Consider the following 56,873-nt stretch of genomic DNA (forward strand, 5'->3'; position numbering starts at 1 on the left):
GACCTCATAACTCAGATCTCTTATGTTAAATCTCAACCGGATCCAGCATAATTGGGGGGGGGGGGCAGAAATCTTAGAAAATACCTGAACATCCTGACCATCCAGATCAGGATGAAACTTGATGGGAAGAATAAAAACCTGTCTAAGATACGTGACTGACATTTGTGACATTTGAATATTTACTGCGTAATAATACAAATTGCCGAGACTAACTTCGTTATGAAACAATAGATGCTTCTAAGGAACTGCTTCGACAGATTGCCCGAAAATACACTATAGAATACAGCAACTATAGTAATGTGCGAATATTTTTAGTATTGTGCATAAAAGTTTCAAAAACTCTGCAGACCCGCTATTATCAATTAGCAGATATTATTTACGGAAAAACTACGCCAAAATGGGTGGTAACGTTGCACGGTTAAACATTTCAATTTTTTTTATAAAACTATCTCAATTATATTATTATATCATCAATAATTAATTTTGGGATTTGTGTAACTTTAAATATTTTCCCTCAGGATCTTCTTAAAGAGAATCCATTTTTAAAAATTTTACATAGCCATTCTTTGTAGCATAGCTAAAAAATAAATCCGACAAATTATATCTTTGGAGATAATATGGCCAAAGATGTTTGGAGATTAATACTGCAAAGTGTCGACATCTACTTCGTTATGAATAAAAAGGTGGCTCTAAAGAACTTCTTTTGCGTATCATACGAAAATACACTTTAAAAAACAGCAGCTGTGTGAACATTTTCAATATGGTATGTAAAAACTTTTAATAACTCTGTAGACTTGCGGGTATCAATTTACAGATATAGTCCAGGAAGGGAAAGTTTTGACCTGGAACAAATTGCAAGCGAGATAAGTCTTTGACTATACAACTCAGAAAAATAAACTGATTCGAAATGTTCAAGTTTGCTCATCTAGCTGATTTCCCAAGTATGTTTTTTGGATGTTCTAAATGATTTTGAGCAGGTAAAATTTGCATTTCCATATAAAGGCGTAAAACGAAAAAATTTATGTTTACAATAGGGTAATTGATCACATTGACTATAAAAATCACCTTTACTTGATCTCAATTTGGAATTTTGACTTTGGAGGTTGAGGTTGATTCTGTTGGGGTAAATTCATGTTTTCATTCAAATGCGTACAACAACAAAATGCATGTCTAGAATAGGGTACTAGATCACGATGACTATAAAAATCACCTTTGTTTGAATTTAAAAATAAAGATTGGTGTTTTAGGCTGATGTTGATTTTGAGGAGGTGAAATTCGTGTCCTTTTTAGAGGCGTACAACAGCAAAATTGATGTCTAGAATAAAGTACTAGATCTCGGTGATTATGAAAATCTCCTTTGTTTTAACGCAAAATTAAAATTTAGGTTTTGTAAGGTTGAGGCTGATTTTGATGGGACGAAATTCGTATTTCCATATAAAGGTGGACGACAACAAAACTGATGCGCTCTAGCATAGGGCACTTATATTATTATGAAAATCTTTTATTTGAATAAAAATTAAAATTACATATATTTCGAGGAGCTGAAATCTGTGTTTTATATAAAGGTTTTACAGCAACAAAATTGATGTCTAGAGTAGGGTGACTGGTCACGGTCATTATGAAAGTTACCTTTATTTGAACGTAAAATTAAAGGTTTCATTTATCTTTTTAGGTTGAATGATGAATATGTAGCAAACTACTCTTAAACTTTAAATTGTGGATATGAATTATATCGTTTGCAAAGAAGAAATTTATTGAAGAGTCAGGAAAGGTCATTTCTGAAGAGAAAGGTGCAGCTTATTGAAACTCATATATTTGGAATCAGCATAATAATTCAATCCTTTTGATATATATATATTGATATCAAAATTTCGTTTTTTAGAGTTTGAAAGGGCTGGCTTTTGCAAAATATTATGATTCGTTCAGGATTTTTCAGAAATCCTGCTGCTTTTTATTAAGTGGTCTCAGCAGCAATACTTTTATTGCTGGAGTTCACTTTTCTTCTTGTAAAAGGCAGCAGGGGGAGTAAAATTTTCACTAAAGCTTGATTTCTTGTTAGCCAAGATTATTTCAGTCTACTTTCGTTATTTTGACTGTTTCACGCCTTCCTTACTAAACCTGATGGTCCATTTCTAATGTCTTGTATGGCTCACGCTATAGCAACTTCGTATTTTTTGTCAAACTTTTCGTTCTATTTGCACAGGCCTGGAAAACTTTTATAGTTGACTTAGTTTACTTTCTGGCAAATAATATCCTAAAAGCAAAAAAGTACAATTGTTAGTTAACTAAGTTCTTTTATATTGAAAGCAGTTTAAACATCTTCTAATTTCAGTATTTTATACAGGCCCTACCCCCTGAAATTGTCTCTGAACCTGTTCTTAATAACTGAATCTACTTGCTTCCGTTAGCTTGGATTTTTGCTTTTTACTTTTTAACGCATTTTAGACACATCAGTATTGAAATCTCGTGTTTTTCGGAATATCAATGACAAATGATAAAAGTTTGTACCACTTTGCAGCATGTATTCATTCTAAGTCTAAAAAGACGGAAAATAGCAATTTCTTAAATTATATCGTTTGATCTCATAATGTCTTACTATTTATTTCATAGCAAAGATGTTCGAAAAGGCAAATATACAAAAAAAAAAATATATGGTTATGCTGTGCATTCCAAATTTATATAAATTTTTTCTTACTGAAAACAACTCTTCTAATGTATTAAATAAAAAAGCAAGTTTTATTTCAACTGAAAGTAGATAGTGACATCAAAACCTAAGCGAGCAGAAACTAATCCGTAATGATCTAGGCAACTGCCTTGTTAATCCCCCGTTCTTTCTTTAAATCTTCATAGCACCTTATTTAAAATCATCCATGAGCGATTCAAAAAAGGTAGTTAAACCGTAATTGCAAGCGTTCCTTTTGCCTATCACCTTTCAAAACATTTGAACTGAAAACTTTGTTGTTTAAACAAAATATACATGAAAAAAATTTCCATTCTCGAGCTATTGTGAAAAATATTTTCATCATATTTTTATTTCCTTTGTGTTTGGTTTTTACGTCATGATGGCTCAAAGCTAAACTTTTGTTATGCGTAATAATTTGTGTTCACTTCAACTTTTAATGTTTTCACTTTAAAGGTTAATTTTTTGTATATTTAATTGTGTTTGCTCGTATGGCCATACCCAGGGTAACAGACTTATTGACCGTATATCATACAGCAAGCTGTTCAAAAAATGTGAGCCAGTCCCTCTCTCTAGGGCCATAAGGAGAGAAATGTTGAGATTGTTTGTTCATTTTCTGCAGATGAAGGTCCTCGGGATTGCCCGAAATCGCCCTAGCTGGAAAAACGTCTAAGGCCTAATGAAAATTAAGTTGTCCCTGAGGGGGGCAGGAGATTTTCGTAAGTAAAGATTTTAGGAGAATCTTAATTTCTTGGGAGATTGTAAAGAGAGAGGCTTTTAATAGCTGAGGATGGAGGAGCAGCGTGTGTAGCTGTGTTGGCCTCAGACGGCTTGGAACTAAATTGAGTGGTTGGTAATACTCCTAGTAATTGCAAACTTTATTAAAAATAAAGCTACTGATAGAAATTTTCACAACTTTTAGTTTTTTTCTCGACATGTTGAGAGAAAACACTATTTCGGTGTGGCTCCATCTTTTTCGCTACTAAAAGAGGGTTCTAGAACTTTTTTTTCAGTTGAACGAGCCCTCTTTCGGTATTCTAGTTCTATTGGTTCGATGCGATCGTCCCTCAGAAAAAAATGAACATACATTCGTCATTTTCTTTAAAAAATAATAATAATAGTTTAACGTTTTAGTAGACCAGAGCTTGACACCTATACAATAGAGTTCCCGCTTCCGCGTACTGTAATTCACATCCCGCTTTGGGAGTATTCTCTTGGCTTTTCGAAAATCAAGCAAAGTCTGTTTAAACCCTCAACTTTTGTGGAGTGATCTGTAAGTGTGTTGAATTTTATATTTTTAAAATCATCATAAAGAGCAAATTATTTTGTTAAAATATTGTTATTAGAACTTGTTTTTTCTCAGAATGACAGTTACTTAGCATGAGTAACTCTTTATCACAGCTTTTTGAACATTTACTTCATCTTATCAGTCCGTTTTCACTATCTCCCCTGAAGAGAATAAAAAAAGGATGACCTTGCATCCACCTTTAAATGCTGAAGATGACAATTAAACTTTTCTTGACCGAAAATCTTCCCGTCAGATTCGTGTGGTGGTAAAAAGTTGTTTTAAGGACATGTACACCCTCCGAAGGTGAATAAGATGACAAATCACACGATAGAGGGGGGTGAAAACAGCAACAAGGAGATCTCAGTTTAAATGGTGCACCCCCGAACACGAATAATTATGGGAATTAGGATTTCCCAAGCACTTATGTGAAGGATTATTTAGTTTAAGCTTGGCTTAAACCAAGCTTGGCTAGATTATGAGCTTGGCTTGTGGGAAATAAAATAAAGGTGTCAGTAAATGAATTCTAAAATTATGAGGAAAATAAGATCTCTTAACTTTAATTGCGTTAGAAATGGATGATTACGTATGGTTTATGACTAAACAGTAAAAGAGTTTTCTTATGAATTTTTGGAGGACTAAATATTATTAGTTTGTAAGAATATGGAGCCAAACAAAGAACTTCAAAATAGTTTACAAGTAATTTAAGGGGAAGGAGTGTGATGGGTGTCAAGAGTGTCATGGGTTTTCTTACTAAGCATGGCTTCTTAATAGTAGTGATTTGTCAGAAAAGTAATAATGGTGTCACTGTCATTAAACAAATTGGAAAATTGCACGGTTTAACGACTGGGTCTGAGCTTTCAAAATATTAAGCTTAGCAATGCAAAAACAGGTTTTTTGAAAATAAAATAATGGTAGAAAATATATTTTTAATATTTCCAAGCCCAAAAAAGCTCTTAAGGCGCAACGCCGCAATGACAAAAATTTGATTTTTCAGAACGTGAATTTTCAGATGGACGAAAGTTACATTAAATTTAAGGAATGTAGCCTTGTTACTTTCCTGCCCGATACTTCCAGGAACCAAAAAAATGAGCAGTTATTTTTATCCGACATTGAATTGAAGCTCAATGTATGTAGTTGAATCGTTTAGCTTTACTTAGGCGTTGCTAAACATCCAAGAATGAAAACTACTTGTGACGTGCCTTGGGCACCATTCAAGACTCTAACCCCTCTGAAGGAATCAGATTAAATCTTTTCATGGTTCCATTAGTGATATAGCCTAGGCCTAGGGGTAAGGTGAAAACACTATAGGTCACTCAATGCTTTTTTTCATGCAATTTCCATTTTCAGCAATCATTTGTGGGGCAATTATATTTTAGTCCTGAAAGGGATCCCAGAAGGTAATCCATCTTATTTTTGTCATTGTAAAAAAAAAGTGATCATGACTAGAAATGGGTTCAAAAATGATTAAAACATACATTGGTCTATAAAACAGTTATTTAAAAGTAATTTGCTCAAAATTCATTGATTTATAACAATTTAATTTCACAAAAATTTGATTTGTAAACATTATGACAGGAAACAGACAGAAGAAGTCATAGAAAAACATTTTTAGGTTATGGTTATATGCTATTATGAAAATATAATGGCTATATTAGTGCTGAGTATAAAATTCAGTATGTTAGCTTGGTTCAGCCTATCAAATTCATTTTAATCATGTCAATTTGTGAATGTCCATGTAGCCTATGTTGAGGCAGCATCTAAATTTTTGATGATGATAATCCTAGCATTGTTTTTTTTTCATGTGTATTTTTTTTTTAGTTCACACTCTGTAGCTGTAGCTTTAATCAGTATCTATACATAGCTTTAATCAGCCTATATATACTGTAATTTTTCAGGTTTTTTTTTCTTTAGTTTAAATTATCTAATATATATTACTCTTTTCATGCCTGTATTTACTGGTATTTTTCTATGTGTGCCTTAAATGTAAAGAATATACACTTCATCTAGAAAATAAATATCTTACTATCAGATGGTAGGTTTTTAAAATAGTTTGCTTTTATAAATCAATTGGGCTAGACAATATGTTAAAAAAAGAAAATAAGGCTTTACCTTTAGGGTCTCTTTAAAAGCTAAAAAATAGCATTGCAAAGAAAGCTAATTCTTAAGTGAAATAATTTTAAACTAATAGCTTCATTTTTAATACCTTTTTTCATTTATTTATTTTATTAGTTTCTCTTTTTATTCTCAAGGCTCATGGTGTACTGCCTTTAGCTACAGCCTACATGGTGCTTACTGCCATACTTCATGCACACATTCCAACCCTTTGAATAATGCATTGATTTGAAACAATCCAATAACAATGGATTTGAAACAATCCAATAACAATGGATTTGAAGCAAAATTATGAACATATAAGAGAAAAAATCATTTGAATATGTTTTGTTTACCTAAGAAATTTTTAAATAGCAAAATTGTAAAACAAAGAAAAAATACAGGTAAAGGTAAAGGCTTTCTGATCAATCAGAAAGCCTTTTTATAATGTTAAGACTAGTAGCCAAAGGTCTAAATTGTTTTTTTTTTCAAATACAGCATCCAGTAGAACTAACTTTACAGTAAAAATTTATTTCAAAAGCTGATTTCATCTTTACTCCTTGAGCATATATGTATTTTTTTGCTTTTGTTTGATATTGTGTTAGGCATTGCAATCACTGTCTTAATGCATTCACTGTGAATAAGTCCTCTTGTCAATGTAGTTCACACAGGCAGGTGGTGTGCTCAATCTAGCAAATCTCTTCCTCTGAACAACCTAAGTTGTGTAAAACTGCTAATGTTGTATTTTTAAGGAGATGCAGCATTAAAATGTGAAGTATTGAATAGGAATAATATATAGTTGTATTCTCTCTTGAAATTTATTTTAAGGCTAGAAACGTTTTTTGATGAACTAACAAATAGGCATTTTTTGTACAACACTTTCCCCCCATAAAATTAGCCCTCATCTTTGCATCTATAATGATGTGTATTATTTTTGTGTATTATGTTTTTTAGGTGGATGCAGGCAATTTAAATGGCCCTTTTCCAGAATTATTGTTTTGTATACCAAAATGGGTATTTATAGGCAACAATTCTCTTGTTCTTACTAGGGGAGAAAGTTGGTACTTGTCTATTATACAAAACACACTTAAGAAGTGAAGTTTAGTGACAATAAAATGTGATGAAAAAAGAATACTTTATTAGCAAAATTGTAAAGGTAATTCATGAATTATTAATTTGGGAGCTTCAGCATTGGCTGACCATCTCAAAGACAAAGAAAAAGCTCATTATTAATGCAACTCTTGACCAGTTCATTTTAGTTCATTATTAACACAATTCTTGAGAACAATAGTTAGTTTGCTTTCACTAGTGATAGAATATAGTGTCTCACCAGGGATGTTCAAATTAAGATTTGTGAGTTGCCAATGACTGAAGAACAGACAATTATATTTTTCAAGGATGAGGGGCTGTTGCCCAAAACAAAACACTGTGTCAATGGACACACCATGACTTTGTACTCTTACAATAAGCAACATTTTTGGAAGTATAGCACTGTGTTCTAGAAGCATATTTCCAAGCTGTAGTGTTCACAATTTTGCTAATAAAGTATTCTATTTTCATCATATTTTTTTTTTCATTAATATTAACCAAACTTTACTTCTCAAGTGTGTTTTATATAATAGAAAAGTACCAGAGAGTCCTTCGGAAAAATCTTGAGGAGATGATTAGTGTACATATCCTTGCAAAAAACGTGAACTGTGAACTTTTATTAAATGAAAGTCATAATTTGATAAAAACAAAATATTCCAAGTTCAGCTATTCCTTGCAAAATGTGCAGGTCCTTAGTCATTGCACAAAATATTCTTGTTGAAAAGAGGCATTAAACCCCCCTGTAAACTATGAAGGAGCAAAGACCTTTGAATTTTGTCTAGGAAGTAAGATTGTTTGTTCGTGTTTCAAATGTCTAGTATTAAAAAAAAGTTCTTATGCTAAACTGGCCAGTCATGATAAAAAACAACAAAGAGAGGTAAAACTCAATGAAAAGACATCAAACAAGTGTGCAGCCAGTAGAGAGAAAAGATGAAAGACTAAGACAACACAGATATTTTGCCTGTATGTAAAGTAGGCATCCTTAGCATTTTCAAAAGATAATCCTAAATTGGGTCAATATTTGAATTTTCTGCGTCCCTATTTATTGAAAGATTAGCAAACATATGTTTTTTTAATTTCTATAAATTTAATTTCTTATCTCTATAGTTTTTTAAATGGTGAGTTCTACCAATATAAAACTTTCCACAAGAACAAGGAATTTTATACACCCTACTAACTAAATCTCCTCAGGTTAAATCCTTCCCAGAATTAAGGAAACTACCTATTGGTCTCACCAATTGGGAACATGTATCAATGTTAAGTTTATGCAAAATTAGTTTAAGCATCTCCCCCAAAATAGGTACAAAAGGCAAAGAAATGAAACTTTTAGATGCATTTAATTCTGAACACTGCAAAACTCCAATGACCCTATTATTATGTTTCATGCATCTATTTTTTATTATTTTATCAATGAATGAATTGGGTAACTATTACAAAATAAAATATCCCTCAAATATAATAATTCAGAATCTAAAAACTCCTGGGAACAAATTCTGGAAGCTCTATCCACCATTGCAATCACAACCCCTTGTTTCGCTGAAATAGGGTGACACTAATGAAAATTCAAATACCTTTTACTGTGTGTAGGCTTTCTATATATTGAGAATAGTAAATGGAAATCACTTTTAATTAATAAGATATCAAGAAAAGGTAGTTTGTCATTTTCTTCAAACTCCATTGTAAATTTTACATTTTTACCAGAATATTTAAATGTCTATGGAATAGGTCTAAGGAATCTAAACTGTGTTTCCAAATGCAAACCACATCGTCCATGAATCTGCCCCAGTAACAAGGGCAGAGTCTAAGACTATGTAAAGCAGAGGTTTCATTAGAGTCCATGAAAAGATTTGCCAACAAAGGAGAGAGAGACGGCCTCATAGCCAAACCAAATGCTTGTTTGTAAAATTCACCTCTAAAACCAAAATGAAGAGAAAATTAATTTACAAGGATAACCAACTTCATAATGACATCAATCTCCAAGCTAGCCATGGGAACATCTTGTAACAAATCAAATTGTTTTTGTAATTTAATCCCTAATATATCTTTTCACTTTTTCACATTACAATTCGAATACATGGAGACCAAATTAAAACTACAGAGAATTGAATTCTCCTCCAATGTAAAATTCTTAAACATATAAGTAAGATGAATTTTGGGCAGACGATAGATCTTGGGTGCAGAACAACCTCTTGGATAAAATTGATTATAAAACTGTGGGTAATATGTAAACTGTTTTTCAGAGACTCCAAATCCTTTCTTATTAACTTTATATATTGATCTGTAGGATCAATATCCAGTTTTTTGTAAGTAATGGTATCAGAAATAATTGTATTCATTTTACAATCATAATCATCAGTGTCCATAATTACAGTAGTGTTACCTTTGTCTGCTCTAGTGATAGTAAAGACTTTATCCCTTTTCAAATCAGAAAGTATTTTAATGTCTTTTTTTCTGTAATATCATTTTAATTTTTCTTAGGCTAAAAGTGTTTAGTTTTCTTACAATCTCAACTCTAAGTTCCTGAGGAGCCTCGACTTTATCAATAGAAGCCATAATTCCTGACTTTACCTTATAAATTATTTTTGAATGAGAAATTAGTGTTGGGAAGTAGAATTTAAAACCCTTCGACAAAACTGCCTCTTGTTGACTTATTAGTATTATTCATCTTTTCTCTTTACTGGCTGCAGTCTCGTTTGATGTCTTTTCATTGAGTTTTGCCTCACCTTGTTGTTTTTTGTGTAGTATTCAGGACCTAGTATTAGGGAAGCTGATGACTCTTCCAAAAAAAGAATCAACAGTCATATAAAACCTCAATAAAACACTATCAGCATAGCAGATATTTAATTATACCCAGTGCTGCAAATTTAGGAATACAAAGAAAAAAAAGAAAGAGCCTCTCCATCTGCCAATCTTTCCATTGAACAGGGCATGTGATATTTTCTGTGTTGGGTCAAATTCAGCTGGAAGCTAGACTCCTGTGGTGTCCCTACCAGGGCTGTAATTTGCAATGGGGCATGGGAGCAACTTCACCTCCCTGACCTTTGTTTTCTCCCCCCAAAACCCAGTTTGCCCTGCTCTCCCCCCCCCCAGCTGAAATTTAGTTTCTTCCAAAATTTAGTTTCAACACTATTTTGCAATGATAGTTAGGGCTGACATCAAAGGATCAAGAAGTGATGTTGCTCTTAATGATTTGTCACCAGTTATCCCTGTGGACTTTTCTGGCGTCTGTTTTTCAAAACTGTTAAAGCCAAAGGGATTAAAGAGGCTATTCTTTCACAGTCTGTACCCATACAAAAAGACAGGATCAAGCCACGAGTAGCTGTTTTGCTCTGTGGTAACTTCGTGTTCTTTCTTATGTGGTCATTGATCATTTGTGTTGTGATTTTGCAGATATACCTCCCTGTCAAGCTTCCTATTTAGTAATGTCCTCAGGACGGATCAAGAACGTCACCCACAGGTGAAATCTCTTGACGTAGCAAACAATTCCATTCACTGCTTTTATTTCACTGCTCATGCTATGGGAGACATGATGGAGATCTGCCACTCATGGGATATGATATGATGGAGACTGGAGAATTCATTTGTGTGTGTTACTTATCAAATGATATAACGTTGGGATATTGGAAATGTGACGTTCGTGTCCTTTACAGTATAAGTCTCACTAGTTTAAGTCTAACCAGGGTTGAAGTGAACCTGGGTCACTAATAAGCCTCTTGGCTGAAATTTACCTTTAGATTCCTTTTTTTTCTTCAAATTCCTGATAGCTTTAGAACTCTTGCAAAAGGAATTTTCTTGTTTTTGCTATTAATATGAATTGCATAAAACCCAACACATGTTGCTTCAAATAAAACATATTCTTTGTCAAAAAACTGTTCATTAAATTTTCAGCTAAAACTTTAAACAAATGGAAATAAATTTATGAGACGGGTTAAAACTGTAATACCTTTCCTCTGTTTAATTCAAATGTAACGTGATTTAACTTAATCCACATGTTTTTACTTTTTTTTTTGTCATTGTTGTAGCTACTGCAAAAACAGAAGATTCTACTAAATGCATGGAAAGGTCAGCTAAGCCACTTTGACCTGAATGAATGGTCTCAACACACAGACAGTACAAACCCTGGGTCTTTCATCAAGAGGAGACTACTTAAGGACAAAAGGGAATTTTTCATTACAAATGTAAATTTCTATGTTTTGAATGTTATTTTTAGTCTATTGGAGATGAACCAAGTTTTTTAGGGCATTTGCCAAGTTTATATTACTTTACTAAAAGTTTTGCAATGCTTTTTTTTTAGTACCATAAGTTGTTCATACTAGACTTCCTAGTCGTTCTGAATCAGACGTTAATTGAACTAATAGCAAAGGGGGATAATATTACTTTGCTGTCATTGGAAATTGCTAAATTATTTACAGAATGTAGCATTACAACTTGTAGTAGGTGCTCCATGCTCTTGAATTTTTCTAAAAAAATGGAAACTCAACCAAAGTCTCCATGTTGCTACTGATATACATTTTGTTAATTGAAAAGCACCTTGTTGTTAGGATGACAAACTTCAGTGGACCAAAAACAAAGGACTGCTGATCTCCATATCAAAGATGTCTCATCCACATTAAATCTTTATCTTCTGTACAGAATGAACATGAGTTCTTTCTTCTGGGAATATACATCTCCATCTCAACTGGTTGAGAACTTTGCTAAAGCAGAAAGCAAGGGATCAAAAACAGAAAGTGAATAGAATGTTTTCTGTGTTAAAACAGAAAGTGAGGGATGTATGTCGAGAAGTTTTTTTAATTCTTTTTTTCATTTTTCGTTCATTATTACTGCTTGATGTGTATAATTATGGTAATTTTTATTGACAGGGAGGTAGAAATTTAAAAACACATATAATTTGGAATCAACCGGATTTATTGAAATCTAGTGTATTTATTGTAAGATATAGTACACTCTTTGTATACTTATCCTAATAGGGTAGCACATACTTGAGGGGCTGTCAAATATTTTCATGATTGGGATAGTGCAACAAAAAGTTCATTTTAGGGCTGTATTTTGCTCACTGTATAATTGTTGTAGTAATATCAAAATCAACAATGAATATTCTGTACCTTTTTAACTAATGTCATAGTCAAATTGACCATAGATTAGTTTGTTTACTAATGTAGCAAATTTTGGGGGGCAGGTAATTATTATCTCATTCATCTAAAATAATATATCTCAACAAAAAGTTGTCAGGAAGTATGTATGCTATTTACTTTTTATCCTTTGCTATCCTGTGAAGCCACCTAATTTTTGAAATTTTTTCAAATAATTAAACATATTAGTAACTTGCTTTTCGCCTTGTCACTGATAGGACAGTATTGAATGGTTCTTGTATTTCTGAATGTTTTTTAAAGTTTCATGTGGCACGCTGATATCTCTACTACCTAAGGAAATGACTTTTGCCTTGCACCAAACTTCCAAAAAGCGACATTAGTAATTTTTGTGAAGAAAAAAAGAAACATAGCTAATCAGAATATTGGAAACTTCCTTTGTCAAACTGGTTAAAATGAAATAGTAGAACTAGGCACCTCTTCTGGTTTATGAGACCAACAAATAGACAAAAGTAGAACTGTCTGTTCTACTCCAGAAATGGCTAACTAAGCACCCTGTTTTTCTAAGAGATGCTTGATGGCAGTGGGGTTTCTTGAAATAGAATATGTCCAAATCTCGTATTTTTTTTATTTACCTATCTTTTAAGGAAAGAATATATCAAATTACTGTCTTACTTTATAACTAGAAAGAGAAAATGCAAGGAAGATGTAGAGCTATAGCCAGTGGCGTCAATTCTAGGAAATCAGTGGGAAGGGGGGAATGGATTTTTCTGATTCTAGGGGGAGAGGTAATTTTTTCCAATTCTTTCAATGGAAATAAAAAAGTGATGAAAGCATGGGAAATTTTTCAAAAGCTATGAGACCAAATGCCCCCCCCCCTTTTTTTCTCGAATTGACGCAATTAACTGAAGTAGTGTAACATACAAAGTAAGTGGGCATTTTCGTATTTGAATTTTACTGTTGAAGATTCGTTTTCAAGTTTGTATGTATTTGGCAACAGTGTATAGTAATACTGTGTTTTATTTTTCAGGCATTTTTGAAGTTTTGCGAAATTCTTTATCATTTCCCTCAGTTGGTCAATAATGTAAGTATTATTTTCCTATATCTAAAAAGAGCAGTCTTAAAATTATCTATCCCAAAAGCAATGGGACACATTTTATGAACTAGAATTGGGATTGACACTGGGATCGAGGTAATGTTCCTGCTTAAAATAATTCCATCGTCAGGTTTTAGTTTTAAGATAAAAATAAAATAAAACTGCATTTTGCCTTTCCATTTATTGTGCCAAAATACCCATTGCTTGGATATTTGGTAAGTCTCTGAATGAAGGTCAGCTAGTTTTCTCACAATATTAATTGTCAATGCCTCATTACCTATTAAGTAGGTTAAACCTATCTAAGTCGTCATAATATTATGCGTATGTAAACTTTTGCAGTAAAAGAATATAAATTTTCTTCATGTCTTATTCCTTGTTAGGATTAAGACTGATTTTTTATTTGAATCGACAAGCTTTTTTGGATAAGGTAATAAAGCTCATGTTATCAACTAATTGTGATACAATACTTAACATCCCAATAATCAACATATACTATTGATAGATAGATAGATAGATAGATAAGTGTATTTCAAAATCCCATTGGCCATATACACAAAAATATAAATAAGTAACAAACAAGCGAGGAAATTAAACAATAGTATGAATTACAAACACGCACAAAAACAGAATACAACGCGAAAATGCCTAATCTAACAACAATAGAAATTAATCATATAAAAGTTTTTCCTCTTATTAAGGATTAATCTATATACACTCCCACTCGAAATATTGTGGTTGGGTTACTATTTTGCAGAATACCCGGAAGCATCAAATTAATCCCATGCAAATACATTTCTTGTAAAACCAAGAGCATTGGGCATTTCTGGAGACAAGGATCCAAGTTTATATTACTCATTCTCTAATTCTTTTAAAGCACCATTGAAATTCACTTTTGCAAAAAGAATTTTATGGTACCAAGCGTATACAAACCCATTTATTTCTGGTATGTGTACGAACTCGTCAACATCCTGTAGAATAATGACACTAAACTAAAAATAGGGCTGAAATTGAAAGAATTTAGACATTTCGTAAGGGCACAGATTCAAAGAAGCCCTGTAAAAACGTGCTTCCCTCCACCATTGGGTTCGACAGAAAACGATATATACTATCCTTATAAACAAGCAATAATTTTATATAGATAACTTCGAAGACGACACTGCCTTTCCATGACGAAAGTAAAACAGTTCAAAATAGGGATGAAACCTTTTTATTGACAGTGAACAGATACAAAATTTAACTGGATATTTCGAACACATTTACAGTGTTTATCATCAGCAGTGAAACTAAAAGACATGAATAAAGGCAAACAAAATTTGGCATCATTTCATCATGACTTTCACCTTTCCAGAGAAAGATTAGTTAAAAATTTTTCAAAATTATCTGAAAATAAAGCCGTAATACCTTCGTCAACTCTTAGACCGGGTGTAATTAATTTTTCATCAAGGACCTTAACTTTACAAGAAAAGTCCGTATTAGAAAAAGGTCCAAAATTTTGCTTTATAACTAATAAAGTCCCAGTAGAAGAAATTACCTCTTCAATAGAAACATCTTTACATAGAAACCCCATCCTAATCAAAGATGTTAGCCTAGTAAGAGCTGCTACAGTTAAAACCCTGTCAGAGTTTGCTTTAAAACCAGAAATCCCTAATAATTCTATCGAAGACATAAAGATTCTTAATAATTTTAGTGGTAATGGACACCAAGGACTACGATTCAAAATTAAACACTTTACTGAAAGATGAAAAAACGTACAAAAAACTTTCTTTTGACCTGACGGACTCATACCCAAAGAAGTTTAAGAACGAGTTAAAGACTTTGAAGGAAGAAGGGAAGATTACACCTCAACTTTTCTACAAATTCTTACCAAGAAGTTCTTTGTGCCCTAAATTATACGGACTTCCAAAGATACATAAGCCAAATCTGCCATTACGACCAATTATTACAAGCACAAAGTCACCAACAAGTGCTCTGAGTAAGTGGTAACACCTAGTTGATGGGGTGCTTCGCCCCCCCCCCGCGCGCGTAAGTTGTTACGCGCCATATTAGTTACGCGCCATTGTAGTTGTGTCCCTGTGTACCACCTATGAATATAGATAGATTTATATATGTGTTTTGAACTACGTAAAACTTGCGAATATACAACATTCTTGGCTTTCCCATTGTCTGTGCATATACAAAGCCTTACGTACTTATAATGACGTCATATGCAAACGCCCCCCCCCAGCCCCCCACGCGTAAGTATATATATGTTCTTAACTACGTAAAACTTGCGAATATACAACATTCTTCGATATCCCATTGTCTGTGCATATAAATTGATTGTCAGGTTTACCGACTCTTGAACATGCAACATAAAATTGTCCATGGGAAAAACAATCCGTATTCAGATCTATACCTAATTTTTCTAATGATTGCCCTTAAGCTTTGTTGATGGTGATTGCTAATCGAACATTCCCTGTGTCCCCGACGTCATTTATATATGTCCCTGTGCCCCCGGCAACCCCTTTGTAGTTGTGTCCCTGTGTCCCGGTCGTCATTTATATTCCCAGTATCCCGGTCGTCATTTGTATCCCAGTGTCCCAGTCTGTAATTTCTCTTTGAGCGTCCCAGTCGTCATTTATATTCCCTTTGTCCCGGTGTCCTGGTCGTCATTTGTGTCCCGGTCTGTAACTTATCTTTGAGTGTCCCGGTCGTCATTTATATCTCCCGGTCGTTAAATGTGTCCCAGTGTCCCAGTCTGTAATTTCTCTTTGACTGTCCCGGTCGTCATTTATATTCCCTGTGTCGCGGTTTTTAGTTTTCTTTTTCTCCTTTATTTTTCAGTTTTTTTTCCTTTTTTCTTTTTTTTTCTTTTTCAGTTTTTATTTTTTTTTATTAGTTTTTGTTTTTTTTCTTTTTTGTTTTTTTTTGTAGTTTTTACCTTTTTTTTATTTTTTTTATTTTTTTCTTTTTTAGTTTTTAGTTTTTTACCTTTTTTTAGTTTTTTTTTAGTTTTTTAGCTTTTTTAGTTTTTTTAGTATTTTCTTTTTAGTTTTTTTTTGTAGTTTTTTCTATCAGCTGCAAGTTTTTTGGCATAGACTCTGAGCAGCTTCCTCGGCTGTTGCCATTGTAGGTTCTTCAGTCATTTTACAATAAACATTTTTCCGTCCACGCTCTTCTTACAATTAAAAATTTGTCTTTGAACAATTTTCTTCAATACCTTTAATGACGTCATCGTCATAACAAACATGACGACAACTAACTTCATGACGACCTGATGACATGACGTCACTCGACAGACACACAGACAAACAACTTATTTTTATATATATTTGTGCATATAAATATATTGTCAGGTTTACCAACTCTTGAACATGCAACATAAAATTGTCCATGGGAAAAACAATCCGTATTCAGATCTATACCTGATTATTCTAATGATTGCCCTTGAGCTTTGTTGATGGTGATTGCTAATCGAACATTCCCTGTGTCCCCGTCGTCATTTATATATCTCCCTGTGCCCCCGGCATCCCCCTTGTAGTTGTGTCCCTGTGTCCCGGTCGTCATTTATATTCCCAGTATCCCGGTCGTCATTTGTGTCCCAGTGTCCCAGTCTATAATTTCTCTTCGAGTGTCCCAGTCGTCATTTATATTCCCTGTGTCCCGGTGTCCTGGTCGTCATTTGTGTCCCGGTGTCCTGGTCTGTAATTTATCTTTGAGTGTCCCGGTCGTTATTTGTGTCCCAGTGTCCCAGTCTGTAATTTCTCTTTGAGTGTCCCGGTCGTCATTTATATTCCCTGTGTCCCGGTTTTTAGTTTTCTTTTTCTCCTTTATTTTTCAGTTTTTTTCCTTTTTTCTTTTTTTTTCTTTTTCAGTTTTTAGTTTTTTTATTTTTTTTTTATTAGTTTTTGTTCTTTTTCTGTAGTTTTTACCTTTTTTTAGTTTTTTCTTTTTTAGTTTTTGTTTTTTACCTTTTTTAGTTTTTTTTAGTTTTTTAGCTTTTTTAGTTTTTTTAGTATTTTCTTTTTAGTTTTTTTTTGTATTTTTCCTCGGCACGCTTTCTTTTCTTACTTTCTCTATCAGCGGCAAGTTTTTTGACATAGACTCTTTGAGCAGCTTCCTCGGCTGTTGCCATTGTAGGTTCTTCAGTCATTTTACAATGAAACATTTTTCCGTCCACAATCTTCTTACAATTAAAAATTTGTCTTTGAACAGTTTTCTTAAATACCTTTAACGACTTCATCGTCATAACAAACATGATGACAACTAACTTCATGACGACCTAATGACATGACGTCACTCGACAGACACACAGATGGAAGGGCCAAAAAGTGAAAATTTGCAGTTGCAGTTCATATAAATGATCATTTTTTGAAACCAACACCTGAACTATCAAACGTGATAAGATCTGAAAATTGACAATCTGGACCATCAATTGGACAACACCAATACGGCCAGCCAAAGCAAAGGTAATTGCTAAATTGTCTGAAGTGATCAAGTTCCCAACAACGTGTCAAAAATGAAAATGAAGAGAAAGATACTGGAGGTTAAAAAATATGCGAAAATGACAATTAGAGCGTGTAAAAAATGAAAATGAAGAGCATCTTATGGCATCATATTTGACATAATATAAGCACTTTCTTATATGATACTAGCTGTTGGGGTGGTGCTTCGCGCCACCCTAACACCTAGTTAGTGGGGGCGCTTCACCCCCCCCCCAAGCCCCCTCGCGCGCGTAAGTCGTTACGCGCCATATTAGTTACGCGCCATTGTAGTTGTGTCCCTGTGTCCCACCTGTGAATATCGATAGATATATATATAGATATATATATATATATATATATATATATATATATATATATATATATATATATATATATATATATATATATATGTTTTTAACTACGTAAAACTTGCGAATATACAACATTCTTCGCTGTCCCATTGTCTGTGCATATAAATAGATTGTCAGGTTTACCGACTCTTGAACATGCAACATATAATTGTCCATGGGAAAATAATCCGTATTCAGATCTATACCTCATGATTCTAATGATTGCCCTTGAGCTTTGTTGATGGTGATTGCTAATCGACCATTCCCTGTGTCCCCGTCGTCATTTATATATCCCCCTGTGCCCCCGGCGTCCCCGTTGTAGTTGTGTCCCTGTGTCCCGGTCGTCATTTATATTCCCTGTGTCCCGGTCGTCATTTGTGTCCTGGTGTCCTAGTCTGTAATTTCTCTTTGAGTGTCCCGGTCGTCATTTATATTCCTTGTGTCCCGATGTCTCGGTCTGTATATACATTCGTTTTTGAATCGGTCTTTTTTTTTAGTTTTTAGTTTTTTACCTTATTTTTAGTTTTTTTTTTAGTTGTACCTCATGATTCTAATGATTGCCCTTGAGCTTTGTTGATGGTGATTGCTAATCGAACATTCCCTGTGTCCCCGTCGTCATTTATATATCCCCCTGTGCCTCCGGCGTCCCCGTTGTAGTTGTGTCCCTGTGTCCCGGTCGTCATTTATATTCCCTGTGTCCCGGTCGTCATTTGTGTCCCGGTGTCCCGGTCTGTATATACATTCGTTTTTGAATTGGTATATGATGAAATAAATTTTTGTGTTTTTCCCCTTTTTTCTTTTTAGTTTTTTTTTGGTTTTTAGTTTTTTTCTTTAGTTTTTTAGTTTTTTTCTTTTTTCTTTTTAGTTTTTTTTTGTAGTTTTTACCTTTTTAGTTTTTTTTTCTCCTTTATTTTTCAGTTTTTTTCCTTTTTTTTCTTTTTTAGTTTTTTTAGTTTTTTAGCTTTTTTAGTTTTTTTTATTAGTTTTTAGTTTTTTTTCTTTTTAGTTTTTTTGTAGTTTTCACCTTTTTTTAGTTTTTTTAGTTTTTTTTACTTATGTCCTGGTCGTCATTTATATTCCCTGTGTCCCGGTCGTCATTTGTGTCCTGGTGCTTTGTTGATGGTGATTGCAAATCGAACATTCCTTTTGTCCCGGTCGTCATTTATATTCCCTATGTCCCGGTGTCCCGGTCGTCATTTGTGTCCCGATGTCCCGGTCTGTAATTTCGTCAGTCGACAAACATGACGTCAGTCGACACACAAGCATGACGTCACTCGACACACAGACAACTTATTTTTATACATATAGATTATGCATATCATAAACAAGATTGTTGAGTATCCAAGGCATCAGTTATAGACGCACGCGGTTAGAAAACATGCGACACCGTGCGTAAGTCAAAAATGAAAATCAACCTGGACAACGAGAATCAAAACTTGTCAACATTGAAAATGCTAGTGATGATGCTTGGGTTTGGAATTTGCTATCATAGCTTTTAAAATCTAAAACCTGGACTAGATGAATCGTTGGAAGAAAAATAAGTTTTTGTCCCACCACCTGACCTATTAAAAGAAACTAAGGTTCTGCGATTCATCTTTCATAATGACAAAAAGACAAGCCGAGGCAAAATTGAAAGATCCAATAAAAAAAAAAAAAAAAAAAAAAAAAAATGATAATTTTACAACGGTAGTATTTCTAATTGAAGGTTCAGACGTCATTACATCAAGAAAAGGCTCAAATTGTCTGTGTTTAGATGGCAAGTGACAATGAGAATCCATATAAAGAATCCTGCCGCGTGCAGGATTAAGCTGAGGACAGCTTAATGTTGGTCTTTGTGGTGTTACCTGCTATGTTTCTGTTTTGTTTTGTTTGCTGGCTGAAAATAACCCTTTTTGTATTTTTCTGAATAGGTTTTTTACGGCACTTGGTATTTACCAAGTGACATATAGCGATCGTAGTTTATGTCGGTCTGTCTGTCCCGGTTTTGCGTGTTTGGGCACTTCCAGATAAGCTAGGACAATGAACTTTGGCAGGCATATCAGGGACCAGACCACATTAAATTAGAAATAGTCGTTTCTCCGATTCGAGCATCTGGGGGGGAGTGGGGGGGACGGTTAATTTGAAAAAATTAGAAAAAATGAGGTATTTATAACTTACGAACAGGTGATTGGATCTTAATGAAATTTGATATTTAGAAGGATATCGTGTCTCAGTGCTCGTAGTTTAAATCCCAACCGGATCCGGTGACCTTTGGGGGAGTTGGAGGGGGGGAAACTGAAATCTTGGAAAATGCTTAGAATGGAGGGATCGGGATGCAACTTGGTTGGAAAAATAAGCACAAGTTCTAGATACCTAATTGACATAACTGGACCAGATCCGCTCTCTTTGGGGGGTTGGGGGGGATCTCAGTGCTTTGGCGTGTTCGGTGGTTCTGGACGCGCTAGGACGATGAAAATTTAGGCGTGTCAGGGACCTGCACAAATTGACTAAATAACAGTTGTTTCCCCGATTAGACCATCTGGGGGCTGGAGGGAGACGCAAAAAAAAAAAATGAAAAATTGAGGTATTTTTAATTTACGAATGAGTAGTCGGATCTCATTGAAATGTGATATTTAGAAGAACGTCGTACCTCATAGATCTTTTTTTAAATCTCGACCATATCCGGTGATATTGCGGGGGAGTTGGAGGGGGAAACGGGACATTTTGGAAACCGCTTAGTTGAGAGATCGGGGTGACACTTGGTGGGAAGAATAAGCACAAGTCCTAGATACATGATTGACATAACCGGACTGAATCCGCTCTCTTTAGGGGAGCTGGGGGGGGGTGTTAGTTCGGAAAATTAAAAAATTGAGGTATTTAAACTTACGAACGGGTGACCGGATCTTAATGAAATTTGGTATTTAGAAGGAATTCATGTCCTAGAGCTCTTATTTTGAATCCCGACCAGATCTGGTTACATTTGGGGGAGTTTGAGGGGGAAACCGGAAATGTTGGAAAACGCTTAGAGTGGAGAAATCGGGATGAAACTTGGTGGGTAGAATAAGCAAATATTATAGATATGTGACTGAAGTAACCGGACTGGATCCACTCTCTTTGGGGGAGTTAGGGGGAGGTCCAGTGCTTTGGCTTGTTCGGTGCTTCTGGACGTGCTAGGACGATAAAAATTGTTAGGCGTGTCAGGGACCTGCACAATTTGACTTGATAAAATCGTTTTCCCTGATTCGACCATCTGAGGGGCTGAAGGGAGACGAAAAATTCGAAAAAATGATGTATTTTTAACTTACGAATGGGTAATCGGATCTTAATGAATATTGATTTTTAGAAGGACTTCTTGTCTCAAAGCACTTATTTTAAATCCTAACCGGTATTAAGTCTCTGATTTTCCTTTTAAATCAATGTATTGATTCTTAGAATTTTGCTAGAGCTCATGCCATATGAGCTCTTGGCTCTTCCGACCTCGTCACAAGTGCCATATGAGCTCTTAGCTCTTGTTGCTCTTCATTTTTGTTGTACTTCATGTTTAGTCAGCGTGGTCTCAGAATGTATTTACCGACATTTGGAAAAAAAAACAAATAGTTTCCTTAGCCTCCTTAATTTCAGTAAAAATATCCTAGAATTTTTTTAGATCAGCTTCCCAAGATTTTTTGGAGGGACTTGAACATTGTTTTGTATTTTTTAATTGGCATGCAAGTCCTATTTTAGGATGCTATTAAGTGTGTAAATACTAAGTGTTGAAAATAGCAATTTCTAGTTTTAATCTAGCCGAAGATTCGAGATTTTAGTTGGCAATGGTTTTTACTTTTCGATTTAGTAACCAAATATGGAAAAAAGAAAAACAAACACAAACAAAGTCAAAATCTAAATTTAAAAAATATAAGTAAAAATTAAAATCTTTGGTTAGGATTTAAAATCAGATTATGAGATATTAGTATCCTTGTTAGAATGAGATAATTTATGGCTTCGCCCCATCAATGTGAAATACCTATATATATATATATATATATATATATATATATATATATATATATATATATATATATATATATATATATATATATATATATATATATATCATGAAAAGAGAAATCACCAATGCTACAGCACAAACACTAAAAAAAAAAAAAAAAAAAAAAAAAAAAAAAAAAAAAAAAAAAAAAAAAAGAGACAGAAGGAGAAAAGGAAGACTGTTTTCCTAAATTAGTGATTAATATAGACCAGCACTTGAATGAGGCCTTAACCCTACTCATCCATACAATCACATAGGTCAAACAGCATAGCCACACACAATCAACCATAAAGAATAATCCATGGACAGGCAGTCATGTCGTCAATAAGTATAAGTCGTCATTTACCAAACAATAGAGAAAATAATATAGACAAATAATTCAGAGGCAACACCCAACATAAGGGCTCATCAGGAGAATACACTGGCCTATATAGGGTTTCGCCACTCTAAATTCCCTACCCAGCACAGTGTTGTGGCTACCACAGAATATCCATGGCATCCCCGCGTCAGGTATCACCCCCAAAATACATGCCTATGAAAAAAAAACAGCAAATGTAAAACAACCAAGTAAAACCAAAACAAGCTTATCCTGTTAATATATCCCTCCCTTTAGCAACAATAGGTAAACTAAATATTATAAATTTTACCAAATCTCATATATATATATATATATATATATATATATATATATATATATATATATATATATATATATATATATATGTATTTATATATATACATTTATATATATATATATATATATATATATATATATATATATATATATATATATATATATATATATATATATATATATATATATATATATATATATATATATATATATATATGTATATATATATATTTATATGCTGAAGCTTTTATAATTAACTTTCTAAGTTTGGTGGGTAACCCTTGATACAGTTGGGCATTTTTTAAAGACAAACTTGAGTTTCCTATAGTCCCTTTCCAGTACTTTCTTGATAGCATTAATATGAAAAGTCAACATAACTCAAAGGGGATTACAGTTCGGGAAAAAAATAACGACGACAATAATCATTTCTGTTGTGATTGAAATTTACTATTCCCACTCAGTCGCATGTGATCCTTTCAGCCCCTGATCAAAAAGAGAAATTTGAATTTTCCTTTGCCATGCCTAGACTGGGCGCTTTAGTGAGTATTTCTGTATTTTTAAAGATATTGGACTCTTGAAGCACAAGAAATCTATGAAAGTAGATATAGCTTTGAAAGCAAATACAAAATAAATGAATTATATAACAATTTTAGTAGATCAGAGCCAATTATTTATGGTCAAAAGCAAACACTTTTTTATTCCTATCTATTATTATGGGGGCGTGGATCTGAAATCTAGGTAAGACTATCATAAATTACTTCAACTTTTTAGTGATCTTCAGCGAGATGAGCAAGTGAATCCTTTGAAAAACTTACAATGAAGGTGATATTTTTGGGTCTAACTGCTTACTGGTAAAATGAATGTCCTCAAGGAACTGATAAAATAAATATGCCTCAAGAGAAGTCGTGACCCCTCAGGCCCTGGAGCAGTGGCCGTAAATAATTACTTTTGCTTTTGACCTAGGTTTTATCCAGCCTTTGCGGTTGTATTAAGGCTTCTTCTTCAGAAAATTTGGTGAAAATGTAGGCGATATTTTTGGGCTTAAAAGAAATTTTCCTGGCTATTTTTGGGGGTAGTGGGATGCCAATCCTTTCTGTTCTTTGCAGAGGCCATTTTTCATGGTGCTGGATCATCTTGCCTTGATAGTTTTCTCTGAAAGAAGAATAGATCCTGCTATTCTATGAGCTGTAACGCCGAGCTTTTTTTTCGCTGCCGGGGAATGGGAGTACCCACTGAGCTATGTCCACAAGCCGGTGAGTCATTCATGGTATACTTAAAGAGGGGCCTTTTGCCTCCCCATCCATATTTATGCTCCCAGGTGTGGGTACCCCAGCTTGTTTTAGCTACCCCTGAGACTGTTTTCCCCATTGGTTTTTGCGTCTCTTTTGGACGTGCCCTATATATCTGAAAGACTTTCACTCATTTGCCACCATGGGAGTTCTGAGTGGCCTGGGGCTGGTACTCCTCCTGAGAAGGTGTCTCAGGAGACTCAGCATACTACATAATAATTATTAATAATTGATATACGTGTGTATTATAATAGAAAAGGGGGCCTTGGCAGTATCTCAGGATTCTGGATCAGGATCTTAGAATTGTATCATTCTCGACAGATTAGTGCTGAATCAACGTTTTAGGTCAATATTGTGCATCCTGTGTTGATTTATATGTACCTACCCTTCCTTTTAACAGGCTTAGCTTGCTATTAAGAATAAATCTTCTTCTGGGCATTTGGGGAAGTACTCTGGTTTCTCAGTTATTATGATTCATATGTTAAAAAAGAATAGATCCATAATTTATTCATCATAGACGTGACTTGGTTGGCCAAACAAAACTTTTCTTGCTGTTTGTTATTTCATGAACAGTTAGTCCCTCTTCGTCGTTAATCATTATATCAACAGATGATTAAATTTGGCAATCAAAACAAACGGAAGTTAATCGAAAATTATTTTTCGAAAAATAAGTTTTTCAACAAAAATAAAGAGCCATATGGGATTTGGGAACTTTTCACACGAAGGTGTTGCTTAAATATAAATAATATTGGAAAGTTCGTCCGGGTAGGTATGAAGAATCATGATGATTTTCTTAAATAATCAGCTTTAGTGTCTTTTCAGTTTATGTTTTGTTGCTGTATTTTTTCGCCTGTTTTGCGTATGTCACCATGACCCAATTGGGCTTTTGTGTGAATAAATCCATCTATCTATCTATCTATTGAAATCCTAGACGAGTAAGAATGAAGCACAATAACATTTCAATTTTAAAACGAACAAAAATACTATCTATGAATAAGTGAAAGCCAAAACAAAAATAAAGTAAAATAGGTAATCAGGTCAAACATAAATATGAAAGATGCCACTATAGATAAATGACTGAATTATAAAAAACAGAAATTACCAGGAGCAGGGTTACCACCTCCTTAATTTTTCTGAAAGCAATAGCGTAATTTTCACTTTAATGAAGACAGTTGGTATTTGAGTAGTGTATTTATTATTTGACGTAATATGAACGGTAACACAACAAAGGAATAAGGTTAAATTATAGGACTAATCACTGGGGACTAATATCAAAGGACTCGAAGTTTACAAATAGGAGTTATGCTGCTCCCCTCCCTTTTAATCCTTCTTAACGACTTCAGTGTTGTTTCAGTATTGTTAAATAAAATATGTGCTCGTCATTTGAACAGTGGGGTTTTTATTAATCAAAACACATACGCAAAATTACTATAATGATCAAAATGACTGGAAAGACCTATTCGAGTTGCCTGATCGTTTAGTGTCTAATGATGTCAATTCCTTGTAACCTGAGCAGTTTTGATTTTTGCTAGTTTAATTATAAGAGAGGAAGTTTTTAGTATTTTGTGTTCAGTATAGTGCAGATGATGTTTTGACCGTTAGAAGGTTTAGGGAATGGTAGCCCAACTCTTTTTTGTGGTATTTTCTCTGCGTTTTAAGTTTGACTAGATTATCCGTTTTATGATATATTTATTCATCTCTAATAGTATATTGTATCTGTGTTCAATTTGACCATTTATTTCAATTTTGTTTTTTTTTGGCTTTTGTTTATTTATTGGTAGTAATTGATGCTTTTTCGAAGATCGAATTTGTAAAGGACTTATTTATTGCTTGTCTTAGGTACTAAAATAGCTATTTACTTTTCTTTGGAAAGCTTTTTGTTTATTTCTGTTTGTTGTTCATCTTTAGAATTGTATTATTTGTCCGTACCGTGATTTTCTAATAGATTTAATTAATTAAACCTCTCTATCTCTCTCTGTCCCTCACTTCCCATGCCCCTCTCTTGCTTCCTCTCTGACAGAGTTTGATTTATCACCCGTTTCAGTGGTTTTGCAGTTTTTACCCTTGCTTCTTATGTACTTGTTTTTAAATTTCCTAATTTATCTGTTTTAGACAAATGGTTTAAAGAGTTTTCATTTATGTGAAGCTCCTGGTGCATTTGTTTACTCTATGATGCAGTATCTTGAAAAAACTGATGATGCTACTAGGTCAGCTTGGCAATGGAAGGCAACTTCTCTTCATCCCCATTATGAAGGTCATGATACTAAAATGCATGGACTGGACAAGTTCATCCTATCCACATGGGATAACTGGTTTTGGTGTGAAGATGGAACTGGTAATATTATATCGAGGTAGATTTTTTTCAAATTATTTATCGGTTTTATGCACAATTAAGCCTGATTCTTTGCAGTCTCAAGGGACGGGCTTTTAGTTTAAATTATCTAGGTATTTCATTTATCTAGTTTTGTAATAAGGATGGTTCTCATTAATGCCTGTTTCAATTAGATACTTACTTCTGAAAATATATTAGTGAAAAATAGAGCTGTTATATGCAAATGATCCTTAAAACGTTAAAATCTGTGTTAATTTTTTACTTTAGAATTCAAAGTTAAGTTTTGCCACTAGAAACACCGGAGTTTTGCAACCTAAATCTCTACTCGGTGTCCTTGGTCCTCCCATAATAAAGTTCTCAACTAGTTTTCAGTATTTACACGAGACTAGTTTACACGATCCTAAGTGAACTAGAGAAACCAAATGTTTGGCTAAACCTGGTTTTAGTCGATTTCCAAAAAGCGTTTGACTTAGTTGACCACACTATCCTAATTCGTTTACTACATAATAACTTTGAAATTGACCCACTCTTAGTAAATATTGTTATATCGTTCCTTTCAGACAGATCACAAGTTGCAAAATACAAAAATACCTTCTCTAACCCCCTCCCTAGGTACTGTGGAATACCTCAAGGAACCTTATTGGGACCACTATTATTTCTTGTCATGATTAACGAAATTGGCAAGGAGTTCCCCCAACGATGGAAATATGTTGATGACTTGTCGATCCTTGAAGTATGTCATAGGAATATTAAGTGACCCCGTTGAAATCCTAACCCAATGTTCGGATGAATCCAAGAATCTAAATATGACAGTAAATCCCACTAAATCACAGATAATGACAATCAACTTCTTGACATCTACTCCTGCTTTTTGCGATCCGATCCCAAGCGAAATGCTAGTGAAACATGTTAAGCTTCTTGGTGTCACAATTTCTAATGATCTTAAGTGGGAAACACATGTATCCAACATTGTTAAACAAGTAAATGTTTCACTATCCATTTTTAAGCTACTAAACAAATTTAATTGTCCTAAGATACATTCCCTCTGTGTTTACTTATCCTTTATCAGACCGTTATTGGAATATGCATGTCCGGTCTGGCATTCGCAACTTTCAGATGAACTTAGTGACAAAATCGAGTCGGTCCAAAAGCGTTCGCTCAGGATCATTTACAAAGAAGGCAAAATTCCATACTCCTTACTCCTTAAAGCTGCGCGCATTACCACCTTAAAAGAAAGGAGGGGAAAAATTTGCCTGCTTTTCGCTAAATCAGTCATTTCCAATCCCCGCACTGAGGACTTACTCCCTGATTTTCACAATCCCATTAGACTCCGACTCCCCCGGTCAGCCTCCTTAGCAATCCCAACTTACTCTCCGATTCATGCTGTTACAGAAAGGTTTCGCAAAAGTTTTATACCATTTATTCTGAAACACCTTAATAATAATTCGTGATCATGTAATTGCCAAATTCCCCTTTTTACTGCAATGTTTTTGTAATTTAATTGTTAAGTTTATCTTTGATGATTTATTCTTTGATGAATTTGCTTTATCTTTGATGATTTTGCTTTTTTAATTCCTTTTAATTTTAAGTGTTTGACTTAATGTACTATTTTGATTTTTTTTCTTAGCTTTTAGTGACATATAAAGCGAATTCGGCTCTTTAGAGCTTGTGATAGTTCTTTTGCAAATAAATCTTATCTTATCTTATATCTTATCTTATCTTATTTGTCTTGGAAAGAAAAAAAGAAAGAAGAAGAAATGATTATTATTTTTCAATTAATCTGTCAATTCAGCGATATTGGCTAAGTTTTTGTTAGGTCAAAAATTATTGGGTTAGCGCTCACCTAAATTAATGACTATAATGTATCATAATTATTATTATTATTATTTTCCCTCCCCTCCTTCCAAGAAAACAAAGTATAAGCTATAAAGTATGAGGGGGAGGGGAGAAAAAAAGACAATGTGCTTGAGTGAAACATTACAAAACCACTTTAGTTCACGAATGATTAGATTTAAAGTAATTAGCTCTCAGTTTTGTAATTTCTCTTTCAACAACCGAAAAATTGTCGGTAATGTGGCAATTCAATGATGGTCAGGTTGGGATCAGAGAGGTTTGAGCAGGCTGTCCTTCTCCTGCTGCTGAGGTGTTTTCATCTATTAATCAAGTCGTTATCGATAACTATTACTTCAGGCGAACCATGGTTTCGTTGATTTGTTTGTTTTTTTTGGGGGGGGGGGGGCAAATCAAGGTGCCCTTGATCTCAATCTTAACTTCCACATTTAAGTTTCAACGCAGAAAAAAATTTATTCTGATCTCAGTTTTCGAGGTTTTGCCACTTTAACCGAGTTTTCTAGTTTTTGTTTGCCCTTAGGCCAACGGGTATGAGTTTCAACTATTATATAAAAAAAAGTTTCTTGCCCTTGCCTTTATTTTGAAACATACCTTTCTTTAGATTTTTTTTTCCAATTGGAATAGGCTCTTGTCGGTATTTTCACTGAAAAAATACGACAAAAAAAACTGGAAAATAACCTAATATTCACAGTTTGGGTAATGACACTTTATGATGACATTTTATGATGGCGTTATTAAGTCGACTATATAAAAAGCAATTACATATACAAATTAGCTTTTAAATGAGTGTTTAAGCAGCTGTCTATGATGTCCCAGTATCCGGCCTAGTTTTCCCATTCCGGAAATAAGAATCAAATCATACATTTTGGGTGCCATCTGGCACTTTATGAGGGTGTTATTTTTTATGCTTTATTTTTTTTACCTAATAGTTGAAACTCCTACCTGATGGGCTATGAGCAAAGGAAAATTAGGTTAAGGTGGCAAGCCCTCGAAAACTGAGGCCGGAGCAAATTTGTTTTTATTTGAAAGTTAAATCTGGAAGTCAAGATTGAGGTCAAGTGCCATGAAAGTCAGCCTTATTTATTTTTTTTACCTAATAGTTGAAACTCCTACCTGATGGGCTATGAGCAAAGGAAAATTAGGTTAAGGTGGCAAGCCCTCGAAAACTGAGGCCGAAAGGTGGCAAGCCCTCGAAAACTGAGGCCGGAGCAAATTTTTTTTTATTTGAAAGTTAAATCTGGAAGTCAAGATTGAGGTCAAGTGCAATGAAAGTCAGCCTTAGTCCTGGCACAAGGTAAAAGCAGGCAATAAAGGAAAGACCAAATATTACCCAATTGGATTTATATCAAATAAGACGCGAATTTCACCTTTGGCTCCAAAACAGATACAATACCCTACACACCAATGAGTTACACTCTGAATAAGTACGACTGTAATTTCAGATCACCACCACAGATGTTGCACGTGATATACTTGGTTACTGCCGCCCCTACAGATTGATTTGAATTTCAAAAGCATCCCTGTTGATGAACTAAGAGAGACTTAATTCGGTCAATTTCAGCAAACAATATAAACCCGAACTTGGAAAGTGCATCAGGCAAATCATGGGAAAGAACTCAATACGTCACCGGGGGGAAGTTGCTTAAAGACGATCAAAAGAAGCTACTTGTGTGTCCTATACAATCAAAGATAAATAAGGGAATACTATTGTCGATTGCATTAAAAAAGCAGAGGGATGCATACTAGCGAGTGTCTAAACCAGAACTTGGGCACACGTAGACATGGAAAAATCACTCTCGTTGGTTAGAAAGAACCGAATGGCATAAACACATATTTGTCAGACTTTACGAAAGTCAGACAAAAGATGGCGAAAATATCAAAGCCATCTGATATATTACGGAAAACTTTCCGAATTCTAGCCTGGTAAGACCGTCCGTCTGATCATTCAATTATTGGAAAGATAGACTTTTCACTGAGGAATATTTTCTGTGATTAAATTGCTCCCTTTGATTAAATCGAACGGAATATGTTGTTGTATATAGGGTGTCATAAGGATTTGTCGACATTCTGGAAGATTATTACCAAGGATGCGAGTCCGGGGCTAAAGTCTGTGGTTAAGATTCCCTCTCTTTGATGTAAAGTTAAAGTATCAAACAAAGTGGTATGCTCTCATTAGTTGTATTTAATTCATTCTAGCTCAAGCTCTCTGGATATATAAAGGAATAGTAGGTGTTATAGTGGTTAGAAATGCGAGCTTTTCAGACCTTTATTACATAGACAGTGTAAATCTTCTCACCCCGAATCCCAAACTCGGACCAAAAAATTCTTGAGGAATTGGCACATTTTTCAACCTAACTTGGCCTACAAATAAATACGAAGGAAATTTAAGTTATTGCTAGAACATCATAATTGACAATCAACTGCCCTAAATTGTCTTCTTCTCAGAAAAGTTGATAATTTTGTCTATTTTGAATCAAAGGTGTATTCTAAAGAAAGATGTTGTCAAGATGTCAACTTAAGAAAATCCAGAACTTAAGCAGCAATGTTTAGTTCTACAAGCCTCTCTGAATTTGTCAAGAGATCAGCTTGTGAACAAAGCTAAGCATAAATCATTTGCCAGTAAGGGCAGTTCTGCTCTATGGTGTTGAATCTTGGCCCATCAAAGTAGCCCATGTCCGCTGACGTTTTCACAACATGGAAAGATTCTCTGTCATCATTGGGCTCCACCGCCTCTACTTGCTTGGACATGCTTTATGCTGCCCTAAAGAATGCTTTGTAAAACAAAACTGCTTGCGTAACCAAACCCAACATGATGTAGAAGATGGGAGAGTGGCTAAAGAATTGGTAGACGCTAGTTAACACGATCTGGAGCCAGCTGGAGGTTTGCACAAATTCCAATTCAGCCTTTACTTTTCCAATGCTGGCTGAAGTTTCAGAGAGTTGACCCAAGACCAGCCGTCGGGGAGACTCACATGCAAAAGCTTTGTTCAGCAGCGAGTACATATTAGTAATTCTTGGATATGCTGCTCTTTCTCTGCTAAAAATGATTTGAATTGGCGACTATTAATATGCAAGATGCCTGATGTTGTATTTGCGAGGGGGTATAGGGGATGGATCCCTAAATGAATGTCGTCAGGAGCGTAGCAGAAGCGTTATTAGATATCAATAAAATTCGTTTGGAAGTAAGTTTAAATTTCTCAGTTGTGTTTTTTGGGGTCCAATGTTCCTTCTGATTTTTGTCGGGGAGGGAGTCCTTCAGTTCCTGTCATCAAGATATTTACCAGAACAGATTGTCGAGACTTAGAAAAACTTGGTAAGAAGTATGAGCTAACGAACTAGTTACACATTGTGTGAGTCTTAACCTAAGCTGACCTTTTTAGGGGAGAGAAACGGGAGGGGCCCCTAAATTTATGTCGTCGGAGCAAGGTCTTAGAATAGTCTTGGTTTGAAGTAAGACTAAGTGTCCTCGTTATACATTTTGATGGTCCTTGACCATTTTGATCTTTGAGGGGGAGAAATTTCCCAAAATCTTGTCATCTTTGCGTCTATCAGAAGGGCTGTCGAATTTTAGTCAAATCCGTGAGAAGTACAAGCAATTGTCCTTGTTGTGCTTTTCTGGGAGCAGCTATGTCATATGATTTTTTGAAGCTATGAACTTTTAGAGATCTGGACACGATCTAAGCTCTATGAGGGAAAAGAATGCAGATTCCTAAATACGATACATCAGAATAATTAGTTTTGGTTCTCAACTAGACTCAGTCAGAATTAAAGTTTAGCGTGTTATTTCGTGCTACTTCAGCACAGTCAGGGATCAACTCGACCTCCTTAGGGAAGGAAGATGGGCAAAATAGTCTGTTTTAAAGATGTATTTGATAAAGGGGTATCATATCTGACCTAAATCAGGAGGTAGTAAGAGATAGTGTCATAATTGAGCGTTTTGGGAGTCTTCGCTTTCTTGTAACTAGCTCTTGCACCAGAAGAATACACAATTTAATGGGAAGTAAGAGTCGGCATACTGTTGTACTTTTTGACGTCTTGGCGCTGTCCAGCCTTTGCGGAGGAAGGTTGGCTCGCAATTCTTCAGATTAGGATATCCACAAGAATTGGTTCTCGGATCTCAACCAAACTTTGTTGGTAGTAAGAATAGGCCAATTATCTTTCCCTACATTTTCTGGGCTCTTTACCTCATCTAAAATTGGGCTGAGGAGGGGGGTGGGGGGTAGAATTTCGTCATTCTTGTCATCAAGACATTATCAGAACAGGTTACTAGATGTAAAAACAACTTCATGGAACGGAAGAGCTTTTGCTTTTTCTGATCTGAGGGTCAGGTTATTTCCTAAGTTTCCCTTTGTGGACCAACGTTTTCTAGTCGTAAATTTTGTTTCGTCTTCGATATAAACTGCTCATTTTTTTTTCTACAGGAACAATATTCTTAGCATATTCAGTAAACATGGTTATGGCACCTGTAATTTAGTTACTGCAGACGGCAGCTTCAATTGTACATCGAGTTTTGGAGAGCAGGAGGCAATGGTTTCTAGACTTAAATTTGCTGAAAGTAAGATTTCTTTCTTTTGCTTTGGCTAGTATATATATATATATATATATATATATATATATATATATATATATATATATATATATATATATATATATATATATATATATATACTAGTATATATATATATATATATATATATATATATATATATATATACATATATATATATATATATATATATATATATATATATATATATATACTATATATATATATATATATTATTTATATATACATATATATATATATATATATATATATATATATATATATATATATATATATATATATATATATATATATATATATAATATATATATATATATATATATACATATATATACTTTTGTGTTTTTTGGTAACGCTAGATGGTTTGTGTGTGTTTTATTCTCAAATTATAGCCAAACCTTGCTCTGTTATCCGTTTCCAAGCTCACAGGTCTGGCTGGAATGAGCGAAAAGAAAATCGTGTGAATCCTGAAGGTTTTCTTGAGAAGTAGCCAAAATAAAAGATTCAAACTGGTTAGGATGGAAGAGAAGTGCTCGGTAGTGTGTAGACGTGGTATATACTAAGGTTATGGGGGGGGGGGTTGTGGTAGCATTAGACTGGAAACCTTTTTGATGTTGTCTCTTGCAGGAAAGATTACCTTTATACGTTTGTTTGTCTCTTCGATTCAAATTTTATTTTCTTTTGTCTTTCTTTGTTTCTCATTTCCTTGATTCTGTTTTTCATGAAAGGGATTCATAGTCCTATTTTTTTCTTCTTTTTTAAAACGAGATTTGTTTTGTATTTACGAAAATTGTTTTATCAGCTTTTTATCGATGCTTGTCAAGCTGTTTCCCTGTGCTAGCTAATCAGTATAGTCTTAAGCCAGATTCTGTTTTATCATGATTATTTAAGTTTCAAGAAGAAAGACATACAGCCTTTCCTTCATATAGCTAAGAAAATGAACAATTTTGTATTAGAAAGCCACATGAAATAAAAAAAACAACATTATTTTCCTAATAGATCAACTTGAATTTTTTTCAGTTTAGATCGAGATTAGTTCTATTTATAAATATTGTTCATTTTGTCTCAATTCTATGTTAATTTTTCCAGTTGTTACTTCAATGGGGCTGCTTTCAGATGGTGGAAACTTGGTAATAAAAACGTTTACATTCTTTGAGCACTCAACCCTCCTTACACTTTCTATTTTATTGCGAAATTTTAAGAAAATCACTGTAGTTAAGCCTGCGACAAGCAAAGCCGGTAATTCTGAAGTGTACCTTGTATGCGAGGAATTCCTGAGATATCCGTTTATGGAAAAGGAATTTGAGACACTTCTTTCAGCCGTAGATGACGAGTCAGGCTTCAAATCTCAGATGATTCAAATGACTGAAGAATCTTTTTACAGCATCTTGCGATGTAACTTGTGAGTGTTTTTCTTATTAGTTGTCTTATTTTAATGCAGTATCTTTCAATAATTTTAATAGTTGTATTTATATAGCGTAAAGAACAGGGCGTTGAGGAGGGAAAAGTCCCTTTAATATACGGAGTAATTTCTGTTCGTTTTAAGTTTTAATGTAGCTCCTTACTTTCAGTTAAAAAACGTGTGTTTTTTTTTATTTAATTTTTGAACATTTTTGGATTAATATACTTTTTTATTTTGGCTGTCCGCTCATGAATAATTCAAACGAAATTTCTATATTAGTTTTTTCTTGACTAAATGGCTTTCTCTTAGTTTTGATCGAAAGATTTTGAGAGAAAAGGGTTGGAGGAGGAGGCCTAGTTGCCCTCCAATCTTTTGGTTACTTAAAAAGGCAACTAGAACGTTTAATTTTATACGAACATTTTTATTTGTAGAAAATATACGTAACTTGCGAATTAACATACATAACGAACTTCTATATTTGTATATTTTTATTATGTATATGATGGGGTTTGCCCCCTCGTTAATACCTCACTCTTTACACCAAAGCTTAAATTTCGTCCCAATTCTTTAAGAATGATCCCTTGTATCACAAAGGCCGTAGAAAAAATAGTTGAAATTACTAAAAATACTTTAGTGTAAAGAGCGAAGTATTTAAGAGGACATGAACCCCACATATACGTAATAATTTTTGTTCGTTTTAATTTTTAATGTTTCTCCTTGCTTTCAGTCGGAAAAACTTTTCTATGTTTGTCCTGCGCTCCCTTCGTGGTTATTATCTTCACCCTTGACAAATTCCTCCATGGAAAAATCCTCCCAATTAACCCCCTCTCCTCAACCCCCCTCCCAACCAACAAATCACCCTGAAAACGTATGTACATATCCCAATAACCATTACTATACCTAAACACTGGTCAAAATTTGTAACTTGCAGCCCCTCCCCCTTGGACAGTGAGGGAGTAGGTCTTCCCTAAAGACATTGTTATTAGGTTATTTGACTATGCTGAACAAAGTGGCTATCTCAAAATTTTGATCTGTTGACTTTGGGGGAAAATGAGCGTGGGAGGGGTCACTTAAAAATTGCACTACAATTTTTAATTTCCGTTAGATTGAGCCCTCTCTTGACATTCTAGCACCACTGGGTCGATACGATCACCTCTGGAAAAAAAAAAAAAACAATAAACACGCACCCTTGATCGGTCTTCTGGCAAATAATACAAAATTCCCCATTTTTGTAGATAGGAGCTTGAAACTTCTACAGTATGGTTTTCTGATAAGCTAAATCTGATGATGTGATTTTCGTTAAGATTCTATGACTTTTAGGGGGTGTTCACCCCTATTTCCCAAAATAAGGCAAATTTTCTCAGGCTCGTAACTTTTGATGGGTAAGATTAAATTTGGTTAAACTTATATATTTGAAATCATCATTAAATCTGATTCGTTTGATGTATCTGTTAGTATCAAAATTACGTTTTTTAGAGTTTCGTTTACTATGGAGCCGGGTCGCTCCTTACTACAGTTCGTTACCACGAACTGTTTGATAATAGAGTCTTCGAATTTGGCTTGGAGAAATCAATAAAACAGCCTCGCTGTGTTTCACTGCTATGTTCTTTCACGAGGCTTGACATTTCACGAGGCTCATTGCAAAAAACTACAATATCTTTGTGTCTTTGTCAAAATCTTTCAGCCGAGGTTTTTCAGCCGATGATAGCAAATTAAATTCTTTTAGACGTAAACGAGCAGCTCACCCTGGCTTTTTGTTAGTGCCAGGTCGTATACGATATAACAAAGACAATTATTACGATTCAACGTGTTGACGCCGTCGCTTTCACTAAAAATAAAAAGGAAATGGAAGAATAGTACGATGCATACAACAACACAACGCAAATAATTTTTATACAGCTACCATAATTTCTATACTGAACATTTAACGCTGCAAAACAGAGAACCTGATGTGATAGGTGGCGTGCTCTTTTTATTGAGCTAAGATCAGCATCGTCAGTCTTAAAGCTTTCGCTCATTAGACGGTTCTCTCCTTGTAGATATTAAATAAAAAAACTAGTTTTTTTAAATGAAAGTAAGGAGCATCATCAAAACTTAAAACGAACAGAAATTACTCCTTATATGAAAGGGGCTTTTCCTCCTCAACGCCCCGCTCTTTACGCTAAAGTTTCTTACTGTTTTAAAAATAGAGTTAAGAGAAAGTGTCAAACTTTAGCATAAAGAGCGGGGCGTTGAGAAGGAAAAGCCCCTTTCATATACGGAGTAATTTCTGTTCGTTTAAAGTTTTAATGATGCTCCTTACTTTCATTTAAAAAAAAACTAGTTTTTCTTATTTAATTTCTGAACGTTTTTGAATTAATGCATGTTTGATTTTGGCTCTTCGCACATAAATTATTAAAATTAAATTTGCATATTAATTCTTTTTTTGGATAAATGGCTTTCTCTTAATTTAGATCAGACGATTTTGATAAATAAGGGGTGGATAAGGAGGCCTAGTTGTCCTCCAATTTTTCGGTTACTTAAAAAGGCAACTAGAACTTTTAATTTTTAACCAACGTTTTTATTAGTAAAAAATATACGTAACTTAAGAATTAACTTACGTAACAAACTTTTAGATTCTTATATTTTTATTATGTATATGAGGGGGTTTGTACCCTCGTTTATACCTCGCTCTTTACAACTAAATCGTAAGTTTTGTCCCAATTCTTTAAGAATGACCCCTGAATCAGAAAGGCCGTAGAATAAATAGTTGAAATTACTAAAAATACTTTAGCATTAAGAGCGAGGTATTTATCTCCTTCTAAATACCTCGCTCTTAATGCTAAATTATTTTTAGAACCCCTCATATGCGTAATAATCTCTGTTCATTTTAATTTTCAATGCTACTCCTTACTTTCAATTGAAAAAACTTTTTCATGTTTATTTTTTGCATTGTTTTTGTTTTAGTAATGCTAGAAAATCCTGCGCCTTTTCATTGAATTTCTCTTCTCCCATGACATATTCCTCCAAGGAAAGATCCTCCCACATAGCCCGCTCCCCTCAACCCCACCCCCCGAACCAAAAAATCCCCCTGAAAACGTCTGTACACTTCCCAATAACTATTACTGTATGTAAACACTGGTTAAAGTTTGTAACTTACAGCCTCTCCCCCAGGGACTGTGGGGGAGTAAGTCATTCCCAAAGACATTTTTATTATGGTTTTCGACTATGCTGAACAAAATGGCTATCTCAAAATTTTGATCCGTTGACTTTGGGAAAAAAAGTGAGCGTGGGAGGGGGCCTAGGTGCCCTCCAATTTTTTGGTCACTTAAAAAGGGCACTAGAACTTTTCATTTCCGTTAGAATGAGCCCTCTTGCGTTTGTTTGTTTGTTTCTTGTTTGTTTGAAAAAACAAACAAACAAATAAACACGCACCCGTGATCTGTCTTCTGGCCAAAAATACGAAATTCCACATTTTTGTAGATAGGAGCTTGAAATTTTTGCTATAGGGTTCTCTGATACGCCGAATGCGATGGTGTGATTTTCGTTAAGATTATATGACTTTTAGGGGGTCTTTTTCCCTATTTTCCAAAATAAGGTAAATTTTCTCAGGCTCGTAACTTTTGATGACAAAGACTAAATTTGATGAAACTTATATATTTAAAATCATCATGAAAATCCAATTCTTTTGATGTATCTTTTAGCATCAAAATTCTATTTGTTAGAATTTCATTTACTATTGAGCCGGGTCGCTCCTTACTACAGTTCGTTACCACGAACTGTTTGATCATTCTTAGACTTCAATTAACTGTTATTTGCTCCATTGGGGATTTTTTCCTCCAACTCAGTTGCAAGGGGGTTCATTTGCACGGTGGATCAGTTGGATGGGGGCTCAGTTGCTGGGGTTCTGTTACACGGTGGTTCAGTTGCAATGGAACCATACGTAGTGTTGTCAATTGTATTTGGTAAATAATTTCTATGATTTTGCGCCTAAGAAGGGATTTGTCAAGCTAGATTATGTTTAACTTCTCTAAAATGGTCACCAAATGCATCCACCATCCCTTTTTCAATAGTTATCTTAACTTCTTCATGGACTGTAACATGAGATGGAACACCTCTCTTGTATCAATTTTATTGGTCGTTTCATTTATTATTTTCTATTCTTATATTCTATTGTTTAGATTTTATGGTTGTATTTTCTGTTTCACACATTTATGTTTTACAATATAGGCTACTTTCATATGTTTTGCATTTTAATAAAAAATCAACCAAAATTTAACAAGAATAAAAACTAGTCCTATAACCAACAAGCCAAGTCCAAGCTGCAAAATTTTACCCACGTTTTGCAAAACTGTTCAGGGGTTCCAATTTACGAAAACGCCAGGGGTAGGGCAAGAATGTTTTTGGTGTTTTTGGTGAAGGTACAATAAAAGTGTATTTTTAAATCTAAGGAAGGAATGTTAAGATATTGTCGTGTTTTTACCATTCGTTAGTGGACATGCAAAAAGAAAGAAATTTCAAAAACTAAGGGTGGGGTAGGAGTAAAAAATCCTGGAAGAATTAGTCCCCCCACCCTCCAATTGGCACCCTTGAATTTTTGGTTCAGTGCAAAACGAACCAGATCTTGCCAGTCAGTGCATGTCCTGATTCTATTTTAAAGTGATCTGGTTCCAAGCTGTAGAATTTCGGTGGTGCGTTATGAGACTTAGAAAATATGTAAACCCTGACTTGGTACAAAAACGAGCCAGCTCTTAATTCGGTTTAAAACGAAATGATTGTCCCCCAGCCATTTTTTTTTCAGCACAAAGGTAGGCACGTAATACTCTGTTTTGATCTTAAATATGAAATAAATCTCAAGTCGAATGTTTGAAGGCAAGCAAATAGCTCTTGGTGGTCCTGCAACGACCCCAACGCCCCTGCAGACAAGCAACAGTTTAACCTTAAACCCTCCAACTAAAGATGGTATGGAGTAGGAGACCAAATGAAAAATTAACTCGAAATGTTCAGCTATGAAATTCTTCTTTTTTAGTCTACTACTACTACTACAAACCTGTCTTTATAAGTGTTACCTTAGCTCGGGCAGACAAAAATCATATAGTAAATTCTAAAAATCTAATTACAAATTGTATTACTTTGTTAATACATCTTTTTTCCCTTTATCTGTACAAAGGCCGAAAATTAAAGAATTGCTTCTAACAAATGGGGCAACAGGTATATTTAATAGAGTTTTTTTATTTGTACTATTTTTTGCATTCTAACTTCACCGTGACTATTTTATAGTTACTTGAGAAAAGCAAAAAAAAAGAAAAACCTATTTCATAAATATCGGGTAAGATCCTAAGTAGCTTCAAAGTCCTATTTGTATGAAATGTTTTTTTAAGATTTTGTTTAAAAGTGCCAGAGAATTTGCAACGTATCAGTTTTGAATGCTATAGCATGATTTACCTGACAGCAAATATTAAACGCACAATTTGAAAGGCTAAAGATAAATAAAGATATTGAAGAGCTGTTAAAAGCCAATTAAAATGTAAGAGATTAAAGGTGCCTGTATAAAAGTATTAATGATTTTCTTGTGGATAATTATATTGTTTGAGTCAGTTTCCCCATAGAGTTCTGCAGTACGGAAGAGAGTGAGGGCAAGTAGGAAGAGCCGTGCTGGTACTCACCGTTCTATTAGCCTGAAGTTGCTGGGATAAATTGAGGTCCTTGATGGAGTTTCAATATGTTTTGTGTTTCCTGTAGGCCTTTAGGTATATAGGTATGAAATATGGGTATATCCTCTTGGTCTTACTTCAATTTTTATTTTCTCTCTACTGTGCTTAGCTACATTCAATTATGCTGTCAGCTTAACCAATATTATTTTTTAGAACTTGCTCTTACTATTCATAGAATCTGTTCCTTCCAGGTATTTTGCCAAATATCAATCACAGGCAATTTATAGAAATATCAAACTCTGGGGTGTCAAAGATGATCGAACCTTGAAAAATCAAATTAGACAATTCAACAATTGTTTTGCTGATTGGTTCATTCAAAAGTTTAATTTGTCTGACCTATTGGATCTGGAGCTGCATTCCGAAATTGCGTATTTTAAGTACAGAGGTGGCTTTTTCGATGGTCTTACTAACTGGTATTCTGGTAAAGAATATAGCTTTAAATTAAAAAACGTAGAAGAAGGAGATGGAGAGAACTGCTTGTCATTTGATAGAATTGTTTTTTCGAGATTAGTACATGGAGACTATTTGCCGAAATTAAGTGGATTTGATAATGCACCTCTAAATGGATGGTGTAAGAATGTGTGTTTCTGTGGATTTAACTGTGCAAAACTTACAAACATTACAGATTTTTTTGCTCTTATTCGAAGAAGAATTGAGAATGGTCATGCAGAATTTCAGCATCTTCAATTATTTTCCAGGATACAACTTGGAAGATTTTTTCAACTCGCGTCTTGCTTTGAAAAAGTAAGTTTGGGGTTTCATTCTCTAATTTTATGATATTTGAGGCCCCATCTACAATGATAATATGTCGCTAGTCCTGCAAGTTTTTTCATTTTATGCTTGGCTTTGATGTATTGGTTATGCCATTCACTTTAATGATCCAGTAAGGGAATTCCAAAAATTTCATCTGTGGGAGGCTTTCCATGGTGGTGATGGATCTCCGGGGAAAGCTCAGTTGTAGTATTCCTGGACGTGGTGCACACTTTTCAAGGAAGTACTGCCGACTGTGTTTATAACAAGACAAAACATACAAGAAAATATGCGGAGAAACATACAAGAAAATGACATAAAGAGAGGGGGGAGACCTCCCCCCCAATTCTAGATTTTGAAATAAAACACATTTTAGTGTAGGGGGGGGGGGCTACTTTTATTGAAGTATGCCTCTGTTATGGTATTTTCATGGGAAATATAGAAGAATATGACAGATATATCCCCCAGTCATCCCGCATGTGCACCGCCGGCCAAACATCTTCCCATTTGGGTTGGATCATCGTGTAAATGTTGGACAGGTCCCATTGATAGGTGCGACACTGGCGTCCAAGATGTGTCTCAGGATCCTACTGTCCTACATACGGAGAACGTGTCCAAAGTATTGCTTCTTTCGTTGCCGAATGACGTCTGTAATTATGAACTGGCCTCAGATAGAGTAGGCTATCTGGTTTGTGATGTGAATCACAAACCTGCTGATGTTTGGAATCCTCCGAAGGCAGTTTTTTTTTTGAAGGTAAGAATCCGTCACTCTTATTGCTGATTTAAATTCCAGCACTCGCTGCTGTAGAGAAGAGCAGAAAGGATATTACTATTAAATAGCTTCATTTTTAATTTTGTAGAATACTAGTTTGATCACCATGCTTGTTTTAATCGGTTAAAAGCTCAACTAGCTTACCCTATCCTCGGCTGTACTTCTCGATAGCTTGACCCTGAATTTTCTACTGTGTCGGCGAGGTATTTGAACTCTACAACCTGCTCAACAGTTGAATCTGCACAATTTCTTTCCAGGGGGAATCAGTTATTGCCATGCCGCTCTTTGTCTTCTCTGTGTTAATTTTGAGGTCAAGTCGGCCAACGTTTTCGCGGATAGTATTGAGGAGATTCTGGAGTTTCGTCTTTCTACTTTCAATCAAGGCAATATCGTCAGTAAAATCCAGGCGAGCTGTTTTGCTTCTCCAGTTTGGATGTCAAAAAAGCTGTGTTATAGATAAGACAATTGTGTTTAAATCGAACATTCAATTTTGGACGAAAAAGAACTCCATATGCGGTTATGCAGTTTTTAATAGTAGCGGGTACGGAATTAAAAACAACAACAAAAAACTAAACGAATAAAAAAAAAACTAAACGAATAAAAAAAAGAGAACAAACATCTATCACACTTTGGAAAAGGTCGTAGCCTTTTAGTTTTTTCGTAGTTGTAACCTATTAAAGAGCAAATCACTTTCTTGAAGCTATTGTTATTTACTTGGAAAACTCATTCTGTACACATGTATATTTTAGAGTAATTATAGCCCCATGTTGTATAACGTCAGTAACACGGAAATGACACCCAAAAACGTGAAAAAGATCGTATTTTACATAAATGCTAACAAGACCCATTTATATTTAAAAAACTATGTAACTAGGAGATTTAGTTTTCAAATGATGCCTGAACAACTCTCCCAAACAGCTTTCAGTTCCCAAATGAGCCCTCTGAAGTATGAGAAGTGTAGCAAATACGTTAATATTTACTTCTTAATGGCAAAAAGAAAAAGTAAAAAATATTTTCCATAGTTTTACCCTTTTTCCAAAAAAGATGGCACGAGCGTCCTTTTAACAATATTCTGACCCTTCATTGTATACAATTGCCAAATATGATCAGAATAAGATAAAATAAAGTGTAGTTAAAGTAATAAAAATGCAATGCACATAAAAAACGTAAAAATAATTAAAAACGTACATCAGTGACCTCTACTCTCCGCAATTCCTATCGAATAAAAAACAGATAATTAAATCACAAAAATGAGACACTTCATTAAATCAATAAACTAAAATTTTCTTTCAATAAATGTATTGTAAAAATACCTCGCTATTATACAAATAAATTTGTGGAGACCAACTTTTTAATACATATGGAAGTAACGATCTGTTTTTCCCAACTATACCTTCCCTTACAGTAGAAAGCCCCTGACACCAGCTGAAGCAACGCCCTGATCATCCTCCTTATCTTTGCAAAGCGAGCTAGTCGACCTGTCCTCTTTAATACTTTTTTCCTTTGCTAACCTTTTAAATTGCGCCTAATTGGAAGGCAACGAGCCCTAAACTGCATCCAATAAGTGATATATCTAGGCAGTTAACTCAGCTGTCTTAACATCCATATAAATTTTTTTTTGTTTCTGAGTTCTTTACCTCCTTTCTCTATTTTTGCATCATTTGATTTTCTAGCACTGGATCATTAGTTATTTTTAAATGTGACCCAATGAGGTCGGATGACAGGAAAATTTGGATTTTGTGTGAAAATTCAGCGCAAAATTTAGCAGTAAAAGCATAAGAAATCACATCTTCTATGTTTCTTCTTGTGTCAAGATTTTCAACTTTTCATCATGGTTTTCTACGTTTCTTTTTTCATTTGTCCTTTAGAAGTTTCCTTTAGATTTCTTGTCTTTTTAGGTTTTTTTCTACCCAGCTGTCAACAAAATTGTTTTCGATGGCTTGTTACCTAATTGGGAAAATAATTGGAATGTCCTACTGTCACAGGAAAGTTCCTACTTTTGCATTCGGATCCAAGATGTTCTTGCTGGAAAATTTTTACGTTATCATATAGTTTCAGGTATGTTCAAAATATATCCAAGGCTGGCATCCCCGAGTTTAATATGGCCTTTAAATTTCTTCGAAAAACTTCTTTTTCGGAAAGTTTTTTTTTAATTAATTTCTGTTTGTTTTTGATTACCAAAGTTTCAACTGTTTCAGAATTCACTATTTCAAAATTAATTCTTTTTCTTAATATAAAAGTTTCGTCGAATTATCCAAACTAGTATAAAAATAACAGTATCAAATAACACAGTATCAAAGTGAAAAAAGTGTCAAATTAATAAATGAAAAAAAATTCAAAGCAGACAAAGTATCCAAGTAAAAATAAGCAACTTGCATAATTTACAGCCCTTGCCCCAAAAATCAGAGTTACCCCGTGAATCAGTAAATCCAAGCATCAAAGGAAAAAAGTATCAAAGTAACAAGGAACAACTTGTATAACTCATAGCCCTGGCCCCTGGGACTGGGGGGGGTTCAACCCTGGAAACATAATGATTTGGCTTTTGACTATTTTGACAAAATAGCTACCTCAATTTTTTTATTGAATGCATTTGGTGAAAATTGGGTGGGGGGGGGCTAGTTAACCTCCAATCACTTATTTCTCTTAGAAAGGGCACTAGAGCTTTTAATTTTCAATCAAAGTTCCAGAGTCCAAAGTTACAAAAGTAAACAAAACATAGTAACCAAAAATGGAATATACAGGGAAAACGTAGATATAAGAAATATCTTTTATATTAGCTCTTAAACATCTGTCTACGATGTTCTGGTAGTTTGATATTCCCACCCCATGAGAAATAGCACAAAAATTGGTATTTTTAGTGCCATATGGCACTTGCAGATGGTGGAATTTATGAAAAGCATGTAGATTTGAAAAGTAGTTTTTAAATGAGCTATTAAACATCATTTAATGTTCTTTATGATGTTCTGGTAACCTGCTAGTCTTGGAAAAAAAAGAGAGACACATCAGTGCTGCCGATACAAAAAAAAAGATTTTTATTATTTTTCAAAGTGGGGGAACTGTAGTTTCCCTGTACGAAGTTTTTACACCATGCTGATTCCAATGGTACACTTTCCATTTTGATCTGACAGCATTTTCGAGGGATTTTAGGCTTTTTTTCGAAATCACCGTAAATTTCTTTTCGATTTAGACTCTTACTTTTAGGATGAACCGAAATAATAGTTACCATTCCTGAATCAATGTCAGATGCCGATTTTTTTCACTTGGCAGTTTTTTTTTCAAAATGTGTTTTTTAAGTCAAACTTTCCGACACAAAAATACCAGTGCGAGCTAATTTTGATTTTCCTTTGAAAACTTTCAAAGCAGGTTCTTTAGCTTAATTATTACAACCACAGAAGCAATTGTATCATTTACTAATACCCTTGCTTAGCTTGAATCTTTTCACTTCGATCACATCTTGATTAAATATTTTCAAGCTCCATTTTATTTGTCATAGTTCCAAGGACTACCGACTTCAAGTCACTATTGCTGCTAACCCCATTTAACACGAGACTATTTTAAATCGTTTCTTGTTCATACTCATCAAGCTTTTGCTCAGCAACTTTTATCTGTTCTTCATTAAATAAGCACCGACTTTTTAAACACTTTAAATCATTTAGTAAAATAACACAACTTTTCTGGAATTCAGCGACTATTGGTTTGTAAACTTCGCTTGAAATTGACGAGTTGCCTAATAGTTGTATTGAAATCGACGAGTGTTTCGCTTATAGTAAGGGCCATACGACTCCAGTGTTTTATTGTTTATTTATTTATTATTATTATTTTCCTGAGGTGCTTCATATGAAAGGGGTCGTCGTAAAAACTTCAAAGGTGGCTCATTCGATTGGAAATCGAGAGTTCTAGTGCCCTTTTTAAGAATCAAAAGTGATCGGAGGGCGACTATTCCCCACAAGTCCTTTTTTCCCAAATACATCCGATGAAAATTTTGAGGTAGCTGTTTGTTAAAAATAGTTCAAAGATCATATAACAAAAATACGGTGTCGACACAATCCTCCAGAGTCTGGGGGCAGGCGTTGTAAGTTGTGTCCTGTGGGTAACTATGGTTCTTCTAGAAAGAATATGCGTCTAGACTTCACAGAGGGCTCATTTGATTGGAAATTAAAAGTTCTAGTTCACATTTTCAAAATCAAAAGAGATCAGAGGGTACCTAGCCCCTCCTCTCTCCGTTCCTTTTCCCCCCAAAACCCATCTGATAAATATTTTGAGATGACCATTCTGTTAAAAATAATTCTAACTTCAGATATTAAAACTCCGGGGTCGGTACAACCCTCCAGGGCCGGGGGAAAGGTGTTGTAAGTTATACCCTGGGGACATATATGGCTCTTATGGAAGGGATGCTCATCTAAACTTCACAGAGGGCTCATTTGATTGAAAATTGAAAGTTCTACTTCACTTTTAAAGGGTCAAAAGAGATCGAAGGGCAATAGCCCCCCACGCCCTTTCTTTCACACTCATCCGATAAAAATTTTGAGATAGCCATTTTGTTAAAAATAGTTCAAACCTCAGATAATAAGAACTCCGAGGTTGACACAAACCCCCAGAGCCCAAGGCTTTTATGTAAGGAGAGGTCAGTCAGAATCAGAAGTGGCTCATTTGATTGGAAATTGAAAGTTTTAGTTACCTTTTGATTAGAGAAAAGATGCCGGAGGGTATCTAACCTCCCCCCTCCTACACGCACATACTATGTTTTTTCCAAAATCGGATAAGATTTCTAGTTTCTTTGAAGAAGTCCACCGATCAGATAACAAAACTTCTGGGTAAACATAACCCTCCCCCCCAGAGCCTGAGGAAAGGGCTGTAGCTTATGCTGCGGGGCATATAAGGTTTATATGGAAGGGGTGGTCATACAAACCTTAAAGGGGACTCAAATGACACACCCCCTAGCTTTAAATCCGACCACCTAATATCCTCCCATTTGCAGCGTAAATGGAAGGATAGCTCTATGTACTGTTTGTCAATGGTTATCTATTGTTTAAAGTTATTTTAGTTTTTAAATTATTTTTTTCCTATTTCAGAGTTTTAGACGCAAGTTTTAAAGGGTATCCGGTCAAAATTTTGAAGATTTCCAATTTTTCTAAAAAGGTTCAAAGTCAGAATAACTTTGGTTCCGGGGTTGAACCCCCCACCCACGACCCCGGAGAAATGGCTCTGAGTTACTGAACTTGCTTATTGCGACTTTGACACTTTGTTTACTTCAATACTTGGATTTAGTGATTTAAGTAACAACTTCGATTTACGGTGCAAGGGCTATAAGTTATGCAAGTTGCTTATTGTTACTTGAATATCTTGTTTACTTTGATGCTTTCTTCACTTTGTTATTTTTTTTTACTTTGATATTGTTACTTTGATACTAGTTTTGATACTTTAAGGAACATTTAATATTGAAAAAGAAAATTTTGATTTTGAAAGAAGGAATTTTTAAAAACTTTTTAAAAACATTTTTGCAATCAAAGACGAATAAAAACTAATTTAAAAGAAATATTCCAGAAAAGAAGTTTTTCAAAGAAAAAATAAAGGTCATGTTAAACTTAAAATAAGCCGATACAAATATCTGTTAAACTTCAAACTTAAAACGACCAGAAATTACTGTTAAAGAACAAATGAAGCTCAAAACGAACAGAAATTAAATAAGTAATCATAGCAAAAATACATACAACAAGTAACAATAAAATGAATAAATAAATCTTAAAGTGAGTAATACTTAAATTGAATATACAAATCAAGCTTAAAACGAAAAAAAATCATTTTGCTATTGAAAAACAAATGAAATCGAAAACGATCAGAAATTAAATAAACAATCAATGCAAACAAACATACATTAGATACTGATATAAATTAATAAATAAATATTAAAACAAGTGAAACCTAAATTGAATTTGTAAATCAAGCTTGAAACGAACAAAAATTACTACAAAAAAGAGTTTGGATACTGCCTCTTCCTTTTCTGTAAAAATATAAATCCTGCTGCGTCATTGGCGCTTCACTGAAAAAGAATTATATTATTAATATTTTCTTTTCCAGTTCTTGTAGCATTGAAAATGAAAATGAAATTACAGTGAAATAAAATCTTTAACAAATGGGTCTTTATCATTATGTATCAAATATTCAGTTTGATTTTGTTCATACTTTCCAAGACTGTTCAAGACACATATAGTTTTCAGTAAAGCGCCAATGACGCAGTAGGTTTTAGACTTTTAGTGTGAGAGAAGGAGGCGACATCCAACCTTTTGTTTGAAGTGATTTTTGTTATTCCAAGCTTGATTTGCATATTCAATTTAAGATTTACTAGTTTTAAGATTTTTTTTATTCATTTATATTAGCATCTAATGTATGTTTGTTTGCATTAATTGTTTATTTAATTCTCTTCGTTTTTGGTTTCATTTATGCTTCAATAGCAAAATAATTTCTTTTTTCGTTTTCATCTGGATTTGCATGTTTAATTTTAGCATTACTTGCTTTAAAAATTTTTTTATTCATTTATATTATTACTTGTTGCATGTTTTTTGCTATAATTGTTTATTTAATTTCTCCTCCTTTTTGGGTTTTATTTATTCTTTAATAGTAATTTTTGGACCTTTTGAGTTTGAATTTTAACAGGTATTTGTATGTGCTGAACATAAGTTTAAAATAGCCTTTACTTTTCTTTAAAAACTTCTTTTTTGAAAAGTTTTTTTTTATATTATTCCCTAGGTAAGGACTGCCACCAACAGCTGCCAATTTTTCATCTAATCTTTGATATATTTTCTGAGCAAGCTTTTCTTTTCGGATTGGATTTCTTGTTCCGTCGCTATGATCCTGGTAATAAGAGTGGTTGATCTCGAAATACCATCTCTTCCTATTAAAGGAATATGCTACTATGACATTTCTTGTTATTATCATTATTATTATTACTGTTTTTTTTATATTTTTGATAACTCAGAACGCTCCTTTATTTTTTCAGTATGATGCACTCTGTCTTTGTCTTATAAATTCTGACTACCAGGATTTACCTCATACAGAAAGAAGAATATGAATGATTTTCTTTCGAAGAAAAGCTTTATGAGTCTAATGCTCTTTAGGGACCTCCCCGAGGCCACTCAGCGTGGCCCCGGGTGGTAATAGGGGAATGCCCTAGATATATGTTGGGTACCTCCATAGGAGGCACAGACCAAGGGGGAACCTTATCCCTGGGGATCCATAATAGAAACTGGGACACCCTTGCCCGGGCCGTTTTTTACAGGTGGAGGAGGAAGAAGGCCCCTCAAATATACATTCAACTGGGCCCACCGGCGTGTCAACACGTCTCATGAGTTACAAGCCTTCTCCCTGTAATGGGTTAAATTGCATTGTGACGCAGAACACCATCGTGGGAGGATCCTCTATAGGAGGACAAATGCTCCAGAGTGTAAGATTCAGTTGTATGGACAACGGCCTCTGCAAAGGACTGCCTTGACCCTTTCGGGGTACTTGCAAGACTGGGCGCGTTGCGGTCAACTCTATTCCCACTTGAGGAGTGTTCCCCACTGAGGAAATCATGGCCTAGTAAACGACACAGAATTCGCACGAGACTTTGATTAATGGATAATTCTTCTGGGCTTTGTCTGTTTTGACGGGCGCTTTTGGGCCGAAAAACTGCTTCCTACCGAATATATCTACCATGTGTTGCCTCTCCGTAGTAGCATAATATTTGTAGGCATGGATATTATTATGAGTCGGAGGGAATAGGCTTGGGATTTTCTGTGCAAGATTTCAACTCTTGTCGATAGTACTTGTCCAGACTTGTCAGCACTTGTCCAGCACTTGTCGCCAAGTGCTGGAAACCATGCTGTGACCAAGATGGGCTCAGGATTGCACAAAGCCTCCTTTCATAACTGGAGATCCCAGGGACTTCTTGCTGTCCGGTCCTAAAGCCTGCTTAAGCGCTTCCGTGTAGACTTGAGAAGATATGTTGATCCCCGCCCTGCACTGGCATCCGGGATCAATGCTTTTCCTGATACCAAAATAATTTGAATGATTTAGAGAACATAATAATATGAACTTGGAATTTTCAGACTTAAAAAATGACTATCGTATCGACATTTCGACTGACAAATTCAGACGATTCGAACTAGACTTATTAGGAGTTTCAGAAACTCATATCCCTAGAGGAGGAAGATCCTACCCCTGGGTAGTAGTAGGAAGCATGAAATTAGGTGATATAGAATCTGTTTACTCCGGCAGGAAGGATGGGGTACATAGACAGGGAGTAGGGTTCGTGATGAATAAAGAAGCTGCTATGTCTTGTTTAGGCTGGGAAGGTATTAATAATAGATTATTAATTGCTCATTTTACGACTAAACAAATCAGGGTATCAGTTATAGTAGTATAGGCCCCTGTTGAACCGACTGACGGAGATACTAGTGACTCAGATGAATTTTACTTGCAGGTACAGGAGCAAATAGACAGGGTCCCAGGTAGAAATATGGTGTTTTACTAAGCGGTTTTAACACCCAGGCTTGTAGAAATAGTAATAGATGGTATCCTAGCCTAGGTAAATGCTGGTGTAAGAAAACAAACCAGTAATGGCTGTAGACTTTTGCAATTTTGTAGGTATAACAATCTAGATATAACCAATACGGTGTTTGGTCATAAAATGGCCCATAAGCTGACATGGTGTTCACTTGATGGTAAGACAGCAAACTTTATTGATTATGTCAGTGGTTTCCAAACTTTTTTTTTTACCAGGGCTCCCTTAAAATTGTTCGATCGTATCATGCCTCCATTCCATTTTTGAAAATAATTTTTATTATTTTTTAGATGCGGAAATTTTTAGCACAACCAAATTTATTAAGACAATCTTCTTCGTCGATAAATGTATCTGGCACCCATGCCTATTTTCTAAAAATCGAGATCATCAAAATAATTTGAAAAATTAATTAGAAGAGTATCAACGTATTCAACGAAAGGATTTTAGTTTGCTTCTATGTTATCTTGGGTGCATAAATTTAAAAGTGGAAACTTGTGAATTTTTTTCCAATTTATCTTCCATAGTTCTATTTTTTGTATGGACATCTTCACGATATTTTTTTAAATCAACAGATGTATTTTTGACCCTTATATCGATTTCTTTAAAAAGCATAATTTCCCAAAAATATCCACAAAACATATCAGTTTAATAATTAAATTATCGCCCATAACAATATTTGCGTCCTAATTTTGATTTTCTTCGATAAAATTGCAATTTACACTTTGAGTTCATGTATCTTCTGAATCACTTTGGCGCAAGATAGCCAGCATTCTTCACAATACTACAAAAGGAAGGTATAGGTAGCTCCCATAATGTCACATAGCTTTGTAAATACTCTGACTTTATAATTGACCTGTTTTTTATGTAGTTTGTAGCTTTTTTTTTAATTTTATAAAACGTGTTTCAGCTCCTCACTCATACTTCTTGATTTGAGAGCTGCTCTGTGATACATGCTGTGTGTCCAGAGAACATGGTCTGTTTTCATTTAAACTAGCGCTAGAAGGTCAGTTTTGTGTCCTGACATTAACTTTGCAGTGTCTATACAAAGCCATGCCCAAATTTCTGACAATTTGTCTTTCTCATTAAAAAAAATTGCCAATTACATTTAAATTTTCACTGGATGTGGCTTTGCCAGGAATGAGTGTGCAAAAAAAATATATCTTCAGTTATATTATTATCTTCAACGCATCGAAAATATCCTACTTGTAAGGAGAATTTTGTAGTACCTATCTAAGAAACTCGAAACTAATTGATCACAAAAATCCTATAACTGAACATCCCTGAACGGTGAATTCAGCAGTATCGTGAAAGGGTTAAGATATTTTGTGCGACTGGTTGTCTTAATTTCGTTTGTTTTTGTTTTTTTCAATCCTGGCTAATGTCCGCGCCTCCCCTTAAACTAATCCGTGCCTCCCCAGGGAGGTGTGCCTCCAAGTTTTGAAAACGCTGGATTGTGTTATAGTAAACCGAAGATTGGCAGGATCACTACAAGATACTAGAGTATATAGGAGTTCTGTTATTGATTTTGAAAGTAAAGATCGCCATCTAGTAGTTATTTAAAGCTAAAATTTTGGAAGGGTAATTACCTCCCGGGAAGTTATGATGTTGATAGACTCCAGGATGAGAATTTGAGATAAACTTTCTGGGAACAGTTGAATGCTAAACTTGAGAGTATAAAATTTGAAAATGTTGAAGATGGTTGGAATAATTTTTGAAACAATTTGTGATGTTGCTGATGGTCTTTTAGTGAAGAAAGTTCAGATTGCAGCTAGGAATATTATTGAAAAAGCTTTATGTTTAATAGACAGGAGAAGGGGTTTGTACAAAAATTTTCTGAGTGATACAATACATCATGTGAAAACAAAAGGATTGTAAAGGAAGTGGAGAAAGCATTGAAATATGAAATAAGGAGGTGCGAAGTGGAGACCACGGATAAAATTGCCGTGGATCTGGAAGATGCAGCTAGACAGCATAATAGTAAAATACTGTACTGGCATATTAATAAATTGAGAGGGAGTAGTCAATCCAGACAGTACTAAAAGGACTAAGAAATAATAAGGCTTCAGGTGCTGATAGTGTGGTAATGAGTGTATTAAATATGGTGGCTCTGAGGTTAGAAATAATTTACTGAAGATTATGAATATGATTTTTGAAAAAGGGGAAGTACCTAACAATTTTAGGAAAACCTTAATTAAACCCAGTGTGTAAGATAGGTGATAAAGACTGAGGGTCGTAATTATCGAGGCATTAGTCTTTTCTCTGTAGGTAGCAAATTACGTAATAATATGATATTTAAACTGACAGACACGGTAGACAAAGTTTTAAGAGAAGAACAGTGTGGTTTTGCAAAAGGTGGAGGATGTGTTGACCAAATTTCCACTCTGAGGTTAATAATTGAGAAGTGTCTTAATTGTCAAGCACCTTTGGTCCTCAGTCATATTGATTATGAGCAACTGTTTGATTCTGTTGATAGAAGAGCTTTAGCAAACGTCTTATCCTTGTATGGCATACCTGACAAATACATCACAGTGATTGGTACTATGTACAAGAATAAGAGTGCTGCTATTAAGGTAGGAAATGAGGTTAGCAGCTGGTTTTGTATTGAGTCAGGAGTTAAGCAGGGGTGTGTTCTATCTTCCTTTATATAGGTTATTTTGATGGACTTTGTCTTAAGGAGCTTAATGGGAGGCCACGGCAATGGGAGATTATGGAATCAAATGGGGAGGAAAAATTCAACTGGACTTAGATTATGCTGATGATTTAAGCACCTAGATGAAAGTGTTAGCAAAATGAATGAACTTTTAGAGTTTTATGAGTTGAAGGTGCTAGAATGGGTTTAAACATTAATGTTAAGAAGACTAAGGCTAGGAATAAGTGAAGATGAAAAGTTAACATGGGGTAAAGAGATTAATCATCTGGGTAGCTTCACTTACCTTGGTAGTGTTATTAGTAAAGACGGTGAGAGGAGTGACGATGTTTAAAGTAGAATAGCCAAGGCTCAGGGTGTTTTTTCACAGTTAAAAATGTTTGGAAGAATAGGAAGATAATTCTGCAAACCAAGATTAGAATATTGGAAGGTACAATGATGACAGTGGTCAAATATGGCTCTGAAGCATGGGTGCATGGGTGTAAAGAGGGAGGCTTTGAATAGGTTGGTACAGAGGAGGAGCATGCGTAGCTGTGTGTGCCTCATGCGACTTGGTGCTTAGGTGAGTTGTTAGTAGTAGTAGTGGAATTCTGCATATTATGAAGTAAGAATTGTTTTCTGACTTCAAACTGTCCAAATACTTTACCCTCTCCCCAATATATGCAAATATATAGCCCAAGTTATATATTTCCCTTCTATTCTGTCTCTTGTCTTACGCTAAGCTGAAAGAAACGAAAGAAGAAACCGGTTTGTTCTCGAGTTTTACACAACTTAAACTTCAGTGAGTGGCGTATAATACGCAAGTACCAAACTTCCTTCCCCCCTGTGGAAAATACATAAAACAAAACTCAAATAAAATTCTCAAATTTGGAAAGCCTTATTTTCCAGGAGTGTATTTTCCCTTGGGAGGGGGGTATTTTCCGTGAGGGAATATTTTCCAGGGGGGTATGTTTTGCGGGGGTGAATGCCGGGCGCTAAACGCTGGCTACCATTTTGCATATGGTACTTGTTAATTGAACAAAATACGCTCAATAATTACGGCTAGGTTAGATCTCAGAAAACGGTATCATATTCCTAAAGACAAGTGACGCGTGATTCAATGCACTGAGCTTGTATACTTTGGGCTATATGTTTGCACATGAGGGAGTGGTGTGGGGTAAGGTTAGGCTATGTATGCTGTTCAGATACTTTACCCCTCCCCCCTTATATGTAAATATATAAGCCAAATTACATTATTGTATAAACTAAAGGTTATATTCATTTCATTGAGGTTAACGTAACCTAGATTAAGCAACTGGGATTGACCAAATAATGCATAAGTACCAAAAAATTATTACTTCACAGTTTACGGAAAACTGTTCCCTATAGATTGACTTGTTACATGTCTCTATATATGTGGATTCCTAAAAACTAGCGCTTTACTTAAAACTGAGCTTGTTATGTTTAGAGAATTGAATTTGAATAGTAAAATAGTACGATGATACAATTTCAATGCTATTGCATTGTATTATAGATGTTCTGCTTACTTCATCCTAAAGTAGAAACTACAGGGAAACTTAAGCAAGAGACTTAATTTGATATATTCAAGATTTTTAAAAAGCGCTAAATGGGATCCAAATTGTGCTTTTTTATTTTCTGATTATTCTGTAATCTTGAAATATTACTTTTCATGTTTTGACTTGCCAATTGATGTGAATGAATCCCCTGATCTGAAGTAGACTACACTCAGAATTGGTTGTACATATGCCATTATAATTCTTCAGTTAAATTTAAGTGAAACAATTTGTAGGAGAATCAAAATATAAATTACCTTTTGACAGTGCAGTGGACGAAGCCGCGCTTGCTAATTCAAGTATGCTGGTTTAATCCCGGTTGTCGCAAGGAAGTCCAACTATACAAAGCTGTATGTATTTTTTTTTTCTCTACTGTTCAGACACCTTTTTTTTATACCACTGTCTTATTTTGCTGACGGAGGTTTACTGCGGGGTAAGTGTATTTTTTTTATATTATTATTTGTTAATTTGGGCTTTACAGCCACCATTCTGGATATATAGCTTAGACTGGCTTTCCTGTAAAGGCTATTATTTTGCTAATGGGTAAACATTTTTGTAAACATTTTGCTAATGGGTTTCAATTAGGTAGTGGACCTTGCCCCCTCCTTAATTTAGATTTTTGTTTGTATTTTCATTGAATAATACCTTTAATTCCATTTTCAGAAATAAAAGAAACAATGAAAAAGTAAACAAAGTTTGCCCCCTGGATTTTTCAACTATATTTTTTCCCCTTCCTGTTTTAACGTGATTTGGTGCTACATTTTTTATTGCTATTTGCCCCATCCTTAATTTAGATTTTTTGTATTTTCATTGAATAATACCTTTATTTGTATTTTCAGAAAAAAAATAATCAAAAAGTAAACAAAATTTGCCCCTTGGGTTTTTTGGATATATTCTTTTCCCCCTTCCTGTTTTACCGTGAGTTGGTGCTACATTTTTAATACTATTTTTCGTCGATTCTAATAAACTGTTGCGCTGATTTTAATGGCTATGTTTTATAAGCTCAAAAAAATGTTGTTTTGCTCATAAGATTGGTTTCAAAGCAAATTTCCATACTGAATATTGGTATTTAATAGATATGAATCTAAAAAAAAGTTTTCCCATGAAAATAAAATCCAAGGTACAATTAAAACAATTAAGAATTATTAAAACAATTAATAATTAAAAGTTGCTGCTTAGCAGTTTATGCAACATATTTTTGAAAAACATTTTCAAGTAAACTAGCTCGTGATATTTCCCTGTGCTTGCTTTAGGCTTGCTTGAACCTTTTTGAGAATTAAAATTGTATAGCAAAACTCAACGATTTAATGGATTGCAAAATACTATTGAGAGCTTTATAAATTAGTCTTCTATTTTGTACAGGCTACTTAAGAATTGTCTGCTCCTAATTTTTTTTTTTGTAGTTTTGTGGTTTTATTAAAGCTCTATTTTTGGCTCCGAAAATTGGGACGTTTTGTAGAATATATGGAACCGGCTTATTTTGAACTGTTTTTCAATATATTGTGTTAGCTACGAAACAGTAATTTCTGATGATTTTAAGGTTCATCTTCGTTCTTTACATTTATCAGAAAAGGTTTTCTTTTAGATATTAATTCACTAGAAGGTTCATAGGCTAAAAGCAACTAAACATCAATGCAGCTTATTTTAGAAATAAAGGAGTCTTAGAAATGGTAGTCTGACTTATCTGCAACCCCCCACCCCTTTCTTTGTCTCGATTCTAAAATTAAGAGTCCATGGGGGGCAAGGATTTTGAGGTTAGGCTTAGTAGAGAGGAAATAAGGGAACATGTCTTACCAGTTGGTAACAGGAATATATGATGCTAGGCAGTTATTTCTCGATATCCTCCTCTTTTCCTGCTGTTATTTAGTTTGACTTGTTTTCCTCCCTCTCTTTGCAATTTTTGTACGTTGTGTAGATTAACCGATTGACGTATCTATGAAATGTTCATGTTTACTCATACTCGTGACGAAAAGATTTTGCTAAAATTATCTGTTTATCCCTTCCTTTGTAAAATCGATAATTTTTAGTCCAACAAATGCATTTTTGTTAACTCATTTACAACAATAGTGGAGGAATTCTAAGATTCGAAAGATACAAGATTGATCTGGACTGGGATAAAAAAAAAAAGAAGCTCCTCCCGACCAGATTTTTCTATTGTATAATGTGGGGTTTCTTTCAGACAGAACAAGCAAGTTTTTCCTACGATGCTTGGCAGAATACAACCACTATTACCTAGAAAACATCACTGAGAGTGGGGAATGCGCTGAAAATATTGCTTCTGAATGATGCGAGCGATCTGAATCTTTTGAAGTATGTTTGCCTTCAAAACTCGCTTTTGTTTAATATTTATCTTTATTGAATAGTCAAAATTTTATAATTTTGTATCATTAAAGATCAAAGTGTGTTATTTATTTTGGTTTGTTGTGTTTGGAAGGATGTAGTCGACAGCCATGTTTCTGTCTTTTGGTAGCCTGGTCCCTTTAAAAGGGTGGAAGAAGTTCATAAAGTATTTTAAAGATGTTGCTTAAAAGTAATGGACCGATGCAGAGTGACTTATCAAGAAGGAGACATTGTCCATTTTCCATTTTTTCTTGTAAAAGACTGCCAACAGAGTCTCTATAAGGAATAGTAACTTAAATTATTATTAATAATAACATTAGACACCGTTCTAATTTTCTTTGGACGGGGTCC

At 34.5% G+C, this 56,873-nt stretch overlaps 1 protein-coding gene across 5 annotated transcripts; it reads left to right on the forward strand.

The window, feature by feature from the left end:
• Window positions 1-4,949: 4,949 nt before the first annotated feature.
• Window positions 4,950-56,593, forward strand: LOC136038042 (cap-specific mRNA (nucleoside-2'-O-)-methyltransferase 2-like). 5 transcript variants are annotated; one of them, XM_065720986.1, is made up of 10 exons: window positions 4,950-5,094; window positions 11,171-11,326; window positions 13,266-13,319; window positions 26,186-26,424; window positions 32,678-32,811; window positions 33,913-34,225; window positions 40,110-40,662; window positions 43,339-43,498; window positions 54,450-54,615; window positions 56,362-56,593. In XM_065720986.1, the coding sequence occupies exons 1-9, from the start codon at window positions 4,978-4,980 to the stop codon at window positions 54,596-54,598; spliced, it is 1,875 nt and encodes a 624-aa protein (XP_065577058.1). In that variant the 5' UTR covers window positions 4,950-4,977; the 3' UTR covers window positions 54,599-54,615; window positions 56,362-56,593. The 5 variants fall into 5 exon arrangements, with proteins under 5 accessions (XP_065577058.1, XP_065577059.1, XP_065577060.1 ...); XM_065720987.1 differs by having other exon boundaries at window positions 54,450-54,532; XM_065720988.1 differs by lacking the exon at window positions 54,450-54,615.
• The last annotated feature ends 280 nt before the right edge of the window (window positions 56,594-56,873 follow it).

This window comes from Artemia franciscana, chromosome 17 (genome assembly GCF_032884065.1).
Source record: "Artemia franciscana chromosome 17, ASM3288406v1, whole genome shotgun sequence".
In the NCBI taxonomy this organism is placed as follows: domain Eukaryota; kingdom Metazoa; phylum Arthropoda; class Branchiopoda; order Anostraca; family Artemiidae; genus Artemia; species Artemia franciscana.

Coding starts and splice junctions, on each gene's coding strand:
- LOC136038042 (XM_065720986.1), top strand. CDS start 4,978: ATGGACGAAAGTTACATTAAATTTAAGGAATGTAGCCTTGTTACTTTC. Junction 34,226..40,109: donor AGCATCTTGCGATGTAACTT/GTGAGTGTTTTT, acceptor TGTTCCTTCCAG/GTATTTTGCCAAATATCAAT. Junction 43,499..54,449: donor ACGTTATCATATAGTTTCAG/GTATGTTCAAAA, acceptor ACCTTTTGACAG/TGCAGTGGACGAAGCCGCGC.